Source organism: Schistocerca piceifrons, chromosome 2 (assembly GCF_021461385.2).
Source record: "Schistocerca piceifrons isolate TAMUIC-IGC-003096 chromosome 2, iqSchPice1.1, whole genome shotgun sequence".
Lineage (NCBI taxonomy): Eukaryota > Metazoa > Arthropoda > Insecta > Orthoptera > Acrididae > Schistocerca > Schistocerca piceifrons.
The window spans coordinates 1,059,364,615-1,059,436,703 of record NC_060139.1 but is presented as its reverse complement, the minus strand read 5'-3'; the positions used below and the strand labels follow the sequence as shown (position 1 = coordinate 1,059,436,703).

The 72,089-nt window shown below is 42.4% G+C and overlaps 1 protein-coding gene across 2 annotated transcripts; it reads left to right on the top strand.

Annotated features, from left to right (window-relative positions):
- Nucleotides 1-14,756: 14,756 nt before the first annotated feature.
- On the top strand, nt 14,757-40,701 carry LOC124777222 (alpha-ketoglutarate-dependent dioxygenase alkB homolog 7, mitochondrial). 2 transcript variants are annotated; one of them, XM_047252541.1, is made up of 5 exons: nt 14,757-15,029; nt 15,147-15,226; nt 15,669-15,842; nt 30,050-30,174; nt 39,879-40,701. In XM_047252541.1, the coding sequence occupies exons 1-5, from the start codon at nt 14,885-14,887 to the stop codon at nt 40,009-40,011; spliced, it is 657 nt and encodes a 218-aa protein (XP_047108497.1). In that variant the 5' UTR covers nt 14,757-14,884; the 3' UTR covers nt 40,012-40,701. The 2 variants fall into 2 exon arrangements, with proteins under 2 accessions (XP_047108497.1, XP_047108496.1); XM_047252540.1 differs by having other exon boundaries at nt 14,761-15,226.
- Nucleotides 40,702-72,089: the final 31,388 nt, after the last annotated feature.

The following is a 72,089-nucleotide window of genomic DNA, read 5'->3' as shown; positions in this document are numbered from 1 at the left end:
CAACGATTTTTTTTTATTACTGTTTCTCTGTTTGCCAAGGAGTCAACTGCCCGCAATTTTTCAATTAGAGCATTGTATGCTGCTGTCTTTTTGTCTCGGTCACTATATTCTTTACTTTTAATCTTCCACAAACATGTGTGGTTTCTATATATTTCAATTAATTCACTTACAAACTCCCGAGAACACTGACGAGTATCAGCCATTTTAATACCCTGTGAGCACAAATACAAACACTAGACTGAGCAAACAGCTGTTTCGCGCCAGATTTGCGGCGATCTCCCGTCCACACGCTCCATCTTGTCTGCGCAGATGTGGTTTGAACACACAGATTTGAGAGGTTTCGCTCAAACCTCCATCTCCAACTTACAGTTTTGCACACACCTCAGGTTGGTGCAAATCTTCTGTCCACACGCAACGATCTGTCTGCGCAGACAGATCGTTGTGTGTGGACGGGCCTCAAAACCTCTCAAATCTGTGGGTTCAAACCACATCTGCGCAGACAAGTTGGAGCGTGTGTACAGGAGATCGCCGCAAATCTGGCGCGAAACAGCTGTTTGCTCAGTCTAGTGTATGTACTTGTGCGGACAGGGCATTAAATGGCTGATCTCCTCAGTGCTCTCGAGAGTTTGTTAGTGAATTCATTGGAATATATAGAAACCTCTAATTGAAAAATTGCCATTCGAGGGTTGGATTCCCTCACTTCCTCATTGAGGACTCGCACTGCCTGGGCTACTCTCAGGGTGTATTTTCGACGTGGAAGAGCCCCAACCGTGCTTGTCGCGTTGTTGCCCGTCTGCACGCCGTCACTGCTGCCCGCCGCCGCCGCCGCCGTCGTCGTCTGTTCGCCGCCGCCCGGTGCTTGCCGCCGCCGCCGCCGCCGCCGCCTGGTCGCCGTATGTCGGTGCTCGCCGCTTCCTCCTCTACCGCCGCCACCTGGTCGCCGCTTCTTCAGCCGCCGCCGCCGCCGCCGCCGCCGCCGCCGCTGTCGCCATCTCTTGGTGCTCGCCGCTTCTTCTGCCGCCGTCTCTCGGTGCTCGCCGCTGCCGCCGTCTCTCGGTGTTCGCTGCCGCCTGCGATCATGGACGCCCCAACTACCACCATCATCTACACCTCTCCTTCACCTGTCCCCACTGTAACGTCATGGAGTGCTTCCTCTGGGATTCACCCGTCTCATGCACCTCCCCTACTCACTGTCTCCTCCCCATCTATCTCCTCTCCATCGATGTATCCCCACCTGTACGTCACTCCTGCTCCTACCCCTGCTACTACCCCTGCTGCTTCTCCCGCTCCTGCCTCTGTCCCTGCTCCCAACCCCCCTCCCCCTCCTGTCGCCCGCCGAGACGACTTTCCCCCTCTCCCCCCTGCGACTACCGCTGCTTCCCCTGCCAGAGTCTCCGCCCGCCGAGCCACAGTCGCTGCCACAGAGCGCCCTACCCTCTCATCCGGTGCTACTGCCTCACAGGAGGGCCCTGCCTCCCACCACCTCCCCATCCATCCAGTCCCTCATCCCTCCTCCCAGGCAACACCCGCCAAAAAATCTTCCAAACGGCCCAGTGGCGACCTCTCCTCTACTCCTTCCTCCAAAAAGCCACTGCCCGCCCCACCTCCCACTGACCCCGCTATGGATACCACCCCACCTCCCTCCTCTCCAGCCCCCTCCCTGTATACCTTTGTCCTAGCCAACCCTGATCTGAAATTCCTGGATGCCCGCACCCTCACCCTTGAAATCCGGAACTACATCCCCAGTGCACCCATCACCCAACTTATCCCTCGCAGAGACTCTGTCCTCATCAAGTCTCCCTCTCCGTCCTTCCATACTGATCTCCTCCAGCCCCTTCCCCGCATCACCTTTGGGCCCCACGCATCCCTCACCCCATTCCTCACTGCCGTCATCACAAAACTCAGCCCTGTGGTCACGGAGGCTGAGGTGTTGGCGGAACTGAATGCCCACCCCTCCCTAGAAGTCCGCTCTGCCCGCCGTATTTACAACTCCTCTGCCCCTACTTTCCTCATGCGTATCTTTACAGAGTCCGCCTCCTCCATCGACCACCTCCTCACGCAGGGAGCCCTGATTTTCAACCGCCGCCACCCTGTTGACCCGTCCCGTTCCCCACCTCAATCCTACCGCTGCCAGGGTTGTCTTCTGTACAATGACCACCTCACCCAAAACTGCAAGAACCCACCCACCTGCCCCCATTGTAAAGCCTCCCACTTCCTCAAACAGTGTCCCAACCTTGCCTCCCCCCCATCCTGCAACACCTGCAATGAACCTCACCCCACCTATTCCTCCAAATGCAAAGCCAAGCCCCCTCCCACCAACCCTGAACTCACTGTCCCCGTTCGCCCCATTGACCCACCTATCCACCCTAACAATTCCCTCCGCCCTCCCCCTACAGCAGAAGACATCATCCGGTTCCTCACCGTCGTCCTGCAGAACATCCACCCCTTCCAGCGCCCCCACACACTCCAGCAGATTTCCCTCGCTGCCCGCTCTGTTTTCCACTTAAACACCTACGCCACATACTCCCATAACCAGGCCCACTTTACCTTCACCCGCCTAGACACCCTCGTTTAAGCCCCTCTCTCCCCTTTCCACACCCTTCCCACACCCAACCCCATGGCTCATCAACAGTATCGTCTCCTCTACCTCAACATTCGCTCCCTCCCTGCAAACAAATACCTCTTCATGCATACCCTCTCCCAGCACCAGGTTGACTCCTTCATCCTTAATGAAACCTTCCTCCAACCCCACCATGTGGTCCGCATCTCCCCTTATCTCCTTCACCGCACTGACAATCCCCTTCCCCTAGCTCGAGGCGGGGTCGTTATCGGCCACCTCAGGCATCTCCCTGTCCGGCCACAACCCCTCCTCAATGACCCAACCGAACACCTTCTCTTCAGCCTCTTTTTTCCCTCCCTCACCGTCACCTGTGCCACTATCTATATTCGCCCCGCAGCTCCTCTCCCCTTTGACTTCATTTCCCATGTTGACCGTACCTTCTCCACCTATGTGATCGCTGCTGACCTCAACATCCACAGCCGTGACCCTGCCACCCTTCGGCTGTGGCATCAGTTCCTTGCCACCCTCCATGGTGACCTTGTTCCTCTCCCACAGCACACCCGTCCTGAAAGTAACTCCACCCCCGATGTTATCCTCGCTTCCCCCAACCTCCTTGGTCGCATTGCCGTTGATGTCCTCGATCCCGTTGGTAGTGACCATCTCCCTGTCCTTCTCACCATCTCCTCTACCCGTCCTGCCACTGCAGCCACCCGCCCACCTGCCCCTCCAAAATCTGTCCATGACTACCACCGTGCCAATTGGGATGCCTACCGGGAATCCATTGCCTAACAGGTCGAAAGCCACCACCTCACTTTCCACCACCCTGATGACATCACCCATGCCTCTTCCTTCCTTCAGAAGACCATCACTGACGCTGTGGAGGCTCATGTCCCTACCAAACTCATCCACCCTCACCACCCTACGCTTCCTCCACAGGCCGTCCTTCTTCTGCGTGAATCCCGCAGGCTCTACCGCTCCTTCCTCCGCACTCGTGAGCGGGATACTCTCACCCGCCACCGGCAATTACAGCGACATATCCGGAACCTCCTTACAGCAAAGAAACTCCGGGACTGGCGTCAGACATGCACACGCCTCAACTCCACCCTCCTTGTCAACTCCTCCAAGTACTGGTCAGCCTTCCACTGCCTTACTGGTAGCCATCCCACCCCGCATTACCCCATCCTCCATGACGATCGACCCTTTCCTGACAACCTCAGTAAGGCTAACCATTTTGCTTCCCACCTGTCCGAGGTCTTCTCCATTCCTGACGATCCCCATTTTGATTACTCCCTCTTCCCCACTGTCCTTGACCGCACTGACACCTCTGTCCCCCCGCTCGCCCCTAGCTTCCAGTACTTGGATCGACTACCCCCCCTCCGACATCAACACTCCCATCACCATGCAAGACATCATACTCGTCCCCCACTCCAAACGCAACACTGCCCCTGGTCATGATGGCGTCACCTACCGTCACCTCAAGGAATCCCCTCCAACCTTCCTGTCTGTCCTTGCTACCCTGTACAATGTCCTCCTCTCCACTGGATTTTACCCTGACCTGTGGAAGACTTCCCGTGTCCTGCTGTTCCCTAAGCCTAACAAACCCCCCTCTGCTACCTCTTCCTATCGTCCCATCTGCCTCACCTCCGTGTTCAGTAAGGTCTTTGAGGCCATCCTCTCTCGCCGTATCCACCGCCACCTTAACCAGCACCGCCTCCTTCCTCTTACCCAATGTGGCTTCCGGCCTTCCTTCTCTGCTGACGACCAGCTCCTTAACCTTACCCATCTTCTTTCCCTCCAATGTAACTCCCGTCGCTCTGCCATCTTTGTTTCCCTTGATCTCCAGAACGCCTATGACCGTGTCTGGCATCCCGGGCTCCTTTTCAAACTCCAGACCTATGCTCTCCCCATCACCTTCGTCCGTCTCGTTGCTTCCTTCCTCTCCCATCGTCCCTCCTATGTGACTATCCACAATTCCAACTCCCGTACTTTCTACCCCTCTGCCGGCGTGCCCCAAGGTTCTGTCCTTTCCCCTCTCCTCTATCTCCTGTACACTGCTGATATGCCCAAACCTCCCCCTCCTGTTCATCTTCTCCAGTTCGCTGATGACACCGCCTTCCTAGCCCTTTATCCTACCCTTCAATGGTCCCAACGTACCCTCCAAACCCACCTTGACCAATTCACCGCTTGGTGCAACCAGTGGTTCCTCCGTGTTAATCCCTCCAAGACCCAGGCGATCATCATAGGCCGCACCACCCGCTCCTTCCGCCTCCATGATTTCTATCTCACCATTTACGGCCTATAACCTCCCCCTCTCTTATCGACCTTAATGACAGTGAAAAATGAAACCGCGTGTACCTAATGGGAGTTTTGGAAAAGTAATCGTCACCGAAGTTAACCTGTCGGTAAAGAGGGAGGAAAGGGTTACATCTAAATGAAAGGAAATGTGCTAATGAAACTGGTGGAAATTAATTTTGAAAAGGGGTAAAGTTAATAAAGAAGGTAAATGTGCAGCCGTTACGTTAACAATTAACTAGCGGTAATTAGGTATTTGAGATTTGGGGAAATCACGGTCGCCAGTCCTAAGGACAATTACTACAGTAACTGAAAAAGAAAGGTTATTACACATATAATTAGCACTAGAAGCGTGGCAACTGAAGGTTGACACGTGTAGTGTGAAAACTGAAAGTTTGTCAGAAGTAATAAATTTCGCTACACTCTGACTTAATTTAGCAAAAGAATTAATAAAACCGGAAAATCGAAAGTTAATTTAGTGACTGAAGTTAATAGTGAGCTTTCTTTCTGAAGCACATCGAAATCCAGTAAAATACGGTTAGTCTTGGACTACCTCAACAATCATTTCAAAAGCAACTTGACTCTACGCAATTTAGAAACAAGAGATTTAACTTTGAACTTGATTTAAATGATTCTGAACTATTAACAATAGTAAAATTTAGTACGTACCAAGCTGAGCTGCAGTCACAGGTAAGCTAAAATATGCTAACAAAACTCGCACTCTAAATTTGTGCTCGTGTAACCTAAATATTGTAGCCAGCTACTGAACTTTGAAATTAAAGCAGTGAAATCTAATTATATTATTTTAATGCTGGCATTTGAATTTCAACGACACTCGGGTTCATTTCGGAAAAGGAAGGGACCCTGCTTGGCAATGCAATTGGGACAATGAGCAACAAAGATTCATGCTAAGTTGCTGTAATTTTGCGAGGCAAATGGAACAATTTGAAAAGCTGAGGTCTGCCATACAGTTCTGAAACTTTACGTGCTTTTAGTCTTCCTTGTTGGTTGATTGAAGGTTTGAAGCCGTCGATCGAGGAGGTGGCGACAGTCACTCATTGTCGGCCGTCGCTGTTGCAGAAGCTGGATGTTGGCGCGCCTTCTTCTCGACACGGTCACCAGGCGAAACGGGCTCTTGATGTGCGCCAGCTAATGCTTCCCGTCCGCGACACCATGTCAGAAACTATCATCGCGAGTCGAGCGCAATTACATGCTACCAAACCCCGAAAGCGCGGCACCTCGCGGGAGCGTCACACAACACACCTGCTCCACTCGCTACTCCAGCCAGACTCTCACTATTCTGCCCGCGCTCCACGCGGCAGAGTTCACACTACCAAAGATCCTACACACTTTGATTCTTCACACGACCTATCGATGTAATCGTTCGATAGCAGTTTTCCCTAGGCAAGACCCAGCGTAAAAATACAAATAATATTTACGAAACAAACCAATTATACATCGACATAAGTGCATAAATATATATATATATCCAAACAGTAAAGCAATTACAATATATAAAGAGACAGAAATGTCATATCTTGAGGTAACAAAACAAGGAAAAAAATAATAGTACAATAGATGGAAATAGGAGGATATGCATTTCCGGCGTTACACGTGCCCCACATTGTCTGAGGATGTTCGTGTAACGTAAACAGACTCAGAAAATGTCCCAAAAAAGAAACAGCGGAAATGCATATGCTCAAAACATCAACAAAATTTAGCATTCTTCTAATTAACCATAAACCAATTTTTAGACAATAATAATTGAGTGGAGACACTCCTAATCTTATTCCACTCTGTCATCTTGCACAAAATAAAACAGGCTGACAACATATTAAAATTCATAGAAAACATAGAAAATGGTTTAGCTATCCAAAATCATTAAAATTCGTAACACTATGAGAAATGGAATACTATTTGCAAAATTAATTAGATTGCATGGTCATAAAAACGGGTAGATCAAAATACGCAAATTAATTATTAATTACATAGAATACACATTTTATATAACCTTTTCATAATTATTATCTCGTCATGAGATTCCACTTAACGCTAAACGAGAAAATAATATTCAGTAGATCGAAAAAAACGTAAATATTGACAGCAGAATTCTTTCAGCTGTCCAGGAAGAAAAACAATTCCGCCTTCCGTACTCGCAAGTACAAAGAATGCCGAGAACGGCACGGAGAGCCTACGGCGGCACAAGAGCCGACAGCGGCCCCGCCTCGCCAGTATTGTTGCGCCCGCCTGTGCGGCACGCTTGATCTCAGTCGCCTGTCTAACGGCATTTCCAGAACGTCCGCTTCACTGAATTCTTTGGGAAAAACTCACTCCCGAGTAATCTCAAGGAGTCCCTTAATACTATCACAGTGGATAACTCAACACTGTCCATCATCACACGCATGTACTAGCCTGAAACTTAAAACAGCGTCTAAGTACATCGGCAATGACTAGTAAATCACATATTTATGAAATCTTACAGCTATTTACAAAATCATATTTACATTCCTTAATCTACTGTGACTCAGCTGAAAACTTAAACTAGCAGCTTGGATTTTTCAGTTGATTAGATCATGATTAAATTGATTAAAATTAAATTGATTAATCAAAATTAATTACTTATTAATTACAACTTCTTTAATGACCTTGGTCAGTCAAAAGCATGGCAATCTAGCAAATCGTTAAATCTTACACTCTATTTTACATACTGTATAAATTACCCATTGTGTGGTATTAATCGATCCTAGGTTGGTACAATTTCAAGTCTATAATATTCCGTAAGCATTTGTGTGAGGCATACCAATGACTTCATATGGTCCATTATAAAAAAACTTAAATTTAGAGTTTTCATGGTCTATCTCGCTCGATTTCTCATGAGCTTTTACAAGTACTAAGTCTCCGATCGCAAACTTAGCAAAACGCGCTTTAGCGTCATGACGACGTATGCGAGCATCGGCTTTTAACTTCATTACTTCTCGCAAACGATCTTTTTTCACACCAATACTAATGTTAATCCGTGGAGGGAATTTGATTATCTCTTCCACTAAACTTTCACTTCTGTCAATGCCGAGATTCCTCACTTTACGGCAGTTCAAATTCATACCTACATCAATACCATCCGGCCAGTTAACAATGTGTATAGGCTGGTATTGCCTATGCACACCGTCTCCTGCCTCGTCAAAACTAACTACTATTGTTTTATCTTGGGACGTACATGTCAAAGTTTTGCTTTCGCAATTAATCACTGCACGGTACTTTAATAGCCAATCTAACCCGATAATTACTTCCGCAGTTAAGTCTGGCACGACGACAAACTCTTGTTCAAATCGTGCCCCACACATCTCGAAGTTGACAAAAATCTGTTTTGTGACCGGTTTACTGGCCTTCCCAGTAGCACCGATAATTTTCACTCCTGTTACTGGCATAACTACGATGCCAGGTCTGTCTTTCAGTAACTCAAATATTTTCCCAGATACAGCACTCAATTCTGCACCGGTGTCAATCAACACGTTTAGTTGTAGGTCGTGCGTATTAACAGACACTACTACCCGTCTACACTTGTCCTCGACTGTTTCTTTATTTTCCCACAGTAAATCCTCGTCTATATCCAGGTCATTCCAGAAAAAACCATCCGGCTTTGATCCTAAATCCGGTTTATCTGGCGGCTTTTTCAGCCTCTGTTCACTTACAGTTTTAATTTCAACACGTCTGTCCTGAGGCTTAGTCTGTAGCTTCGCCTCCAATATCGAAACCTTTTCCTGTAACTCGTCAACTAGTGAGTGCTGCTTTGCTATCACTTCACTAATTGTCACCTTCGTTGATTCCTCTTTGGTCAGATTGATCTCATCTGCCAATCTACCTGGAAGAATGTGCCCAGTAGCATCTGAAATTACTTCCTCTGGATCTGCGCAACCCACACTGCTACCGTCTGACCGTATAACGTCAGCTCTAACCTCATACAAGCTGTAATCTATGTGCTTTTCTACCAATCGTGTCCGGCTATCACTAAAATTTTCGTAATCTTTCTCCTTAATACTCTCGCAATGTTTAAACTGGATGTTCGCGTCGGATGGGTCGGCTACTTCTACCATTACAACTTTCGGTAAAGTCTGCCGGTTAGGGCCAGAACTTTCCGTTACTACTTCAACATTCAACTCCTGCGGGACGAAACACGACGCATCTTGATCGTGCTCCCCATTAACATCAACTGTTTCTGGTAAAGTCTGCCGGTTAGGGCCAGAACTTTCTATCATTTCACAAATACTATCTTCCTGTGGGACGAGACGCGGCAAATCCTGCCCGCGCTCCCTATAAACACTCCTCCCGTACAGGCCCCTATAATCTCTTAGTTCGTCGTATAAGCGACCGAACTGCCTTAACCAGACCTCATCCTTCTCTGCATCCCCTCGCTCGATGACGAACGTTTTATCCGACGTCCGATCTTCTCTCAACAATTGCGAATCATTCTTAAACTCAATCTCCAGTTCCACTGTGGGTGTTACAGCTGCCACTTTATAATCGATTTCCGGAACACTGCTTAAACTGTTCTCACTGACAGTGAATGTATTTTCTACTGCCGTGTCTACAGCTGATCTACTACTTGTGGGCGCACTCCTTTCTCCCAACACTGGCACACTCTCCCGCCGTTGATTATTCCATACGGAATTTTCATAACGACGACACCTGGGTTTTCTCCTGTTATTGGGCCGCCAAAATTTCTCCACGCCCGGTCGGCCCCTCACCGGCGCGGCTAATGGTTTCCCTGTCTCGTCCCAGCAGATACGCTCCCCGGATACTGCTGAGGCGGCTGATCACACCCTCTGACGGTATTACTATTGCGCGAAGCCCGTATCACGCTAGTATGATACTGGTTTCCGATATTCCTGTTATTATTTGCATTGTACCGATTGTTATTACGGTCCGAACCATTATTGTTATTGCTGCCGTGGTTGCGGTATGCATTATTCCCATAGTTATCGTTGTTGTGGTTCCTGTTGTTGTTACCACGGCCTCCACCACTGTCGTGATTATTGCGCCAATTGTCCTCGTCCTCAACTCTTTCCAGGAAATCATTGATTGTCCTGTAATTGCTTCCTACGTAGCGTTTTGTATCATCTGGAAGCTTCTTGTAGAGTTCCCAGACTATTTCGGATTCCGTGCGGCGATCACGCAAATATTCCAACTTGCGGATCCAGCCCTCACAAAACTCCTTCATCGAACCGTGCGAATTCGCATCGAAAGGCCTCGATACGACAAATTCGCGCCAGACACTTTGCTGTTTTTGCTCTGACCAGTATTCAGCCAGAAACAAATTTTTAAACTCGTCAAAAGTCAGGTTCGTAATGTTGAGGTTTAAGCCCCAACGCTTGGCATCACCAGCCAGCACATCAATAACCGCATTAATTTTTCTCTCATTAGTCCATGATCTGGGTAAAACTCTTTCACAATTTTTAATGAAATCCGTCGGGTGTATACCGCCTTTTTTCAAGGGGTCGAACCGCTCCTCTTTCGTCAACAACTCCGAACTATGTGCACAGATTGGCACATAGCTCTGTTTTTCGTCAAGTTTCCTTTCTAATTCCGACACCCTCGTAATCACTTGGCAAGTGGTTGTCGCAAGCGTTTCCACTTCCCTCTTTTTCTCTTCGCAGGTGTTAGCCTGCTTCGTCACTTTGGTATCTACTTCGGATACTAAAGCCTTTAAAGTTTCCACCTTCTGTTGATCCTCTTTTCTCACTAATTGAATTTGTTCCGTCACCTTATTCTCGATGATCGGAGCAACTGCGTCTCCTACACTTTTCTCGATTCTGCTAATTTCGGAATCAAAACGAGTATTTATGCTCGCAATTTCCGCCTGAACGCCTATCATTTCCTGTTTAAGATTACCGATTTCGGTATTAATTACAACAATATCTTCTTTGATTTTATCAACTTTTGTATTAACAACTCCAACATTGTTGTTAACAACATTAATAGCTTTGTTCTGATTGTCTAGCTTTCGTTCAATCTTTTCAGACTGAGCTTCTTGCTTGGCAGACAGAGCTATAATTTCTGCCGATTGACTCTTGATTTCATTAATCAAAACATTCAATAAATCAGTTAAATTCCCGGAGACTACCGGTTTTACTTCCGTAGCTGGTTCCTCTATATATGTTCCCCCGTATTCATCATCAAGGGGTACAGATTTGATTTTCGCTTCCGATTCCGAAACATTTTCTAAAGTTTGGAATTCCATTTCTGCTCTTTGTTGCGTTTCGGCGGTCGCGTCTTTCATGCTAGCCGCCTGCCCCTGAACAATGGGAACCGCCGTGCGCGTTTCCCACTGTTCGACCGATTGTTCCGTATCCAAGGCTACCAAATTTTGGTAATTGTTGCCTTCACTCATTTTAATAATTTTCAATATAAATGACAAATCTCAAATATAATTAGGATTACTCCCACTACTTATTCTCGCTGACGTAACGGCCTGTACGTAACCAGTACTTTGTTACGATATTTGCACAATGCAAACTTCGTGTCCAGAACAACCTCAAAATTGAAGATTGTCCTGTCACCAGGTCGCCACGTGTAACCTCCCCCTCTCTTATCGACCTTAATGACAGTGAAAAATGAAACCGCGTGTACCTAATGGGAGTTTTGGAAAAGCAATCGTCACCGAAGTTAACCTGTCGGTAAAGAGGGAGGAAAGGGTTACATCTAAATGAAAGGAAATGTGCTAATGAAACTGGTGGAAATTAATTTTGAAAAGGGGTAAAGTTAATAAAGAAGGTAAATGTGCAGCCGTTACGTTAACAATTAACTAGCGGTAATTAGGTATTTGAGATTTGGGGAAATCACGGTCGCCAGTCCTAAGGACAATTACTACAGTAACTGAAAAAGAAAGGTTATTACACATATAATTAGCACTAGAAGCGTGGCAACTGAAGGTTGACACGTGTAGTGTGAAAACTGAAAGTTTGTCAGAAGTAATAAATTTCGCTACACTCTGACTTAATTTAGCAAAAGAATTAATAAAACCGGAAAATCGAAAGTTAATTTAGTGACTGAAGTTAATAGTGAGCTTTCTTTCTGAAGCACATCGAAATCCAGTAAAATACGGTTAGTCTTGGACTACCTCAACAATCATTTCAAAAGCAACTTGACTCTACGCAATTTAGAAACAAGAGATTTAACTTTGAACTTGATTTAAATGATTCTGAACTATTAACAATAGTAAAATTTAGTACGTACCAAGCTGAGCTGCAGTCACAGGTAAGCTAAAATATGCTAACAAAACTCGCACTCTAAATTTGTGCTCGTGTAACCTAAATATTGTAGCCAGCTACTGAACTTTGAAATTAAAGCAGTGAAATCTAATTATATTATTTTAATGCTGGCATTTGAATTTCAACGACACTCGGGTTCATTTCGGAAAAGGAAGGGACCCTGCTTGGCAATGCAATTGGGACAATGAGCAACAAAGATTCATGCTAAGTTGCTGTAATTTTGCGAGGCAAATGGAACAATTTGAAAAGCTGAGGTCTGCCATACAGTTCTGAAACTTTACGTGCTTTTAGTCTTCCTTGTTGGTTGATTGAAGGTTTGAAGCCGTCGATCGAGGAGGTGGCGACAGTCACTCATTGTCGGCCGTCGCTGTTGCAGAAGCTGGATGTTGGCGCGCCTTCTTCTCGACACGGTCACCAGGCGAAACGGGCTCTTGATGTGCGCCAGCTAATGCTTCCCGTCCGCGACACCATGTCAGAAACTATCATCGCGAGTCGAGCGCAATTACATGCTACCAAACCCCGAAAGCGCGGCACCTCGCGGGAGCGTCACACAACACACCTGCTCCACTCGCTACTCCAGCCAGACTCTCACTATTCTGCCCGCGCTCCACGCGGCAGAGTTCACACTACCAAAGATCCTACACACTTTGATTCTTCACACGACCTATCGATGTAATCGTTCGATAGCAGTTTTCCCTAGGCAAGACCCAGCGTAAAAATACAAATAATATTTACGAAACAAACCAATTATACATCGACATAAGTGCATAAATATATATATATATCCAAACAGTAAAGCAATTACAATATATAAAGAGACAGAAATGTCATATCTTGAGGTAACAAAACAAGGAAAAAAATAATAGTACAATAGATGGAAATAGGAGGATATGCATTTCCGGCGTTACAGGCCGTCCTATCCACCTCACTCCTACCCTCAAATACCTTGGCCTCACACTCGACCGCCACCTCACCTGGACTCCCCATCTCCTTACCATCCAAAACAAAGCTCACAACGGCCTCTGCCTCCTTGAAACTCCTGTCCGGCCGGACGTGGGGTCTGCATCCTTCCACCATCCTTCACACCTACAAATCCATGATCCACCCCATCCTTTGTTATGCCAGCATCGCTTGGATTTCCGCCCCTCCCCGGTTCTATAAAGCCCTCCAAATCCTCGAACGCCATGCACTCCGCCTCGCCTTCCACATCCGCCTTCCGTCCCCCATGCGCATCCTCTATGACCTCGTCCCCTTCCCCCACCTTCTCCTTTTCCTTGAACACATCCGCACACTATATATTGTCCGCCGCCTTGATCCCCCTCACCCCCTGGTGTCTCCCTTCCTCTCCACTCCCAACCAGTTGCCGCGCCTCTACCGTTGTGTCCCTCCCTCTCTCCATCTCCACACCCTCCATCTCCTTTTCAACACAACTTCCACCGTCTACCACTCCCGGATGATGAGCTTCGCCCTGACATCTACCCTTCCTACCAACTCTAACCCCCTCTTCCTGCCTCCTCCTCAGGGCTCCCTCTCCTCCCCCTCCCTCCTTCTGAGCGGATTTCCCCTCCTACTCCCCGTCCATCTCTCGTGCCTTCTTTCAGTGTCTCTGCGCTCCCTCCTGCCCTGTCTTCCCTTTTCCTCTCCCGCCCCATGTGTCTCCTGCCTCTTCGTGAACCCACGGTTGCCCCTCCTCTCTTCATCCCGCCGCTTCCCCAGCTGCCTCATGCTCTCCCCTCCTTTTCCATCCTCTCTGACCTTTCCCTCGGCAGGTCCCGCCTGGTAGTTTTATTCTTCGTCGTGTGTGCTCCAAGTGGGTTTTAAGTGTGTTGTTTCGGAGTGTTTTTAATACTGTGGCCAACTTTTAACCTGTGCATACGCATCCAGTGTCTTCTCTGTGTTTTAAGAATCGCCAACTGTGTTTTTTAACTTTCTGGTGACTTTTTTAACTGTCCCCAATGAACGTCTACATGTCAGTGTATTTTTACCTCCATTTTCTCCCCTTACTCTGTTTTATGTTCCCCTTTTTTACCTCCTTATGTATGTATTATTTTATTCTTGTTTTAGTTGTCTTGTCACTCGGCTGAAGAGCGGCGGATTGTGCTGCTGACAGCCCTCCCCTGCCCATATGGGGCAGGGGCATGAAATCACAATAAAGAAAAAAAAAATGAAAAATTGCGGGCAGTTGACGCCTCGGCAAAAAGAGAAATAGTAATAAAAAAAATTCGTTGCGAACTGTTTACCGAAAAGAGTTATTCAAAGTTCGGGAATCTAGAAGATCTGGTGTAGGAGTAGATCAAGTATACCAGCCAACGTTATGTTATTTTGATCTGCTTGGCTTTCTTAAGGTTCGCCCTACAAATCTCACAGTAAATTTACGTGAGAAAACTGCTTTCGCTTTAGCAGCCACTGTCTACACCATTTTGACCGCTTTCTCTGTTTCCTGCGGTTGGTCTGAATGTTTTTTGCAACACAAGTTGCGAACACAGACCACAACAGAACTTCCTCCATTTGCATATTTCAAAATAACTGAATTAAATTTTTGACGTTTACGGGGGGCGTAGTCGCTTGCCACTGATATTTCTTTTCTACACCGACAGATGGCGGGCGAGTAGTAGATTGGGGTTTGTGTCGTGTGAACACACCACATTTGCAGCGATCTTTCGCATGTACAAACATCTGCGCCGATGTCTGCGCAGACAGATCGTTGAGTGTGGACCGGGCTTAAGAGTTGAGATTTGTCGAAGTACATGTTTGTGTCACAGGAAAGATGTTAACTGGAGTGGCTGTGCCTTCTGTTAGAAAATGTTATTCTTTTTTGATTGGAAGAAGATTTCATTGTGTCTTAGAACACTGTTGTTATAATCATAACACGGGAAAGAATTATGCTGTGACATCGAGAAAAGATCATACTGGTACTAATGTGGATAGCGATAGTAGTTTGTATTACCTACATTTCAAAAATGGCTTTAGTGATGATTTAAAAATGCGTGTCGCACAAAATATGATCGTAATTGAAGATTTTGTAACAGAAGGGGAAGAGAAATCGCTGTTTGAAGAAGTGGAACCATATATGAAAAGATTACGATACGAATTTGATCACTGGGACGATGTAAGTTGTCGCATATCCTTGGACAACAGTATGAATTATCTGATATGCAAGGTATTCCATCAGCGCTCTGTTGGCTATCAGTGTGTTTTCAAACGTCTGTATGATTCGGACTTTGTACCTTTTATATGTCAGCAGTTTGTTACTACTTTAAACTTTACATACTTCTGAAGCGTAGAGCCATTTTATCTAGTTCTCTTCATTATATTATTTGCCGAACGACAGACTCATTTCTATTCGTAGCTGAGACTTTAATGCTATCTAATACGAAATAATATTCTAATTTGCTGTATTTATGATAAATCACAATTGAGGTAGTAACTGAGCCAAAATGGCTCCAATTTTAAGAATAATATTCTATGTTGTTCATAAAGAGTATTTTTGTGTTAAGTGTTTGATCTTTGTCTGGCTGTTAAGTCTAGGCCCTGTAAATAGTCTCTTACAGGCCATACATGGGTATCGTGAGACCGAACGTTCAAACTGGAATGCAGCAAACTCAGTGATAATACAGAGAGTGAGAGAAGCTGCTTTTCCACCCGGAACACCTCAGCTCAGTTTGGTGCATGTATTGGACCTGGCTGAGGATGGGTTCATAAAAGCACATGTTGACAGTGTAAGGGTGAGTAAGCTTGTTGTTGTGATTTGTACTGATCAGTTATACCACTTTTCTCAACTCTAGCCTTAGCTACACTATCTTGCAAAATCACGTAAAAAGAGAGAGAGAGAGAGACAACGGCTTGTTCTTATTCGGTTACCACAGCCTAGCTCTGTCTCCCAATCCCAAATCAAAACTTAAACCTTCTCTCCCAAACTCATCAGGATGTCAAAAACTTTGTATGATACATGGTGAGTGCTATATTGCTATCCTATGTGCCTACTGTCACTCTTCCACAGCTCTCTCTCCTCTTCCTCGCTACTTTTTCCCATGACATACGCCACCCATCATAACCCCTTGCTCTAAGTGAGCTGGAGTAAAGACACAATGTAGCCATGTATGTGTGCCCAGTAGCTCTTAAGAAAAGTTTCTTTAAAGCTAGCTTGAATTGTTATCAGTCTTGTTTATATGCCCGTTGACAGCTCAGTGCATCAACTATCTGGTGAGCAGCCACCTTTACTCTTTATACGATTTATATTCCACGTTGGTATTAAGATCACACAGAGTAATTGGAAACTATCTTGAAAAATTTTGAATATCATTTGAAATAATTACTTGCTTGCTAAATTTAAATGAGTTATTTTTATAATTTTAAGAAATAATGGGCTTTAAATTCAAACACTGCTTTTGGGTTTATTAATCTGTTTTTTGAATGATGTCATAAGTTTACGTTACCCCAAATTTGACATTTATCCAGTTAAGTCGGGAGTAAATGGGAAACTGCTGCCTCTGAGTGTAGACTGTTTGTGGATTTTCCAGCAGGGGTAACTGTGCGTCAACACAGTTCTATGACATATGTACATTTTCCTGAGTGATTATAACAGTGTTTATAGTTACCCAACCAAATGTAATAAAAAAATTCATGTCATTCTTTGAAAGGAATTTCTTTAAAATAAGCCATTTTTGAAAGGAATTCATCAAATAATATTAAAACTGAGGTAGTAAGTAACATACTCCTTGTCAGTACACATAAATAGAACACAAATACAAAAGCATGTGGCAAGCTTTTTCCCAATTTGTTTTTAACAGGGCCAAATACACACTTGTCAAGACATTGTAGGGTGTCAGATAAATGTGACGGCAGGCATACTCATTGAATTTTATTTTGTACAATCATTTTACTAGTTGTAGACTGACATGGCTAGGTTGCCTGTCAAATATCAAAATGGCACTTTGAGTGGGTATCTGGTGATTTTTACGACATTTTTGTACGTGTATCAGATGGAAGTCCATTGACTTTGAACTGTGCTACCTTTATATATGATCAGTAGTGTCAAATAAGCAGCAAAGCAGGTTAAAACTGTTGTCGATTCTCTACCCGATCCTGTGGATACCCTATCCAGTGGCTTTCCCTTTCCTCCCAAGAGCTCTTACCATAACTGTGACTTGTCATAATTGTAGGCAATGCAGGATTTTTCATTATGTTTTAGACCAGACATTTCATACAAATTATTCAATTTAGAATGCATTCTGGCCCGAGCTGCTGGAGTTGGCAGTCTTGTGCTTGAATGGTGTGTGTGTTTGTGTTTTGTTCTGACAAAGGCTTTGGCCAGAAGCTTGTGTGTAAGTGTCTTTTAGTTTTGCTTGTTTGCAACTTAGTGTGCCATGTTTAAGATAAGTAGCAATCTCTTTTCTTACATTGTTGAATTAAAATATTCTCACATACTTTAGTTTTCTAAAATTATGTAGAACAACTGCTCGAAATAACATATAATATGTTACCATAAGGTACAGGTGGCAACCCTACTTTTGGATGGGACAAACTGAAATTCAGGATAGCAAAGCAAAAAAGAAATGCTGAACTCTGTTTCAGTTGTTCCTTTATAAAGGCAGATCTGGGGGAGTTAACTCTTCAGACACTGCAAAGAAAAGTGAACAGACCTAAATGTCAGTGGCATTGAGAAACAGTTATGACCACTAAAATTAAAGGATCCAGAACTTGAATGAATCACTATAGAATTCTATATCTAATTTGTGGTTGACTTAGCCCCACTTTTAACCATAATACCCTGTTCCAAAGAATTAGGGGAACATGTGAATCAGTGTCCGGTATGTTAAATCTGTTTTGATACAGGCGGTACTTGTGGTCTTATTGCATGGCTTGAGATCTTCACTGCCAATGAAGGGAACAATTAAAATGGTTCACAATCTATTGACCATACGGTGAGTCAGGTGAGCCCTCAGAAGGAAGTGAGCACCGGTGCCCCATTGCTTTGTAGTGAGTACATAGCTAGCAGCTGTCATTTGGGGACGTTGTATTAAAGCAAGCACATCCAGTTTGACATCTTAATGCAGTGCAAGTTACAAGGGTGGTCTGTGCTATCTAAAAAGGGCGGACTTTTGGTTATGTTGCTGCAGATGCCAATGCCTCTGCATGTGTCATTCGTAGGTTGTGGACATGCTAGAGGGAGATAGGTCAGTACACAAGATGAACAGGCCAATGTGCATTGGTGGAACATACTTGACAGGTGTGTTTGTGGTCATCCCATTCCACCACAGACCCTCAAAGAACTCTCATTAGCTCTCATTGAAGAATGGGAACAGATACTGCATTACAATCCTACATGAAGACCGATATTGGGCCACCTGTGCATTGCGACATCATATGGTTACTGTCAGAGCACTGCAAGACTGTCACAGAAGAGCTACTGGAGCCACTGTGTCTGATCAGACTGCCATAATCTGATTACGAGAAAGGACCTTATGAGCCAAGTGTCTTGCTCTAGTGCCGCTCGTGACACTACAGCATCTTGCAGCTCACCATCAGTACTATCATGCCCATGTCAAGCAGCAACTTCATTACTGGTGAACCGTGTTATTCACAGATTAATGCAGAAATTGTCTGTCATAAGGTGATGGGGGTGTTTGTGTGTAGAGACCCTTGGTGAGCAGTACCTGCCAAATGTTGTCCAGGGAATCGACAATTCCCAATGTTCTGTAAAACTTCGGGAAGGCTTCACTGCTGATAACCATATTGGGCTTCTCATTGTCCATGGTCACCTTACTGCAAGGAAGAACATCGAACAGATAGTGTTGGACTATGTTGAGGCTGCTGCTTATGATTGTGGCCCTAAATTTCTTCTAATGCCAGGGTCTGTGGCAAGCATCAGCAGGGATGTGTTGCCAAGTCTGGACATTGAAGTAATGGAATGGCCAGCAAAGAGTCCTGAACTAAACCCCAATATGCAGAGATGGAACATACTTAACACATGTGACAGATGTGTTTGTAGTTATCCCGTTCCACTACAGACCCTCCAAGAACTCTCATTAGCTCTCATTGAAGAATGGGAACAGATACTGCAGGGTGTCCACCATTGACTTATACAAAGCATGCCATTTTTATGTGCCAGACAGTGATGAACGCTCTTGCAGGGGATACACATTGTTGGAGCTTTCTAAGTCCAGTGAAAAGCACTCAGGATGATGGAATGAATGATTGTTTCCACTTTGTTTTCTATATCTGTCAGACATTCCAGTTCTTTTTATGTAAACGATTGAGGATGTAATGTTGTTTTGTTGTGCATTTAATGTTTGAGGATGAAGGTGTAATTTGGTTACATACTCAGTCCTCAGTTATAGCTCAGTGGCATATGACAGATGCTCAAAGGCATGTTCATCTAGTTCTTTTGAACAGTGTATATAGTGCATCCCTTGAATAAAAAAACTGTTCACGATAATTAAAAGGAAGTACAGATCACACCCATCCACAAGAAAGGTTGCAGAAGTGAAACACACAACTACCATTCAGTATCCTTAACATCCATTTCTTGTAGAATCCTAGAACATATTTGGAGCTCAAATGTGCTGATTTTATACTAATGGCCTAGCAGACAGTACCTCAGACTTTTTGAAGATGTGTTGTCTGTAATGAAGTATATGGTGTCTCCACCAAAGTGCCCTATTTTCAATTTGCTCCCAACACAAAATTAAATAAAACAAATCTTTGTCATTCTCAAAAGTAAAATAAAATATGTCATGTTAAGTTTTTAAAAAATTATGTCATCAAACCAAAACACTTCCACATCATTCCCAGTGATGATGCAAACAGTTTCTAGTCTGTATTAAATTTTTATTCAGGTGCGTCACAGCATGTCTAGAGGGATGGTACTGATGACTTCCACAGTCCAGGTGTGCAGGTCTTGGAGGTCCTGCACTCCAGCGGTGAACACCTTTTCCTATATTTAGCTCCAGAGAAACAAATCCAATAGTGTAGTGTCAGGAGAACATGGAGGCGAATTCGTGGGTCCATCGCGACCAGTGAGGTGGAGCACCATCTTGCTGAAACCAAAGGTTTGATTGCAGGTGAATATAGACAACCACTTTTTGAAGACCTTTTGAATAGTTGCATGTAGCATCAAAAGTTCCCACTAAGCCAGACAAACTGATTTGCGTGGACTTAGTTGGAAGCTTGTCGGACAGTCTCAGCTTGTTCAGCGGAGACACCCTGAGCTCCTGCACACTGCTTCAGAATGCTACCAGTGTCTAGAAACTGCCCGTTCTTTGCTTTTATCCTCTTGGCAGGTGCTACTTTCTTGTAAACAGAATGAAATTGTGTTTGCATCATAACAATGAATTTAAACTCTCTGCACCCAAGCACTGTTGTGCCTTCTCCTGAACTGTCACTATTTTAGCTTGGAAAGACAAAAGTGAAACAATAAAAATGCACCAAATATTGGCAAAAAATTGGGAGTAACTTTTTAAGTCCTGCTGCAGATAACGGAATAGTTGGAGCTGAAACAGACTGACTTAATATTTTTAAACTGCCTCAAGAAATAGGGCATTTTGTTGTGTAGACCCTGTGGTGTCTGAAACAAATGGTCTAATATTCAGTCATATCCTGATAAGATTTCAAAGTGATGCAATTATTGCCAACTCACTGTAAATATTCAGAAATGTGAAATTGTGCACTTCACAAAACTTAATTGGAATATTCGTTTTGCCCTTTGGTGTTTATGGATTAGCTAGTAACACCCACTGTTCTGTTATGTATTGTGAATGTTAACTCGTGTATTGTCCAATACATCCTTGCTTCTCTAAAGCTTTTGTGTTAGTGCACTTTGCCTTTGCCAAAAAAAATTTCTTTGCAAAATTCTTCACTGGTTTACCCTGTGGACCCAGTTTAGGTTGAACTTTGTCAAAAAGTGATGGTCTTTTCCTCCAATATGTTACTTGACGCAACAAGAGTCCAGTTCTGGTATAAACTTTTGAATTATACCCACTGATGACAAAACTTAAGTATATATCCCAGTCTGAATGCTGTGCATTCACGCAATGGCTTAACATTTTGGATACCATGTAGTGCACTTGTTCTGGCCATCCATCCATTTGTTTCAGGATGGAACGGGCTGGTATGTAACTTCTCAGTTTTGTCAAGCAACAGAATTGTTTCATTAGTTTGGATGCAAAGTTAGTTCATTTGACCCCAATAATGGTTTCAGTAACCACGTTTACCATTGCCTGTGTTAACATACTCTCCTGTTCTGCGATAGCTACCATAACTAGATATTGTGAAAAAATTATATGACACAGTAAAGACATATTTATTATCCACATCTTCTATTATAAGGTGCTAAGGCATCTAATAATAGTACTGAAAATGGTCTGTCAGCTTTGGGTAGCCTCTGTAACTGATTTTCGTAATGACTGCAATCTGCTCTTTGTGCACACATAATGAGCTGCAATGAGTAATATGGTCTACAGTTACATACTCAATAATCGGCTTTTATGTTTACTGCAACTGCTATTACAGTATTAAATTGACATGCATGGGTCTATTACAAATTACGTGACTCATTTATACACAGTTTAAAACACTGTGATAGGAACGTCTTCATGATATTGTTGCTGTACCAGTGACAGGTAGACATAAAGTAACACAACTGGAAATTTTCTCTGACCACATTTCACTTGGTTAACTGCCTTGCGGCATATTTAGACTTCAAAACCCTCTGCCTTCTGCTTTCTTTTTCATTCTCCAATACCCTTATTGCGGTCTAGTGATATCATCTAACATCTGGTATCATCTTCTGCCCTTCCCTCTATTCACTGGAATAAAACCTTCCATTGCCTCTTCTTACAGTATCTCCTCATTCCTGACTTTATCAGTCCAACTGATCTTCTCCATTCTGTGCCATATCCACATTTCAGAAGCTTCAATTCTTCTCTTTTCCTGCTTTCACAGCGTCCACGTTTCTACTCTGTACAGCACCACACTCCATATCAGGCATTTCATTAGCTCCTTTCTTAATTCTGTATTCAGATCACTAGTTACGAGCCTTTTTTACTTTTGAAATGCCTCTTTCACCAGCACCTTTGTGACTTTGATATACTGTTCACAATGCATATCTCCTCCAACCCAGCCTCCGAAATACTAGAACGCTCTTAAATTCTCAATCATTATACTTGTACTTTTCTTTTCTTTAAACCCATAAAAATGCCTTTCATTTTCTTTGTATTTATTTTCATATTGTTTGTTATGTAGGCGTCATTCAAGTCATTTAGCATTTGAATCAGTGTCCCATCATTTTCTGCAAGAATTACCATGTCACGTGCAAATCTTATCCATTCTATTTTCTGTACATGTATCCTGATGTTGCTTGTCCCATCCAAACAACTTTTCGCTATATCCTCCAAATAAATATTTAGTAGGATCGGCAAGAGACATCAGCCCTATGTGACCCCCTTCTCCCTATCTTGTTGTCTTTAGATGTCTCATTTACTATTTGTATGCCCTTGCTTTCTGATTAAAGTATAGATTTGCAGTCTGTCTTCCCTTCTTCCACTTTACTCACTTCCTTTTCAAGTTATCTATCAATTTAGCCCACTGCACTCTGTCAAAGGCCTGTTTGAGGCCTATGAAGGCTGGAAATACTTCTTTGCCCTTTGCACCGACAGTCCTTAAAAGTCCAATGGCATCTTATGTCACTTTTCCCTTCTGAAGCCACATTCCTCCTTATGTGATTCTTCAGTCTTTCCCAGTGATCTGTTGACATCTTGAGGTGTTGTTTATTCTGCCAGATATGAGCATCATACATGCAGAGTACTTCAACAGTGTGATCATGTGCTGCCTGGGCCTCCTCATTTGGTAGATGGGTCCAATATTTGGACCTATGGTCTTCCACCTCGATGGTCAGTCCCAAGCATTCCATTTGCAATCAGCTCCCACTAGAAGTGTCCTTAGGCATTCCCTCTTTGGTCTGTTGGGCTGCGTGTGTTTGTTCCGGAGTGACCATCCATGGGCTGGCATTCCGTTTTTGGTCTGGTGTGGTTCCAGGCATTCCCTCTGCAGTCCGCTCTCGCTAGAAGTGTTGTTAGGCATTCACTCCTCAGTCTGATGCACCAGGCCAAATGCGGGCACACTCTGTGGTCTGGTGCACTTGTCCATGTACTGGCACTCTGTTTTCAGTCCAGTGCAATTATAGATGTTCTGTCTGCAGTCCGCTCCTACTAGAAGTGTCCTGCGAAGTTCTGTCTTTGCTCCAGTGTGTCTGGTGCCCTGTTTGGGGTTCGTTCCCCACTCTCAATTATTCTTTCAGTTCTTCTGTTTTTGGAGTTTGGCTGCTGCCCCCATTGCGTTTTCAGCAACTCCAGTGCAGGATCTCTTGCTCTGCTGAGTTGATACCCAGTGTCAGGATTTATGAGGTTTTCTGTCAGCTTTATCTCTATTGACTCTTTTATGACACTGTCCTAGTATCAGGGGAGTCTGTGCCAGAACTCTTGTTTCGTCATGTTCTGTGAAATGATGGGTGCCAGACAGTGCTCAGCAGTAGCTGATTTCATTGCCTTTAGTTGGGTGTGCGTCAGATGTTTTGTACATCTGATGTCCACCGCCCTGCTTGTTTGGTCAGTGTACGACATGCTACTTTGGTAAGTATATTATAAACTTATGGTTTTCATTATCCCAGGTCATCATCCACATTTCATGCAAGCCCTCTTGTTTTTATTTTTTTTTTTTTATGTGGACAGAACACACACTTGATGTTATTCTTCATGAGAATTGTGGTGTCACCGCCAGACACCAGACTTGCTAGGTGGTAGCTTTTAAATCGGCCGTGGTCCGTTAGTATACGTCGGACGTGTGTGTCGCCACTATCAGTGATTGCAGATCGAGCGCCGCCACATGGCAGGTCTAGTCTAGAGAGAGACTCACTAGCACTCGCCCCAGTTGTACAGCTGACTTTGCTAGCGATGGTTCACTGACTACTTACGCTCTCATTTGCTACGACCTAGCAAGGCGCCATATTCAGTTACTATTGATATTGATATTGTGAATCGTGTACCGTCAAGAGCGACGTTCATCATTAATGAATTAAAGTTAAGTATCAAACTAGCTACGTCCGCTTTCTGAATTCTAATTCCTTGTCATGGTCCAGATCTCGCGTCAGTATAGTTCTTCCCTCCTCACGCCAGCCTGCGTGAGATAAACCGCGTGCATTTCGGCCTCCTCTAGTAACACGGTGTTGGCTCTTCAGCCAACACAACAAGAATCTTGCTGGTTTTGGCAGAAGATGGTCCTGCAAATGGCAGGTACATCAGTCTTTGCCTCACCTTGCTCTTTGTCTCCATCATGTGGCAGAATGGCTGGTTGAAGGGCCTTCTGAATCTATTCTTCTGTGTACCCATTTACGCAAAACACTGGTTGTAGACGCTCTTTCTGCTGGCAAACCAAGTAGGTCTGACAAGGAGTATGCCCTCCATTCTTCCGTGCTGTGACAGCTGCTGATTTCCAGATATTAATCAGTGTATGTATGTTTGTGATACAAATAGGCCAAAAGACCATCTGCTGTCCCTTTGGCATCTAGAAACAGCCTCTGACCATCCTTTTCCAGTTCCATGGTGAACTTAATATTTAGGTGGAGTGAGTTAAGATGTTCCAAAAACTCATCAGGTCTCTCCCAGCATGAGGCCAGATCAGACTTTTCATCAACATTCCTGAAGAAACATATGTATTTGTATTTATCTGTTCTTATGCCTCCTCTTCAAATGTCTCTGTGAACAAATTGGCAACTACTGGGGATGGAGTGCTGCCCATGCCTACACCTTACTCCTTAATATTGGTCCCCGTAAAGTTTCAGTGAGTCTTTCAGTGGAACCCTGGTGAAGAGGAATACCACATCAAAACTGACCACTATATCAGATTTTGTGCTTTGTAATTGCTCGAGATATTGCAGGAAGCCCTCCTGAGTTGAGAAAGTGGTGATTACACTTCCCCCACTTATGGGAACAGCATTTTCTTCAAGTACTTTACTGTTAGGTACATTGATGTGCCAGTGCTGCTGACAGTTGGGCACAATGGCTTGCTCTCTTTGTGTAATTTCAGCAGTCAATGTAGTACAGGTGGAACTTTCTCGCTTGATCATAGTTGTTGATGAGGCATACGTGTTTCCTTCAGGTAAGTGCTGAACTGCTTGTCCACTTTGTCTGTTGCAGGATTGTACTGAAGTTGACACACTTTCACTTGCTGCAAAATGAGTGTGGGGTTCCCTTTTTCTGCTAGCAACTTTACAATGCTGTTGTCTTCCGAGAGCCTCTTGAGTGCAAGCCTCTTATCATTTGAGAAGTTTGATTTTGGAGGCTTTTTCTTGATCAGCAGGCTGCAGGTCTCCCAGTAAATTTCTTCTGCTACGTTTGGTGAAAGTTTGTTGGCTACTTGCTCCACTGAAGTGATGAATCCTGGAATGGGCACATTTCTTGGAGACCACTGCTTGAGTACCTTCAAAGTGGTGTCATCAAACGGCTTGCCACTTAGTTTAATCTGCAAGTGTCTTCCATCTGCTGCACTTTGAATCTGTCAAATTTCACAGGCAGGCAAGCAGAGGCGTTTTTGTAGGCACACTCTAAAGACTGAGGGGCACTGTCTACGCGGTCCCAATCTTCACCTGCTAGGGAGGCTGCACTGTAAAGCTGAAGGTTTAAAAGCTCTCTGACTGCCACATATAACCTGTGCAGCATATCTAGAAACCTTCCTCTCACAAGTGCCACACTAGCCCGAGATTCTATCTTGTTCGTCACTCTGGAATTCATGTGAAGGAAATGTGTATGCCTGACAAGGTTGTGAAACAACTGCAGTCAAGAGAGAAACTTCCACGTAGACTTAGTGGGTGCCAAAATTACTCGGAGAATGTGCAACTACACCCAATTGTCACCAATATTGGTACATCAATGTATCAGATAGCCAAGTACGTGAAGAAACTGCTGTTCTCATATGTGGGGAAGTGTATTCACCAAATCCACAGCTCTGAGGACTTCTTGCAACGTCTCAAGAAATTACTTAGCACGGAATCTAATATAGTCAGTTTTGATGTGGTATCCCTGTGCAGCAGGGTTCCACTGAAAGAGTCACTGAAAATAATCACTTTTTAGAGTTACTCCTCTCTGAGATTGGTACTGTTGTGGATACAAGAAAGTTCTTCAGTCTGTTGCACTTGTTATAGGATTAGTTACAAAGAGATGTTAACTCCTTTTAGAATGTTTTCCTTAAACTCTTTAAGATCTCTGCTGGAATATTTTCTACACTACAGTCTTTGTCGTCTTTCATTTCCTCCAACACCTTACTTACTTCTGACCATAGCATAAAGTCTCCCATTTCATTTACATTTTCTGCTTCTTCCTTCTCAATATGCAGATCAGGTCTTTGACCAGCTTCATGAAGACTTTCAATATACTGTTTTCACCTATCCTGAACTTCATGTGGGTTGTTTAAAAGGAGTTTCATCTTTCCTTTTTGTCCCCACATCAGGTTTGTTGTTCTTTCCCTGAAACACTATTTCCTTGGTTGCTTGATGCATCTTTTTGTACTTGCCCTCTTTCTGCAGCGTCTCAATTTCTGATCAGATTTCTATTGTCCATTTTTGTCTGGCCTAATAAATTATTCTTCACAGATATAAAATAAAAATTTCACATGCAGTAGGAAACAACATTGATCACTAAAAATTGAAGAAATTTGAATGTTATTTTTACTAACAGTTGTAGCTGTTAACTCCATTGGAGTTATTCTGCTGCGACACCCTTCTTGCCAACATGCAGTTTGAAACTGTGACATTGTATATAAAATATGTACCTATGGTTTGTTAATAGGCTATAAAGTAGAACATAACTGTACAAGAGTACCATTGTTTAAAACTTTCACTTGTGCTGTGATGTGGCAACAAATATTTTTAAGTGCGTGTGTGTTAGCACATTCCCGAGTTGTGAAGGTTGTACTGTTTTTGTCTCCCTATTATAATTATTCTAGGTAGATTCTTCGGAATGGTGTAATGTCAAGATTATAATTGCAGAATAAAGTATTCACAGTATGATATCCTTTAATCAATGCCTACAGCCTTTGTAGACACCTTACAGTAAGTCATCTTGGACTTTTTAAGATATAATAATCTGCACACATTTTTGAGTCTGTTTCCATGAAAGCCTTTGTACCTCACTGTGAACTATGTATCAAGAAAGAGTGCCATATCTGCAAATTGCTTAATGTGTTTTATGAAATCCATCATACGAGGTGTGATTGGAAAGTTTTAAGAAAGGATCCGCTACTGTTTACTGGTTTGTCGGGCAGGTACATTGAGGGTGGGGAGTGAGTCATTGGCTTCTCCTGGAACGCCCTCTGACAGGATATTGTTTCCTTTATTCAGTTTGTTGTGGCAGCTATTTGAGTGTGGGTCTTGTTGCCGGATTCTGTCTGCGTGAAAATGGACGTAAAAGCGGAGCAACGAGTTTGTGCGAAATTTTGTTTTAAAACCGGGAAATCTTACGAACTATTAAAAACAGCTTTTGGAGATAATTGTATGAGCCAGTCAAATGTTTTTGTGTGGTTAAAGAGATTTAAAAATGGCCGCGAGTCATTTGAAGATGAACCACTGTCCAGCTGTCCTTCCACCTCAAAAAGAATGAAAATTTTGTTAAAGTTCATGACTTAGTGCGCATTGATCATAGACTTACAATTAGGGAGATGGCTGATGAACTTAATTTAAGTTTCTATGCAGTTCAGTCTATTTTAACTGGAGATCTGAACAAGCGTCGAGTGTCCGCAAAATTCATTCCAAAAGTGTTGTCAAGTGACCAGAGACAATACCAACTTGAAGTGTGCCAAGGACTGATTAATCGGAATAAAAATGACCCAGATTTGTTAAATAGTGTAATTACAGGTGACGAATTGTGAGTATATGGGTATGATCCTGAAACCAAAGTGCAGTCTTCGCAGTGGAAGGCTCCAGGTTCACCACGACCGAAAAAAGCAGGGCAAAGTTGGTCTAAGGTGAAGACAATGTTGGTGATTTTTTTTCGATTCTACCAGTATTGTGCATCATGAGTTTACCCATGGAGGACAGACAATTAACCAATAATACTACAAATGTGTCCTTGATTGTTTGTGCGAAAAGGTGTGAAGAAAAGACCTGCAATGTGGAAAGACAGGAGTTGGGTGCTATACCATGACAATGCTTCAGCTCATCATGGCTTCTCCTTCGTTGAATTTTTGACCAAATTCAAAATTCCTGTGCTTCCACAACCACCATATTCCCCTGATTTGGCCTCTGAAAGCTTCTACCTTTTTCCTAAACTGAAATCTTCACTGAAAGGGAAGTGATTTGACTCAATTGAAGACATACAGGCAAATATGGAGAGCATCCTTAACACACTTCAGGAAAAAAAATCCAGGAATGTTTCCAAAAGTGGAAGTACTGTTGGAGTCAGTGTGTTCGGTCAGAAGGGGTCTATTTTGAAGGAGGTGCATCACAGTAGCATGTAAGTACCACCATTGTAAAATTATAAGCTCATTCTTAAAACTTTCCCATCACACCTTGTATAGTCAGGAGAGTATGTAGCAATTTTATTTCTTGAATATTAGTGTGTCTGTACTTTTGATTACGATTATCAGTTACTGTATGCTCTGTAAGCCCACACACAATTTTATTACCTTTATCATCAGATGTATAAATAATTGTATTGAGGTGCAGTTCTCAGTAACTTATTTTTTGGGCAACATGGCAGATTTTTTACTGTATGTAAGTAATTTTTGATGTGATGACTGAATTAGCTTCTTAAATGAATATATATTGTTTTTAGTTTTTTTGTTTGGCATTGTAAAAAGATTGAAGCGAAATGCAGTATCATGATGTTTGTGGGACTTGGCCGAATAGTAACAAAAGATCAGCCCTGAAAACTCCTGTTGTCCCACAATCCAGAGAAGAGCTTCCAGAAATGTGTGCACTACCGTACCAAATCCAAGCAAACACGTAACTCAAATGAAGTTCATGTGTTTACTTGCCCTCTCACAGCCCATCAGCCTAAGTTCTGCTGAAGTAGCAATCATACAACTTGGTCGTAAAGCTATTCAAGCCTCACAACATGTAAAAAAAAAAAAAAAAAAAAAAAAAATAAAAAAATAAAAAAAATAAAAGCAAACTGGAGTTTCTTTTTGTTTATGGTGGTGTAGCCAAGCTGTCACAGTAGCAGTCTGGTTGTATGCTGAAAGCTATCCAGACTGTGCCAAGGGACATTCATAAATCTTTTATTGTTTTATTTGTGATCCCTATCTTTGTTATAGTTATTATTTAACTAGGTATCATTATCCAGAACTGCAACATTATTTTAAAAACATTTACTATCATAAAAATAATCCTTTAAATTTTGAGCATGCATCTGTGCAAACACAAACTTTTCCATTTATATTTCAGCTGTGTAACTTCAGTCCATCCACTCCTACGATAGCCAGATGATGTGCTGTTGAAATATCAGTGGAAAGGCTGGAATTTGCATGGCTGCATGTTCGAAAATTAATGGACTGTTCATTATGCTATGAGGAGCTGAAAATGCACATCATGAGGACAATGCACAAGTGACAAGTAAACCCCATCAGTATATAACAGTGATAATATTAGATATTTAGATGTGTGTATGTTGCAATTGATGTTTACACAGACTTATTTCAGTATTCAGTTTGTAATTTTGAAACATGTAAGATGCTTGGACTTAACTCCATGTTTTCAACTGACATCAGAGGTGGTAGTTAATGGCAGACTGCTGATCTCTTGACTGATTTGTTACTGTCTGAAGAACTACCATAAGTTGTTTTGAATTTCTGTTCATTTTATCAATTTTTGCAAATATTCTTGTGATGTTATTTATGAACAGTTTTATGTCCTGCATTGTCTATACTATGTTTTTTGATTTTTCAGTTCTGTGGGAACACAATTGCAGGGTTGAGCTTGCTGTCAGACTGTGTAATGAGGCTAGTTCACACGGAAGATAAGTCGGCTATTGTTGATGTCTTGTTGAGGAGGAGATCACTTTATATTATGAAGTGAGTGTGTACTATTATCTTGCTTTTTCTAGAAGTGGTTGCTGACTCTACTATTTCCTTATTCATTTCACATTTGCATTTTCTTGTTTGTCTGGTATGAGACTGGAAGTATTTTTAAGCAAGACAGTCCGAATGTGGTGAAACAGCTGTGTTATAATACAGTTTCTGAAATGGTGCCTTTAGCAGCAAGGTCTACTACCTGCAGCTATCCTTTCAACACATCCTGTGCTCCTGCAATCCCCTTGGCCTCACTGTAGTTTTACTCATTGTTCCTACACTCTCTACCCAAAAGTTTCCCTTCCTCTGATCTGTCCCCACTTCCCAGTCCATGTCTTCACGTCATCTTCATTGTATGCTGCACCGCACCGTCACTATTACACGAGATGTACACTATCTCTTGTGGATATGAGGAGGTCTTTGCACGGGGAATTACTGCTTTGTTTGGGCTCAATCATTCCATTCTTTTCCTTATGTTACCTTGAAGAGCTCATTTCTTGTCATCAAAGTGTTGTTCACAAGCCAATTGATGACAGGAAAACAGAGATGCACATATGGCCACATGCTAATTTTTGTGATTTTGGCTTAGAGCATGCGGTATCCATACACCTGGTTTTTGAACTTCCTCATTGCATGCAAAAGGTCGCACAGTGTTGGAATGATCATCTTTCATAACATTTACCAGTTCTCTTGTACACTGACAGGGATGATTGTGGAGATTAATGCTTTTAAATGATCTTCACAAATCCCCAAAGGTCTTCCTGAATGTGGAGTCACTAATGTCAGAATGATCCTTCTTGAAATGAGGAAACCATTTTCTTGCTGTGCTGTGCTGTGTCCAGTGACATTAACACCGTTCAGGGTGCAAATGTTTCTGGCTGTGTCTGATATTCTCACCCCTCTACTAAACTCAAATAGAAGAATATGGTGGAAATGTTCAGATTTCTCCCCTTGGCAGGCCAGTTTCCAGTGCCCACAGCGTCACTATCTCAGATTGACAATACGTAGACTCAAATAGCAACAGTGAACTACAAATAAAAAATGACAATCAATAAATAAACTCAAAACAACAAGAATACCAACACAAAAAACAAAAACACTACGAACTTATGCACTAACCTAAATGTCTACTGTTGCCCGAAAACTGCAGATGATTGATTTTATTGTGAATAATGTAAATACTTGGAAAATGTAAAAACGTGTGTGTGTGTGTGTGTGTGTGTGTGTGTGTGTGTGTGTGTGTGTGTGTGTGTGTGTGCTTTGTCTCCTTAAAGGATTTCTTCCAAAAGCTAGTCAAGTTTCCATTATTTTTTGTGTGCCTGTCAACGATTCAACACTCCTGTTATTCAGTGAGTTGTCCCCTTTACTCCTAAATTGTTTAATGTCAGTATTATCTGTTATTTTTCACAGAGAGATGTTTATTAGTTCCTTTCACCTTGAAATACACATAATATTTGTAAAATCAAACTATGGAAAATTCAGAATAGGGTAACAACAATATTATGAGAAAGGATAGACTGTGACACAGTCCATAAGGGCGAGATGTGGAACTACTCCCATACACATGAGCACTGTCTGGCCACTGAAGCAGCATTGAGTTTGGCCCAGTAGCCAGAGACAGTGGTCGTGTGTGTTTTTTCTACTTTAGAAGAAGACCTTTTGGCTGAAACAGGGTGTATGTCTATGGGTCGGAGGTATAGGACACAATGCCCATTTTTGGGCAAAATGGAATTATTGGCACAATCCATATGACTTTCTTGTCTCCTACTCAGAGGCATACTGGCGTGAAAAGGCAGATACGAAAGGGCAAATTGTTGGCACATGTGTTGAGCAACGTAGTAAAACTCGTTGAAAAAAAAAAGATACTTAACCTTGAATAAGTGTGAAGAAAACACTCTAAGCTACTATTTTACTGTAAATGGTGGATGAGTTAAGGTGTGCAAGATTATGTTTTTGAACACCCTTTCTATCTCAAATACAGTTGTTGTACAAATTTAAAAAAAAAAAAAAAAAAAAAAAAAAAAAAAAAAAAAAAAAAAAAAAAAATGGAGCCAAGTGGAGTAGTAAGAAAAGATCAAAGGGGTAGGCATACTCCAAGCAGAAAAACGCCTGATCAAAAGCCATATTTCTTCTTTCCCACATTATGAAAGTCACTACCCAGAGTTAAGCAGTAAAAAATGGCTTTGCGCAGACATCTTTAATAAACAGTTCAATTTGTTATTCAAATCACCTGAATATGACACCTGTCATTCGTTTCAGGCAAAGCTGAAAAATAATCTGACTCCAGAAGAAAAAGAATCCGTTGAAGCTGAGCATATTGTTCATCTGAATTAATCAAAAAACAGGTACCTTCTAAAAAGTAATGACACTAACAAGGCAAGAGGAACACCAACACACGAAGTGTTAACTGGAGACCTTCAGAAATGTTTGCCATCTCCAGTCATATCAAATAGTATTAGTTTCTATAAAAGGAAGCTTTGAGTCTTAATTTTTACCTTGTATGATGCCTAGATTCCTCAGTTCACTGTGTGATGTGGGGTGAGTCAAAAGGAGGGTGAGGCAGAAATGACATTACATCAGCAATTTTGAAGTGGGCAAATAGTGTCATACCCCGACAGTGACGTGGAAGGAATCGCACTTTGGACAGACAACTGCCGTGGACAAAATAAGAATGTGAATATTATAATGTGTTTTTTCCAGTTGCTGCATAATTATCCACAAATTAAGACCATAACTCAGAAATATCTGCTAAAAGGCCATACCCATATGGAATCCGACAGTGTTCATGTATTGATAGAGAGGAAACGGAAGAAATTGAATAATATGAGCATTTTAACACCCTGGGACTGGCAACAATTGGTAAAACACACTTCCAGCAAGTACGTTGTTCATAATATGGAACTTCAAGATATCAAAAGTTTTAATTCACTGTACGCCGCAATAGACTCTGAAAGGCCTCCCCTTGTTCAGAGGAAAATGGATATGGAGAAATGGCCATTTTTGTAATCAAAGTGTGTGCAATTACAAGTGAAACAGGAAAAGAGAGAAATTCTGTATTTCAAAACATCTTTTGCTGGTGACAACAGACAGGCCGACTTCGTTAGGTTACACAGATATGCACTTACATTTCAGCAGATTTGAACCAACTCTCAGATGTCACAAGACCTATTTTGCTGCAGAAATATAATGATTTAAGGGCACTGTTGCCACATATGCCTTCAGTTTGTCATGCATTTTATAAGAACCTAGAACATACACATAATACAAACATAAGACTATCCAGAAGAAGACATAGATGTGATTTAGGACCAAATGTGACATTTATGTTCGTGCAGCAAGTTGTACCACAATGTGAGTAATGTTCTGTTCATGTAATATATTCTTACAATGAAATTAATGTGATCGAGTAATGTTATTCATTAAACACCCAGAGCACTATGCCACAAAATGCAACACCATGTCCATTATATACCTGCAAAACTGGTACAAAATGAAAAAAAAAAGGCTATTACATGTGAAGCAACATGATACTTAATGTTCAAAATGTAAACTGACCAAATTTTGTTATGATGATGCTATTAATAGGCAAGATATTTAAGGGAGAACACAATAAAACACCTTCAAACTGCTCTCCTGTAAAGTGTAGTAAATGTGACATAGTGCCCTATACCTCCAACCCACAGATACGACCCGGGAGCTCCAGGAAAAACCTGGGAATTTTTTGATCTGGAAGAAAACCGGGAAAAACCTAGGAATTTTTTAGAATTCTGGGTATTTTTTATTTAGTTTTCCGTTAAATTTCTGTTATTTTGACTGGTAAGAAACAATACTCTAACAAAGGATATTACTGTATCTTGCTACTGTAGAATAATACTACTGCAATGAAACATGAACAAGGGGAAAAAAATGAAAATTAAACTTAAATTGCAAAGGAAATGCGCTATATACAACAACAAAACACAGTGCTCATACAAGCATCTGCCAATGGTAAATGTGTCAAAGCCTTTAGGAAGACTATGCAATGCTTCATAACAACAAATTGCCTCCAATGAGTGTGACATCACGACTGTTTACATTAGATTCATTTGAGCAGCTGTTAGCAAGCTCTTGCACATGCACAGTTCAGTTGTGCATGTGTAGTACCTTATCCCGCTTCTGTCTACAGAACTGTGGCTGTTAGCTGTATAAGCAGTAGCAGCAAGATGCTACCCGGAAAATTTTTACTGACACACGGAAGGTGCCAGATTCACTGGGGGGGGGGGGGGGGGGGCAAACCGGGGAATCTGCCCTGTGTGGCAATTTCAGTGGGTGGGGTGCCAAATTCATATTCTTGAGGTAAAAAAGCATTGTATAACAAAATGCCTAATCTCCAGTGGAAATTGGTCTATCAATTATTCATATGATTTTGAAACACATCCCTGTTGGGTTTTCGAACATATCTTAAGTTTATTTATGAACGAATCATAAGTTGATTTTTGAATGTGTGCATAGTGTATGTCATGTCTCTGCCAGGGGAATCCCTGGCACACAGAAGCTGAGCGGAATAAAGCTGAACTGGTGAATGCCAATCACTGTCTGTTTATGTGGTTTATTGGGTTTGCGAATGATCAGTGTTATAATTACCAGTGAAATCGATAGATTCAGACTACCAGAGTGGGAATAAATGACTAACAGGAATAACAGTTAAGAAAGATTACATATCTTCTTGGTGTATCCAAGAAAATGAAATTTTGACAGAAAATTCTTGACCAGACCGTAACACTAGTAAGAGCCAGTTGTTCAGTCCCCGTTAGCAGCCACCTAAGTTCTATTCTGGGGGTAGCACAGAAAACGCGTTGTACGAACACGCAATAACACCCAACCAGAGAATAAACTCGGGATAACTAAACCGGTGATTGTGGCAGGAGAGAGTGAAGTTAACAGCAGAATAAATTTTGACACTGGCGGGAATAGTTACAGAATTAGTGATGACAGAATTGTTTGATAGAAGAGGAAGGAGAAGAAATGGCGACATCACACAAATTATGGAAGAATATGATGATTCCAAATTTATATAAAAATTTCGTACTACTACTTTTCCGATCTCATGTTTCAGAAGCTCGAACGTATGAATGAAATTTCATTTATAAAATATACAAAAATAAAATAAAATACAATACAAAATACTAAAATAAAATAAAATACATGCTTTTTGTCTCTCGTTATAGTCCGTAAACTTTCTTTACAGTAAAATACACCAGGATTACTGATAAAAATTTTTACTTATTATTTAAGACAAAACTGGTCAGATACATCACATAAAAATTGGCGATCCTAAAATACAGAAAATAAGAGAATAGATACATTGCAAGTGGTAGCGGATATGACACTTCAGTTACTAATATAATTTTGGGTATACACGTATTTTTTTTTTTTTTTATAAAACCTCCTTTACACGCTTGTGTATACAAAATGTCAGGGTGGTAAACTCCCATCAAATGTCAAAGGTATTGCTCCTGTAAGCGTTTTTACAATCTGTCATTTGTACATAAAACGTGCTGGAAATTATCTAAAAGTCTTTTATTTTTTAAATCAGTTTGATCATTAAGTAGGTCACTAGGATGATTTTTAATACAGTTGTAAATGTCTATTTCTTCTAGAATATTCATGATTCTACTTTAAGGCACAGTATGCAGTATTTTAAGGGATGAATCTATGTTGTTGACCATATGTTTACTCTCAGTTAAATATTTGCTGAAGGTAGAGGTATTGCTCTCTGTCTGCCTGATGTGTTCTTTAAACCTGTCATTAAAAGCCCACCCAGTTTGTCCAGTATAACATTTTGTGCATGAGCCACATTCTATTCTGTAAACCCCTCATCTTGCAAATTGGTTTGTTCTACCTGTTCCATGCCTGTTTTTTTAATTAATGTATTGTCTGTGTGAAATCTGATCCCTATGTTGGTTTTCTTAAACACCTGTGCAATTTTATCTGATACTACTCCTAAATATGGTAATTTGGCAAACTTAGTGTTTTTATAGTTAACATCATTTCTTTGAAGTGTGATTTTATCGGTTATACCTGCCCTGCCTTTTTTAACTTTCCATTCAAATAGTTCTGTGACCATTTCTGCTCTGAAACCATTGTTAATTGCTACTTCCTGCAAGATATCTAGCTCCTTGTTTATTTCATCATCGTCTAGCGGAAAGTTACTTAACCTATGTATCGTAGAGTTAAAATAGGCTCGCTTATGGCACACTGGGCGGCAAGAATCTTTACTTATTAAGCAATCTGTGGTGGTTGGCTTACAGAAAATTCCAAATTTATGCTGGCTGTTAATATTTGAAATTTGGAGGTCCAGGAAATTTATACTTTTGTTAACTTCTATTTCTTTCATAAATTTTATATTTGGATGCAAGCTATTAAGTCGGTCATGCATTATATCTATGTCGGTAACAGATCCCTCAAGAAGTACTAAAGTGTCATCGACATAACGTTTATAGTACCGAATTTTCTTGGTTGTCTGGTCAGAATTAGCGAAAAATGTGTGTCTACTGTGTTTTTGTTAATTTAACTAAGCATAAAAAATTGGCAAGATTTGCGAACTTGTTGACTTATTGGAATTAAGTCACTTCTCAGAATTACTTCACATTCCAGGGTGCCATTTATGAACAACAGGAGGGTCTGGCAATGGGCAACTGTTTGGTGGGAACTTTAGCTGACATCAGACCTGTATTGGTTAGATCAACAACAATGCATCTGTGAAATAAGGGTTACACAATTAGGCCGTGTGTGCTCCATACATACCTTTCTATACTTCAAGAACTGTGAACTTTGTGGGTATGTTTTTACTGCACATAGATATGCAACAGTAAACTGTTGTAGCAGTATGTGGATGTTTGCCTGCAAACCATTAATGAGGCAGATCGAAAGTTAAACAATAGTGCACTGGCCATATAACTGTGTAATATTGGGGGAGGGGGTTGAACAGTGAAAGTAAAAGACTGAAACACAACTGTGCATCTTTCGGCTACATCATTTACAGTTGACAGTAGTTGTTGCACTTCCATGAACTATTTTTCAACCAGTGTAGCAGCCAGTACGTCAACACTGAGGACAATCAACAAACGAAGAGATAAACAAAGCAGGCGAGCGCTGTCACAAGGTGTTGGTCACTGAGGTAGGTGCGAAATCATTTCAGTGCTGCTGCAGTAACCAGCTACAATGGGACATGGGGGACTGTTGAGTTTGTGAAGGGTCTTAGCAGGGATTGGAGGGTATGTTTGACTTCTGGGATGGTATCAGTCTGGCAGATTGTAGGTGGATGAGTCAGACAATTGGCAGGGGCCTTCCACCAGGTAGTCACTGCAATTCATCATGACAGCGGTAGAGCCATTGTCTGCAAGGAGGATGATTAGGGCAGGATCTGTTTTGAGATTGTATATGGCTGTTGTTTCCATTGTTAAAAGGTTGGTGTTCTTATGAAGGGTCTTGGGGAAGGATGGTGCGGCCAAGATCGAGGTAAGGAATTCCCAGAAGGTGACCAGGGGGTGGCCAGTGGGAGAGGGGGGGGTGGAGGGAAATATGGTTGGCTTTGGTTGGAGGGGTTAGTGGCAAAGAAGTGTTTCCATTGCAGGGATCGGGAGGAGTGTAGGTCCAGCTTGGTTAAATTCAGTTGTAGATCTAAAGGTGAGGCCTTTGGATAGGACTGGAACTTCTGTGAGGTTGAGGATTTCGTTGGAAAGGTTAACAACAGTGTTTGGGGATTGTTTAGGCTCTAGAGTGTCGATAGGGAGTTTTGGAAATGTGGCAGGTTGAAAAGGTCTGCTAGGAAGGTTCTGGGTGCTATGAGGGCTTGACAAGGAGGAACACTATGGGTAAGAAAGGGGTTGGATGATGGTGTCCCAAGGTGACTGTAGGATTTCAGCAGGTTGTATAACCTGTGGAGGTGGTGTCCGGATTGCTCTTGTAGGTACTAGAGAGCAAGGGATTCAATTTCAGAGATGTGATGTATTAATAGGAATTGCACAGTAGCAGTATCTTGCTGGGGGAGCAGAGGTTATTCTGGGAGGCCTGTACCATGGAAATGTGTTTTTGCAATACCAGGTTTGTGAGGGATAGGTACTGGCAGAATCTGAAGAGGTGGTTGAAATGGTGGGATCCAGAGAAAGAAGTTTTATGTTAGGCTGTTGGGGACTTTCCTTGGTTTAGTCAGCATTTAAGGAACATGATTTAGAAGTGGGTTTAAGCCTGGGAAAATTATACTTTTCTGAACTGATGCAGAAAGACGGAGTAGGGGAAAATGGTTGCAGATATGGCATTGTGGAAACAGTAAGTGATACAGAAAATGGGCAAATGAAGGTGTTGAGTGGGTGTGAGGGAAGGTGGATAATAGTAAAAGAAGCATGAAAGTAGGTACAGGAACACAAAAACATTTTCAAATACGCACAGATATGTGAAAATAAGCACAAACTCACACAGTACATAAAAATCAAACAATGGAAAAAACAGGTTGGAATGAAACAATATTATGAAAAGGATAGTTGCTACTCACCATATAGCAGACATGCTGAATCGCAGAGACACTACAGAAATACTGTCAGAAAGTGACCTTTCAGTCAACAAGGCCTTCGTTGGAAATAGACATAAAACACACACACACACACACACACACACACACACACACATATACACGCAACTCACCCACTCATGACCACAGTCTAGCTGCTGAGTATCAGATTTTCTGAACTGTGCAGGTGGGAATCATCCTTAAGACACATTCTCCATGCCTGAAATTATCCCAGCCTCAACCTATGGTAACCTACTGTCCCCACAGCCTTCACCCAACAGTTTCGGCCCCTGTGTCCTATCACCTTCTCACTTTTCACATTCCTTAACTCTCTGTGTGCCACTCTCTGCCAGTGTACCTGCCCATCGTTTCCCCTTCACTGCTCCTCTCCTTTTCTGCTGCTTTCCTTTTCCACTCCCTGTTTTTCCCCCCAATACTCAACCTCCCAAAACTGCCTGGCAGTCTGTAGCCTTGCACATCTCCTGTCCCCAACCCACTCCAGATTACTATTCATGTGACAGCCCCAATCTCAACAGAACTGCTAGTTGTAGTGGTCATGCATATGAGGTGTGCCTGCTTGTGTGAATGTACGTGTGAGTTTTCTTTGCTGAAGGCGGCTTCAGCTGAAAGCTGTAATGTGTAACAGTCTTTTCATTGTGCCTGTCTGCAACTCAACAAGTGCTCTTTATGGTGAGCAGTAATCTATCCTTTTTCTAACATTATTGATATTCCAACCTAGAGGTTCCATTGTTTGACATGTGTTTTTCTGTTCCTTTAAATTATGTTTTTCTGTTTCTTTATTTTATTCTCTGTGATGATTGTTGCTAAAACTGACAATGGTTGAGAATAAAGTGTTTATGTACAGGCTGGTGACTCAAAAGACTTTTCTTGACAGCTGTAAATCGTTACCTACAAAAAGTACTAATTAATATGTTCAGTCTGTGTGTAACAGCAGTCATTGATTTTGAACACTGCTGAATTGTTACTTTCATCTTTTCTTTTTCTTTTTATTCATTATTTGAACAATTCCGTGAAGTGGTAATTATTGGTAAAAAGATATTTTGAAGTGTTAATGAGTGCATTGAAACTAATAAATTGATGTGATGTGTTACCTAGTGGATCATGTTACAGTTAAATATATCTTTTTCATTTTTTGCAGGGATATTGCAAGATATGACTTTACTCATGAAGTTTTGGGCAAAAAGAATTCAAAGTTCAGAAATCAAGAAATTGTACGTGGGAGGAGATTGTCGGTAATCTGCAGAAATGAGCCAGAGCCCACAAAAAAGTGACACAGAAGAAGAAGAAGAAGAAGAAGAAGAAACTAAGTTTACATAGTATCTCAGAAAGTGGGGCTCAAATCTCCTCACAGCCATCCTGATTTAGACTTTGTGTGGTCTTCCTATATCACTTAGGCAAATGATGGGATGGTTCCTCAGACAAAACAAGGCATATTTCCTTCCCCATTCTGAGGTTGTTTTTATTTATGTTAATTACCTTGACAACTAAGGGACATTGAATCCTGATTTCTGCCCATTCTTTAAATATGTTTTGTAAGCTCCTAGACATTACAAACTCTTTGCTACTACTGTTTACTCGTAACACCTTTTTGGAAATGGCTGTTATTGATCCAATTACCAGGCTGCTATTGAAATCCATGTTTTGACACACTTGTTTTTTGTTGTTCTGATGTGGAAATGTGTCTCAAGACATTGACATTGTATTGGTCAAAGAGAGAAGCCTTTTTCAATTTAAATGTAGCCATTCTGAATTATTGAAATATGTTATAATGATGAAGATGTGACAGAATTGCCTGTTAAATATGCAACCAATAAGAGATGCTAAGGACAGACAAGCCTTGCTTTTAAATTACAGAAGTGTACCTGATACTGAAAAACATTGTAAAGTGAAATATTCAAGAAAAATGACATCAGCTTGTAGTATTTCACGTAAGTTGAATAAATAGTATTATAATTTCTAAACATAGTGGTATAGTGCAATCCACGAACGATTGCAGTTGGTGCATGTCAAGGCACAGGTGAGGATTGGGTTGTTGATGGTTCCAAATGACAGTTGTGATACACCAATGTGTGTGCCTTCCACTTGAAGAAAGCATATATCCTACAAATTCTCTTGCTTCCATATGTGGAATGTATCATGTGGAATGTATCAATTACCACCAACATCAGCAATGACAGCTCGCAACAAATGGAACAGAAATTCACTAAACAACTCACTACAATAAAGTTTAATGCTCACATTAGCTACAACATTCGGAGCAGAGCGCTCAAAACACTCATTGGCTGTCGGAGAATACGTGATGTAGGCATGCAGAACAAGCCTAAACTCGACTGCCATTGTTTGTGACTCCGTCTAAAGGATATTTTTAAATATTGACAAAAATTACTAAAAGTGCTGAGGTGCTGTGATAAAAATCAGGAAAATCTAAGGGAATTTCAGGAATTTAATAACCTAGCATTGAAACTGGGTTTTATTGAGTTTTATAAATCACAAATTTTTAAATACTTAATATCTCAGCGTGTTAATTGTGTGAATATAGCTCAGCTGAGGAAAGGAAAGAGTCATTATATATTGTGATGTGCTGCAACCCCCTTCCCTTCCTTTGCCATTAATTTATAAGAAGCTCCTCACACCTGGAATTCTCACAGAATTTTTTTTCCTCCCATGTTTGATTAAGCACCCTGAAAATGAATGCAGTGTTACAATTAACAGGTGATATGTTGTCTTCTTGCAGTTACTTCAGTATGAATCGAGTATATAACATAATAAACATGATGGATAACATATGAAATTAGTATTTTTATTCTCTATAAAAATATTTTCTACCAACTGTCTTCATTAGGCTTCTCTTCAACTTTATTAAAAGATGTGAACTGCCTGAAAACAGTATTAAAACAAGTCACGTCCTAAAATAATTTCAAAGTGCAAGTCTTTGCAGTTATTTTTGTGGGAAATTGCAGCCAAATTTCCACATATTGAAGTAAATAATGCGCACTGGCTGTAGAATACTTAAAGAGTCACATCCAGTGTTGCTTCTCCAGACGATGCGTCTCCAGGTGATCTGTAAAGGAAAAATTCTTTTACAAATAATCCTTAACATTGGTGTAAAGAATAAAGGGACACTGAAAAGTAGTATTCATAGCATCCACTACGTGAGAAGGAAAACAAAATAATGCATATGGGAAGAAGCAGGTTTTTGACAAGATAAACATTGTAAAATGTGACTCTCCCTCCTGTAATATTATTACGTTCACTACAGCTGTTTGTCAAAGAATACAAATTGCACGGAATGTCTAGCATAGGGAAGCAGAAGGCATAATGGCAAGTTGAAACTATACTACTATGGTGTATACTGATTATTGCCACTATAAATATTCTTTGTAGTGACAGTAATTGCACAGCAGTTTGTGAACAACAGTGAAGAGCTTTAAGATGGGAGGGGACTTGTGAAAAAATTTTCTTGTGGAAAACTATGTTGGAGAATGTAGCAAACAGAGCCTACTGGAAGAATTTAGCATTCAGTGATTGCCAAGTGTATGAATATTATCATACTTCTTTATAAGCTATTACAAAGGCAGCACTGTTTAATTACATTGTTAAACTCTAGAAATGGCTATTACGGCTTTAGGGATATGCGCTTTTAATACCAGATGTTTTTAATTTTTAAAACAAAAAACCACAAGTAAAGCAGGATTCTGTAAGTGCACCAAAATGAAGGGGTTGCCTTGTAATAGATCCAGGTGAAGAGCTAGCAGCCATCTATGGTTGATGAGGAGAAAGAATAATTTTAAATTATAGGGATATTAATTAAAAGTACATTTATTTTACAGAATCTTGGATTGGCTGTGATATCTGAAGTATTAATATATTAAAGAATTTGACAAATGAACCTTAGAATCACAATTGTTGTTTTTCAAATGTGTGTGAATTCCTAAGGGACAAAACTGCTGAGGTCATCGGTCCCTAGACTTACACACGCGCGCGCGCGCCTGAGGGAGGACTCGAACCTCTGACGGGAGGGGCCACGCAGTCCGTGACATGGCGCCTCAAACCGTGTAGCGACTTCATGCGGCTGTTGTTTTTCATTGTTGATGACTCTTTATGTACATGTATGCTCATAAAGCCATACTGAAATGACCACTTACTAAAGAGATTCTTCCTGCTCCATTTGTTTATGGAGTGCAGGAAGAATGACTAATTGCTAAGTGCCTCTGCACATGCTGTAATTAGGCTAATCTTGTCTTTGAGGTCCCTACGGAGAGATATGTAGGGGGTTCTAGTATATTCCTAGATTCCTCACGTAATGCTGGAGCTTGAAATTTGGTAAGTAGGCTTTTGCGGGATAGTTTGTGTATTCCTTAAAGCATCCATCACTTCAAATTTTTCAGTGTCTCTGTAGCACTCTACCCATAGGTCAATGACACCTGTCCCGCTACATTGTATATGTTTAGTATCCCCTGATAATCCTGTTTTGTACAGGTTCTACACACTTCAGCATTATTCTAGGAAGATTGCACAACTGTTTAGTAAGCAACCTTGTGCTGCATTTTCTCAGTATCCTACCAATGACCTGATATCTGCTTCCTGTCTGTAAGACAGTCTATAGGACCATTCCAGTTCATATCCCTACATATTGTTACACTCTGGTATTTATATTAGTTGGCTGATTCTAATTGTGACTCATTGATACTGTAGCCATAGTATTACCTTTTCCATTTTGGGAAGTGCACAATTTTACGTCTTTAAAACGCGTTATCACTCTTTGCATAACATTGAAATTTCATTAACGAGAAGTTACTGAGATTTTTGAAGGGACTGTAGCCCATATCACGTAGGAAGACACTACCATGCATAGAGGCAGAGAAATAAGCATGGATGGAGGGGTGAGATCTGCGCACACATGGCAGCAGAGAGCGGGCAAATAAGACCAAATATCGAATAGTGCGAACAACAGTTGGGTTCATTTGCCTACCGTACATCATATTATACGTTCAAATCTACGAGAGGAATAATAAATTTTAAAACTGATTTCGATTGGTCATCATGAGAGAAATGTTATGTCATGTCTTGACGATGTCCACTGCTCCACAGCTTTAACCCACGTGAACAGCTAACACATTTGTGAAGACAAGCAAAATTTTCCTCAAAATTAAAATTTATCTAATGACAATGTCATTCAAACTGCTTGCAATAATTGTCATTTATGGCAATTTGGACTACATTATAAGTAAAAATGCAATATAAAGATCAAATGCACACAAAAATCATTATGCTCGATTGATAACTGCTTCTAAGCCATAGAATTTTTTAAAAAATTGTATAATGCACGTATGTGGGTATTTTTTACTGGAGTTCATTGTAATCATTGTGCATCAAAAGAATTACTGGTTGAAAAGACTAATGGAGAAGATTATCGTAAAAATTGTCAGTATGTTGTCATATTGTTTGCTGTCAATGGACATTGAGTGTAAACTAACTTGTTCGATACTATGGTGACCGACCACATTTATAACCCATAGAGTGGGCGAACAATTAACCATTTTCTGTGAACAACTTGGGAATGGTGACTAATAATGCCAAAAACCACCAATATTTCAACAGGTAACCCGCCCTATCATTTTAAGACATTTTCCGAAACGTGCCTTACAAATGCAAGGAAATATTGGAGTTTTTGACAAATTTATCCAGCTGCATTCTCGCTAGTTCTTAGAGCATACAAAACGCTGGGAAAAGCTGAACTCCTCCTTTGGCAATTTGTTGAACATTATAGTCTGCATACTTCATAGGATACAAATTTCTAATCAATAAAATCTAGGAAGTTCTCATATACAATTTATATTTTAACCAACACATTTTTCAAACCACAAGTCTGTAAAACTAAAAAAATATTATTACTTTATTTTGTTCCAAGGGCTACATCGTAATGCCATTGTCACTTCTGAGTTTGTGTCTGAACCATCTGATACTAAATTTACAATGATAGCTTCAAGATTTATATCCATCTCTTTATCAGTCTTCTTCCTGAAGTTTTCAGCATGCTGCACCGGCTGTCCTCACACTGAAGGGGAGCCAGTGTCTACTGTTTCAGGCAAAACCAATTCAGTGTCTTTATCTTGAATTGTTTTGTTTCCGACATAGCCTTTAACCTTTGCCCAAATTGATTTTATGGTATTATACTGATAGTAATATTTGGGTAAACACAAAACTGTGTGATCACATTCACGTGCGACAAACTCAAGGTTGTGCTGTCGCATGAATTCTATAAATTAACAAGTTGCAAGAGTCTGGTTTATACTGTGTGGGATATTTTTATTTTAAGCTAGGGTACAATATTAATTTTCCTGGTGTTTGTACTTTGTATTTTCATTTAACAGCTTAATGATGACTGGGATGGTAAATTACAATGACCATTTTCGAAGCAAGATATGCCAAGAATTGTTCAGTGAACCCCTTCATGAAACAGACATCGTTCACTTCCAAATGGTAATGACTGCTGGTTTTCTTCCACCCAAATACTAGTTTATTCTCAGGAACATAACCGGAAGAAGAGCCAACATGCAGAATATTTATTCCTATGGGAATTTTGAATGTGCCAGTACCATCCAGCAGGCAATCCTGGAATAATTCTTATTCACCTATGTTTCATCAAGGTAATACATTGTTCAACTACCTCCTCCTCTTGTACTGTACATTTTTATAAGGGGATGTGGTTTGTGCTGCGCCTATGGCATTTCTTTTCAGCATATTAGAAACCAATGTCTTCTAAAAATCTTTACATTGACAAATCACTACCTTTGAAGCCAATTTTCTCTTGAATAGCTCTAACAAGTTTTTATTTTGTTGGGCAGTCACAACTCACATGGAGCACTTTAAAACATTGTTGTTGGAACCATATATTTCTTGCGATTTCGGTGCTTTCAGATGACACAAAACCAACTTTTCCTAAGGTTTCTACAGCTCTGACACTTTTGTTTACAATTCTCTCTACAGTTCTCTTACTTATACCATGTACTTTTGCAGTCCATTCTTGCGATTTCAGAAGTCAACAGTAGGAGCACTGCTTCCAAATTCATGTTGGCAGTTGAATGAGCAATTCGGTTGTTGCGAAGTACAGCAGCAATGGACCATTTAGGAAAGAGATTCTCACCATCTGGCTGTAACTTGCAACTAGCCACTTAGAAAGAGAATTGCTTTTATTGATTGCCACCGGCTAATGGAGGATGCACAGAATGACTGAAAATTGGGCCACCTTCGTACAGGATGCGGACTTTAATAGACAACTCTGAATGAAACACAGGGGAAAGGAATATTATAGAAGGGTATGTCAGAAATGTTGTGACAAACTTCTTGGGGATGTGGGGCACATCATAAGGATTGATGATTGCACAGTAACCCATGGCTGCAAATGTCAGGGATAAGTGGTTACAGAGGTCAAAGATCAGAAAGGAAACGAGAAAGTGAGTCATTTATTGGATATAATGAGTGCTCTTGGTGTACAATATGCAGTAGACAAAAAGAGAAGCCTCATTAGAAAACATTAGATAACACAGCAGATACTGAATTTTATTGATGCAAGGAGAAAATATTTAAAAAAATCAGCAAATGAAATAGGCAAAAGGAAATACTGATGTCTAACAAAAAGATGTTCACAGCAAGTGCAAAATGGCAAAGCAAGTATGTCCAGAGGAGAAATGCTTGATTGGATAAGCATGCATGGGCATGGGAAAGATAGATGCCATCTATCTGTATTAATTGTGGAGGAGAGTATTTTGAAGGAGACCATGCGCAATAAGTAAATGGTGAGTGTAGAAAAATTTTATCGACAAAGTTCTGGAATTTTTTGAACATACCTTGAATAATAATTCCAATCCCAAAGAAGGCAGGTGCTGACAAGCGTGAATATTAGTGAACCGCTAGAGTAATCAGTCACAGTTGCAAAATACTGGCATTAGTTATTCACAAAAGAATGGAAGAACAGGTTCTTTAAAGCTACTGTATACAGCAGTATGGTGGGTCGCTACCATTGTGTGCTGTTATGATAGGGACATATCTCCACTATTCCTTTAAACTTGAGCCACAGTTGCTCTACATTCTCAAGGTTAGAGGGCAGCGTAAGGTACTCAGGAAAAGGTTTCACTTTATTTACTGCCACTTTCAAAGGAACATGGGCACTTGATTGGATTGTTGTGTTGTGTTCTCTATGTTGGTGGTGTCCTCCTTCCTGCGTCGGATTGTTGTTCTTCGCTTTTCTGTTACCATAGCTTTTTATTAGCCTTGTACGACTTGCCTTTCCTATATGGATTTTCTTCAGTACTTGTGTAGTTGAGTTTATTTATATGTCTATCTGAGTTATCATCTACATTTTCAGCCACTGCTTTGGAACTTTGTCTTCAGGGCACCTTTTTGGATTAATTCAGTTGTTCTGTGACTCCTTGACTTGTGTATCGTCTTGATAAACAGCCCTTTTGCTTGGTCATCGATTTAATGTGCTTGATGTTTTTCTTGTAATTTGGTATAATGTCCCTGGTTCCGGCCCACGTGTGAACTTAATCTGAGGCATTTGTTTTGGAGTAGTTAATGGCTCATTAGCACATTGGCCCCAAGATGTTGATCCATGTAATTGTCACTTTGCATGGTTTTTGTTTTGTAGCAGGATTTAGATCTTTGCTGGTCAAAAATGGCATTCACAGGTTCCAAAAATGAAGAGATGTGCAAAATGTGACTGTAACTTGCCCACAGATATCCAGATGAGATACTGGTCACTACATGTGTTTATATCTGTGAGGATCATTTTGATGTACATAAACACTCCATATGAGCACTTTGTCACTTGCAGCATAATAGGTGGCATACTGGACTTCTGATGCAGTGTTTGCAAGAGTTATCCGTATTCAGAGCAAGTTGTTGTAACATTACTATCTTCGTAAGTTTACTTTATTCATAATATAATTATGTAAGAGCTTTAAATTCTATATCCCACTGCATTTTAATATAGACTGATGAGTAATACAAGCACAAGAGAATGTCTCCCATAGCGTAATGCTGCTCCCACCAACCTGTGTCTGTGGTGCATTCAGCACATTTCAAGCCAGCATTCATCTCAATGATAGTGTTCGTGGAGACAACCAGTCCAGCTACCTAGTGTAGCAAAAGTGTGATTCACCCAAAGAACTGACATGTTTCCATTGATCGACAGTCGAATCCTGGTAGTCCCGTGCCTACTGCTGTAGTACTCACGTTTCCAAATAACAAAGTAATTTTTTTTGGATAACAATGCTCCATGTCACTGGGCCACAATTGTTCACAAGTGTTTGAAGAACATTGTGGACAATTTGAGCACATGATTTGGCTACCTGGATCGCAAGATGAGAATCCCATCAAACATTTTTGGGACATGATCGAGTGGTCAGTTCGTGCACAAAATCCTGCAGTGACAACACTTTTAAAATAATGGACAGCTAGAGGGGCAGCATGGCTCAGCATTTCTGCAGCTTGTGACCATATCAGTTGGATTCTAGACAATTGGAAAACCTTGGCCTGGTCAGATGAAGACAAATTTCAGTTAATGAGAGCTCCGGTATGGTTCGAATGTGGCGCAGACCCCATGAAGTCATGGACCCAGCTTGTCAGTGAAGACTTTGGTCAGCAAGTGGTGATCGAAGGAATCACTGTGTCAAAAATCTATGGATATGTCACTGAATGCTGGTACCTGTTTTGACTGGACAAGAGGTGAGAATCTTCCTACACGTTGGTCAGGTGGTCTGAAGATGGTGTACTATATTGCCAAAACAGGTTGCTCAATAAAATTACAATTGGGAATTTAAACGGCTGAAAGGTGTTTTGATTCAACATTATGCACTGAACATCCGACTGACATCATCTATATGATGATGCGCATATGGGGAAATGGTTACTTTTGGCTACGTGGAGACCATTTACAGCCATCCATGAACTTAATGTTCCTGAACAATGATGGAATGCTCCCAAGGGGCTTGCTGCTCCTTAGTGGGTTCGTGCTTGGCTACCACGGGGCCACATCCTTTGCAGCATCTTTTCCCTTCCTTGCTGCATGTCTATCCTCTAGGTATTCTTTTTTCCCCTCCCTTGGGGAACATCTCTGGGATGTTCTTTGGGATGTGTTCTACATTTTCAGTAGCTGACATCAGAAAAACCTCTCCACTGTTTTTCATTCCTTTCTTCATTCCCTTCTATCCTTCCTCTGCTCTGATGTTTAAGGTTTCTCCTTTTCTTCTTCCTCCCTATGCACTCCTGAAGGCTGACACACACGTCTGTTGCGTAATAGGTGACTGGGTAACACGTAATACCCAGCCCCAGTGCTACACATAGGGTTCGCACTTATCCCCTTGGTATAGCCCAGACCCACAGATGGGTGACTGCCTGAGTTGCTACCTTCCAAAACTGCCAATTGGTCCCTATGTCAGGTATCCGGGAGGTGTGGCCTGAGTTGTAAACAATCACTTAAGGCAGGTACGTCTCCCGCTGAAAGGGGGTTAGTTGGAAGGAGCACGCCCTTGGAGATGCTGGTAGTTATGGGGGATTTTCTTGCAATGAGCCAATCATCCATCTTCAAAGTCTTTGTCTACTGAACTACTGAAAGATTCTCCCAGGTGCACTATGTTACCTCGTGGTTTCATGTACTGAAGACGGTCTGTCCTTTGCTATGGTAAATCCATTTATTATTCAAAAATGTGTTGATGCAATTGCCGGCCCTGTGAAATCCTGCTCTTGTTTACGCTGTGGCACTTTTCTTTTGAAGACAACTTCTGATTCTCAAACACAACAACTGCTTGTAGCTTTGCTCCTACATGGCTATCCTGTTCACGCTGAGGCCGATTGAATGCTGAATCCTTCCCATGGTTTTATTTACACTAGGCTGCTCGATGGTCTGACCGAGGCAGAAATCCAAACATACCTCACTGATCAGGGCGTCACTGCAGTCCATTGGGTGATGAAAAATGTAGATGCATCCTTAGTTCTCACATGCTCTCATTTTCTCACTTTTGATAGTGGTGCTTCCATCAAAGATCAAAGCAGGCTATGTAGTTATCACAGTCCAGCTGTACATTCCAAACCCAGTGCACTGCTATCAGTGTCATCATTAGAGCTACACTCGAGTACCCTGTTGACACCTGGCCAAATGTGTATGTAACCTGTGGTAGGGATGCTCACAAGGGTGATAGTCTGCTGGCTCCTCCCTGTTGTATCAATTGCAATGGTGACCATGGAGCCACCTCCTGAGATTGTCCTGTGTATCTTGATGGGTGGACTGTCCAGGAGATCTGGGTGAAGGAAAAAGTGTCTTAATCTGTCACTCGCAAGTTGTTGGGTAGTCAGAAACCCTGCGTTTTACCATCCGGCACTTACATACTGTTCTTCCCACATCTCGCTCCATGAGGGATGTGGCCATGCAGACATGCGATCTCAAATTCAGTACTGTACTTGTAAAATCTCCCAGTGTCATGGTAGCATCCCCATCTCTCCTCCAGCTGTGCCACAAGCCACCAGACTTCCACATCAGTGAGTGAAGTCATCTGCTACACTACTGGCAGGCTGAAAAGGACAGAAGGGATACTCCTGCGATGACTTTTTACTTCCTTCCAGCCAACAATAATCTGAGTCTTCCTCTGCCAATGGGAAAGTCTCCCAGAAATCAAAGAAAGACATACGGTCTTCAATGGTGTCACCACGTGACACCCTCATCCGGTCAACCTACGAGTCACTGGTGGGCATTGTCAACTGTTTTTCTGCTCTGGACTCTGCAGACTGACAGAGCGAGAATGCCAACACCTCTGTACATCTCATCTCATGGCACAGGCTCCTCCAGACTCTGCGCTCTGTAATAGTGAGTCTTTGAAGGCTGGCACTCGGCAGTCACTAAGGTGATACCCCTTCATTTTTCCCCCCTCCTCTCCTTTCCTCAGCATGACTCTCCTCCAATGGAATGTTTGTTGCCTTAGGTCTAACAATGAGGAATTACAGCTGCTCTTGGAATCACAGCGTCCACGTGTTCTCTGCCTCCAGGAAACAAAAGTGCGTCCTCATGACCACTTTGATCTTTCACATTTCTTTCCAGTCAGCTTTGACATTTCCCCTGAGGATGCTACTCCATCTCATAGGGGAGTCATGCTGCTCATCTGGGATAATGTTCATAATTAACCATCTCCCTGACTACCCGGCTTCAAGCTGTTCCAGTCTGCATTTCCCTTCCTCATTTCACCTTTTCCCTTTATACCGTTTACATCCCTCTGTCATTAGGTATCTTCAGTACAGGCTTCCTCCAGCTTATTGGGGAATTCCCTGATCTCTTTCTGCTGCTTGGTGACTTTAATGTCCACTATTTCCGTTGGGGTTCTCCCAGAACCTGTCAAAGAGGTGGTCTGTTGGCTGACCTTCTCAATTAAGTTAAGCTCATTTGTCTTAACATGGGAGCACCCACATTTCTTTCAGACTCCACACACACCTATTCCCATTTAGACCGCTTCTTTTGCATTGCCCAGCTTGCCCGTCATCTCAAGTGGTCTGTTCTTGCTGACACATACTTGACTGACCATTTCTTGTGTGCTATCTGTCTGCTGACTCCTACCCACCTACATGCTGACTGAAGGCTTTACTCCTCCCTGGTGACATTCGACGAACAAAATTTGCCCAGTTGTGATGATCAGGTAGAATATCTTGCAAACATTATCCTTACCTTCATAGAATGTTCCATTCCTTTGCACTTCCTCTTTACCGTACCGTGTCCCGCTCCCTTGGTGGACTAAGGCATTTCGCAATGCAAATCGAATGCAGAGATGTGCTCTCCACCTTTTGAACGACCAACCTACGACAGCAAACTGTATTTGTGTGCACAGTGTCATCGCATTCTTCAGGATAGCAAAAAAGCTACCTGGATTTCATTTAGTAGTTCTTTTAACACTTCCATTCCCTCCTGTTGTGTGGGCCAACCTCCGTCAGCTCTCTGAGACCAAGGTCCATTCCCCAATTTTCGGCTTGACCGTAGCAGATGATGTCATAGTGGACCCTATTGCCATCTCCAACACCTTGGGCCCCCATTTTGCTGAGATTTCAAGCCCCCATTTTGCTGAGATTTCAAGCTCCACCTACTATTATCCTGCCTTCCACCATTGGAAATGAGTGGAGGAGTCTCGACTATACCCTTCTCTTCTCAGGATTGTGAGTACTACAATGCAGCCTTTACTACGAGGGAACTACACTCCTGGAAATTGAAATAAGAACACCGTGAATTCACTGTCCCAGGAAGGGGAAACTTTATTGACACATTCCTGGGGTCAGATACATCACATGATCACACTGACAGAACCACAGGCACATAGACACAGGCAACAGAGCATGCACAATGTCAGCACTAGTACAGTGTATATCCACCTTTCGCAGCAATGCAGGCTGCTATTCTCCCATGGAGACGATCGTAGAGATGCTGGATGTAGTCCTGTGGAACGGCTTGCCATGCCATTTCCACCTGGCGCCTCAGTTGGACCAGCGTTCGTGCTGGACGTGCAGACCGCGTGAGACGACGCTTCATCCAGTCCCAAACCTGCTCAATGGGGGACAGATCCGGAGATCTTGCTGGCCAGGGTAGTTGACTTACACCTTCTAGAGCACGTTGGGTGGCACGGGATACATGCGGACGTGCATTGTCCTGTTGGAACAGCAAGTTCCCTTGCCGGTCTAGGAATGGTAGAACAATGGGTTCGATGACGGTTTGGATGTACCGTGCACTATTCAGTGTCCCCTCGACGATCACCAATGGTGTACGGCCAGTGTAGGAGATCGCTCCCCACACCATGATGCCGGGTGTTGGCCCTGTGTGCCTCGGTCGTATGCAGTCCTGATTGTGGCGCTCACCTGCACGGCGCCAAACACGCATACGACCATCATTGGCACCAAGGCAGAAGCGACTCTCATCGCTGAAGACGACACGTCTCCATTCGTCCCTCCATTCACGCCTGTCGCGACACCACTGGAGGCGGGCTGCACGATGTTGGGGCGTGAGCGGAAGACGGCCTAACGGTGTGCGGGACCGTAGCCCAGCTTCATGGAGATGGTTGCGAATGGTCCTCGCCGATACCCCAGGAGCAAGTCCCTAATTTGCTGGGAAGTGGCGGTGCGGTCCCCTACGGCACTGCGTAGGATCCTACGGTCTTGGCGTGCATCCGTGCGTCGCTGCGGTCTGGTCCCAGGTCGACGGGCACGTGCACCTTCCGCCGACCACTGGCGACAACATCGATGTACTGTGGAGACCTCACGCCCCACGTGTTGAGCAATTCGGCGGTACGTCCACCCGGCCTCCCGCATGCCCACTATACGCCCTCGCTCAAAGTCCGTCAACTGCACATACGGTTCACGTCCACGCTGTTGCGGCATGCTACCAGTGTTAAAGATTGCGATGGAGCTCCGTATGCCACGGCAAACTGGATGACACTGACGGCGGCGGTGCACAAATGCTGCGCAGCTAGCGCCATTCGACGGCCAACACCGCGGTTGCTGGTGTGTCCGCTGTGCCGTGCGTGTGATCATTGCTTGTACAGCCCTCTCGCAGTGTCCGGTGCAAGTATGGTGAGTCTGACACACCGGTGTCAATGTGTTCTTTTTTCCATTTCCAGGAGTGTAGATAATGTTCTCACTTCATCCCAACCCTCCACCTCAGGGCCGGACGATGTTCACATTCAGGTGTTGCAGAATCTTTACCATGCGGGTAAGCACTTTCTCCTTCATACGTAAAATTGCATCTGGACAGAGGGCACATTTCCCAGATGCTGGTGTGAGCCACTGTCACTCATACCTATGCCCACTAAGGACTGCGAGCTAACATCCCAAAGATATTTGGGCTCACATCCGGCTCCACTTCGTCGAAATGTCTTAACTCAAACTTGTCTAGGGGTTGAACTGTGCATGTTGCATTACACGCCATAAATTACACACGTGTCACCCTTTGGTTAAATTGTGTGGCTGATGGCAAGTTTGCAAAATACAAAGTTAATATAACATATAATAACAGTAATAATAATATTGGGAACTAAATTAACGACCCATAAATAATGTAGGCCACACAGTTGCGATTTGGTTAGAATAATGTTTATTCAGAATTCAAACTAATAGTGAAAGTGATCGTATTTAGAGTTACTGTTACACTTGAGCGCATATCATTTGACGCAGTTCGATCATTCACAATCTTATCGCGAATTACAAGTTTGATACTCCACCTCGTTAACTATATGAAAAGGTAGAGTTCATACCAGGCTCACAGCTGCTCACTGCTCAGAGACTAAGTCCCGCAATACTACACAACGTGAAATTTTCTAAGTTGTTTCACTTCCTAGCTGCATAAAGACTGACTGTCTGCTTTCACGTCTCAATCCCAACTGTACCCTTTGGCGTCTCCAGCCAAACTGCCCTCTTTGGTGTCTTGACCAGAACAGCTCTCTGCCCATCTCCAACTCTGTTTTCTGTGCGCCAAACATCCTCGCTCAACTGACTAGCGCAGTTCCCTTTCCTGAAGCTGTCCATCTGATTGGCTACAGCTTATTCTACATTGCTTTACATTTTAACATTTTTAAATAATCAAAGCTTGAACATGTTCACGATCTAAATAAAGTAACAATAATATCCATTACATAATAACATTAAATTCTTTTACATAAAACCAATACAATTTCCTTCTTAACTATGAATATCACGGACAGTAGCCTTGCACCCATGTGCTTTTTTAATAAATAAGTAAAGAACAAAAGTAACTATTATGCACTAAACTTTACAACAAATATTCTATTACCTAATTATTCAATAAGGTGTCATTCTGTCTATATGAAATGACGATCCTAAAAATCAACCAAAGTGTTCAAATTTTAGCATTCAGGTCTTTGTTACAAAACTTGTTAATTTCATTTTAACCGTAAATCCAAAACTATTACAGATATGATCAATATTCAAGTTCTATTAGGATCACCATGAAAATTTATGAAGGAGGGTAGGTTAAAATAACTGGCTTAATTCCCTGCACTGCTACAGAATTAAATAGTTGTCATAAATGTTTCCCTTTAGGACCAATCTTAGGTATGCCATATTCAACACAGCTACATCTCCCTGGCCACAAAACCTTCTTCTGGGTTTTCCTATGACATACGTTCTCGTCTGACTCACTTGCACACTACAGCGCTTAGGCCACAATAGACGCCTGTGAGTTTCCCCATCTCATGGTGAATCTGCGCCCTTTGTGGCATCCACTCCTGGACAGCAGGGTTCATTTCACAATTCCTGAAGGTTGACTCTTTCGGTCATATACTTAAATGAGGATGAAATGCTCGTTAACTCTCACACCTTCACTTCATAACATATTGGCGTGACATATATGTTATGTAGTAGCACCCAAATTTATAAGACACAAATTCATAATACAATAACATAAATACCCTAAGCACCAGATCAATAGTGCGATTATTTATTGGTTGGTTGGTTGGACTGGAGAAGGGACCAAACTACGTGGTCATCAGTCCCTATGACCTTGGATTAACTAAAACCGATAAAACCTCACACTATAAGAGGGAACTACAATGGCCATAAACTTACAAACGATTGACAGAAGAGGAAGGAAAAAGGCAGAAGAAGAGAGGAGGGAAAGAAAGCAACAAATGACAGGAGCATGAAGGAAAGTAAGAAGCACAGGTAGACAAGATAGACATGCAAGATAAAACAGACCCCATAAGGAAACGAGTGGGAAGGCAGAGTGCAGGGTGAACCACCAAGCCCAATAGAAGCCAGCCCAATAGGGGCAAAGGGGGGGAGCAAGACGGCCTACCATCCCCTCCACCCACTGAGAAGGATGAAGGTTCCACCCTTAAATAAAGCAATAAGAAACCACATCATGAAGAAACTGTAAAATGAGATCAGCTAATGACAGGGGTAGCAAGTCAAGAAAGCTAAGAGTCTGTCGCAGGGCGGTTAAGTTGGGACAGTCCAGTAAGAGGTGAACCACAGTCAAAATTGATCCACAATGACAGGGGGGGGGGGGGGGGGGGTGCTCACGATGAAGGAGATAACCATGAGTCAGGCAAGTATGGCCGATGCAGAGCCGGCAAAGAATGACAGAGGCCTTACGAGAGGCACATAAGGCCACACAGTTGTAGAATCCTTTATCGCCCTGAGCTTGTTTGGCGAAGAAAGTGTGTGCCATTCTGCATTCCAAAGTCCCAAAACCTGACAACGTAATGCCGAGTGAAGGTCTATTTCCAGAATGCCAATAGCCTGTTACTAGCCATTTTAGCCAGTCGATACGCAAGTTCATTGCCAGGGATCCCACATGGCCTGGGGTCCAAATGGAAACCACTGAGCATCCACTTTGATCAAAGAGAGAAAGGGAGTCCTGGATAGCTATGACCAACGGGTGTCGAGGAAAGTGCTGGCCTATAGCTTCCAAACTGCTCACGGAGTCACTACAGATAGTGAACGACAGTCCTGAGCAGAAGCAGACATGGTCCAGTGCACGCAAGATGGCTACCAATTCTGCAGTAAAAACACTACAGCCATCTGGCAAGGAACACAGTTCCGTGTGTCTCGCATAGGTGTAAACATAACCAATGTGACCAGCAACCTTGGAGCCATCAATATAAATCACTTTTGAACTCTGGAATGAACTGAGGAGACAGTGGAATTGGTGGTGAATGGCCTCCGGAGGGACAGAATCCTTTGAATTGATGGAGAGATCAAGGCAGAGCTGTGGCCGAGAGACCCACCACAGAGGGGTACATGTGTGAGCGGAGAAAAGGGGCGGTAAAGGGAAGTGAGCTCAGAAAAGAGTGACTGAATGCGGGCAGCCATGGTAAGCCCACATTGTAGCCACCACTGCGGGAGGTTGATCTCCGTGTCTGGATAAAGGAGACCATAATTAGTAATTAAGATGTTTTGGGGTGCAGCGAATGCGGAGCTTATAAGATATCAGCTGTTGTTGGCGCAAAACTCGCAGCAGTGGAATCTCCGTCTCTGCGAGAAGGCTAAGCAGGGGGCTAGTTCAGAAGGCACCAGTTGCAAGTCGTACCCCACAATGGTGGATGGGATCTAGTATGTGCAATGTCAAAGGTGATGCAAAATCACAGACAGGGCTCCTGTAGTCTAAACGAGACTGGACCAACGCTTTGTACAATCACAGTAGAATAGAGCGGTCTGCACCCCAGGTGGTATTGCACAGGCATCTAAGAACATTGAGATGCAACCAGAATGTCCTCTTCAGCTGGCGAAGATGAGGGAGCCGTGACAACCGGGCAACGAAGACCAGACCCAAGAAGTGATGGGTGTCCACCACCTTGGCCATTGAGGAACAATCCAGATAGGGACGGACTGTACGACGATGGCAGAAATGCACGACACGATTTGGCCACTGAAAACTGAAAACCATGGGTGAGAGCCCAAGATTGCGCCTGGTCGATTGCCCCCTGTAGACGATGTTCTGCAGCGCCCATGACAGCAGAAGCGATGTAGATACAAAAATCATCAGCATACAAAGAGGAGGTCACTGTTGGCCCAGCAGCTGTCACCAGTACATTAATGGCTACGACAAAGGGAGGACGTTCAGCATGGAACCCTGTGGAATCCCATTTTCTTGCCGATGGGAAGTGCTGTTGGAGGAACCAACTTGGACCCGGAAGAGTGACAAAAAAGAAAGTTATGGATAAAAATGGGCAGAGCGCCACGAAGTCCCCATTCGTGAAGGGTGGTAAGGATGTGCTGGTGCCAGGTGGTGTCGTAGGCTTTATGCAGGTCAAAGAAGACTGCAAAGACATGTTGCCGATGAGTAAAAGCCAAACAGATAGCACACTCCAGGTGGACCAAGTTATCCACTGTAGAGCAGGAGTAATGAAAAACCACCTTGAGTCGATGACAAAAGGTCACTGGATTCAAGAATCCAAAACAGCTGTCGATTCACCAGGCGTTCAAGGAGCTTGCAGAGGGTGTTGGTAAGGCACACACCGTCAGTATACGGTGGTGGCCAACCACCGATAAGTGTTGGAGCACTTGGTTATGTATTCGATCCAGTCCAGGAGCTGTGTCAGGACAAAAGGCAAGGGCACTGGTGAATTCCCACTCGCTAAATGGAGTATTATAAGGCTCTAAGCAGCGAGAAATGAAAGACACAGGCAGTCGTTCCGAGCGCTCTTTCAGGAGGAGGAACGTGGGCGGATACTGAGTCGATGCAGAGGCTTGGGCAAAGTGTTGAGCGAAATGCTATGCAACAAAGTCTGGATGGGTAAGGACAACACCACACATACAAATTCCTGCAACACCAGTGGGAGGGCAATTGCCAAAAATTCGCCTGAGTTTCTCCCAGACTTGTGAAGACAGGGTGTGCAGTCCTATGGCAGCCACATATTGTTCCCAGAAAATCTGTTTCTGAAATATGATTAGGTAACAGGCCCGGGCACAGAATCGTTTGAAGATCAGAAGGAGAGCAGTAGAAGGGTGCTGCTTGAAGTGTTGAAGAGCACGGCAGTGGTCTTTTATGGCCGCAGCAATTTACGGAGTCCACCAAGGGACCATCTTCCGATGGGGGGAACCCGAGGAAGAAGGGATGGCTGAAACAGCTGCGGAAAGAATGGCGGCAGTCATAGTCTATGTAGACTCATCAATACTGCTGTGTGGTAGTACAGGGGGGATGGTAGCAGAGGAGAAGGCACCCCAATCAGCTTTAGAGGAGGACAACCTGGGAGGGTGACGGAGCGAGATACACTAAAGGAAGGTCAAAACAATCGGGTAATGATTGTTGTCACATAAGTCATCATGGACACCCCACTGAATGGAGGGAAGGATGCCGGGACTGCAGATGGAGAGGTCAATGGCAGAGAAAGTGCTGTGGGCCAAACTAAAGTGTGTGGGAGTGCTGGTGTATAGAAGACAGAGGTCAAGCCCTGCAAGAGCAGCTTCAACTGTCATGTGATTACCCCAAAGAGGGTTGTGGGCATTAAAGTCCCCTAGAAGCAGCAAAGAAAAAGGGACTTGTTGAAGAAGGGTGGTTAGGTCAAGGGATGTGGGCGGCCTGTTAGGCGGGAGGTAGAGATTACAGATTGTGATTGGATTGGCCATATGAAGCCTGACAGCAATTGCTTCCAGAGTGGTATAGATGGGGACCCATCTACTAACAATGTCCTTGCGGACTTAAGTTCAAACACCACCAGAAGCCCTCAAGGGGCCAGTTCGGTTTAGACAGAAGGCGTGGAACCCACGATGGGTTGGGAAGTAAGAATTGACAAAATGGGTCTCCTGGAGAGCAATGCAAGCTGCAGAGTAAGAGGAAAGGAGGGGCTGAAACTCCGCGAGGTGATGCAAATATCAATTACAATTCCACTGGAGGACTCTCAAGCTGGAGTCCAAATGGGAAGCGAACGGACTGGATATGGTTACACCACCGACTCACTATCCGTCACCAATAAGGATGGGGTAATGTCCATGTAAGTGGGGTCAGACTCTGTTGGTTCATTGGCTGGAGGAGGGGAAGGCGACACCTCAGGGGGTACCAGAGTGGCCTTGCCTTGTTCTTGTGTTTCTGCTTCTTCTCTTGTGAAGGAAAAGAAGGGTAGACTGCAGTGAGGTCGGGCATGGAATTACACCTGGCAATCTTGGCGCCCACCGCCCGCAGATCATGCAGCTGATGTGGAGCTGCAGATTGCCTTTCAGGGGGTTGTCGGGAAGTGGAGTCCTGGGAGGGAGCTCCAGCACCGGCAGCTGCCGAAGAAGGGGAGTGCTTCTCAGGTGGGGGAGGGGGAGCAGCACGCGAAGGGATGGGTATAGGTACTGTTGGAGGACGGGGGGGGGGGGGGGGGGGGAAGAGGAGTGGGAGAGGGAGTGTAAGGAAGAAGGTGTGGGCCGGAGCTGGGAAGAGCAGGGGGTTGGATGGGGAATGGACATAACTGAAACAAAAGTAGAAGTTACAGGCACGGGATGGAGCCGGTCATACTTTCGACAAGCCTCGATGTAGGTAAGTCGATCTAAGGTCTTGTACTCTTGAATCCGTTGTTCTTTCACATCCACCGGGCATGCTGGTGAGCGTGGAGGATGCTGCACATTACAATTTACGCACACTGGCGGGGCAGCACAGGCACTCCTCTCATGAAGGGGGCACCCACAGTCACTGCAGAGTGGATCGTGGGTGCAGCAGGAAGGCGTGTCCAAACCGCAAGCATTTAAAGCATCTCATTGGTGCTGGAATGTAAGGTTTTACATCACACCGATGCACCCTTACCTTGACCTTCTCTGGGAGGGTATCCTCCACGGAGGCCAGGATAAAGGCGCCTGTATCAGTGCGATTGTTTTAAGGGCCTCATTGCACATGGTGGATAAATCAAACTCCTTGCCGCTTGAGGTACGGAGCTCTCCTCGTCAGTTTGGAGAAGAAGATCCTGGTGGAAAAAGATGCCCTGTATAGAGTTAAAAGACTAGTGGGGTGCGACGGGGGCTGGGATGTCACTGAGATGGTCACAAGCATGCAGGGCTTCGGATTGGGCAGCAGAATGTGTCTTTATGAGCAAAGAACTGGACCGCATTTTACTCAAGGATTCCACTTCGCCATACTTATCTTCAATCGTCTCCACGAAAAACAAAGGCTTGGTCATGGCAAAACTTTCGCCATCTGTCCTGGTAGAAACCACGTACCGAGGGAAAGGTTTCAACCCAAGCTGGCGAACTTGACCCTCTTCCCAGGGGGTGGTCAAGGAGGGGAAGGCCGAAGGATCAGAAGAAGGAGTGTCATTTCTTCTGTCACTCTTAGAGACGGCTACAGAATGGCCAGGATGTTGACGTTTTTGTCACTTCATGTGCAAAGTGTCTGCCCTAGTACCACTCACTCTGACCATGGGCGCCACCCAAGCACAGCAAGGGCTGTCTGACAGGGTGGCCATTGTCGGGAGTTCTGATGCCCCAAAGTGATGAGCATCGACTCCTTAGCATACACAAGGTGTTAACAGCTCAGCTACTAGCAGTGTGATCCCTGTGTTGTCAGGGGGCTCAGCCAAGTGGGCACTTAACAGCCCCACCACACGGACTGGCTACCGTGCTGGTGACCTAGCAGGAAGGGGGCCAGGATGGAAGGGGAAGGGGGGAAGAGCCTGCACCATGGAAACTAGGTTGCGAGTTCATCCTCAAATGGCTCACACTGAACGAAAAATGTTGGAAATGGAGATCAAACCCCAAGGGGACCAAAGACGCCGAAAAGGAGATAGAAATAGCGAACTAAACAATATCATGTACCAAAAACAAAGCCGGGAGGATAGCCAGATCGATGTAAAGAAGTCCACCAAGAGGGAAGGGAGGGGAAAGGAACAGGGATGGTAATGCAGTCCGGAAAAAGGAAGGAGGCTGCAATAGCTCAGGGCCCCATGCGCGCCACACATGTACCTACAAAAGGGACTGTGGGCCCTCTGGGGGGTAATTATTTGTAGTGGTGTTGATGCAGCACACTTTAAATATAAAGAAACTGATACCCAACATAAATTATGAGTTGCAGCATATTAATTAAATGCCAAAAAAAAGTATACATTTATCAAAATTGACTGTCTATTGAAATGCCGCAGAAATATCAGCATCGCTGCGCTCACTTTCACAGAACCTTTTTGTCACAACGAAGACTCCAGCAGTGCTCCACAGATTTGGAGCCGAGTACCTTGCCGAAATTCTGTATGGCTCTGCATTCCATCACCATCGTTTTGCGGGAACAAATCCGTTGAAATTCGAATCAGGTGTAGATACCAGAAAACAAACACTTTCACAAACCACCCAGGATCTGCAATGAATGCTTCCCCCAGTGGAATCGATGCAAACAGATCTAAAGTACACAGTAAACAATTGATTTACAGTGTTTGCAAGATGCTCGTAAATTCTTCAATGATTCTGACACGTTATTCAACTCTCACTAGACATGCATCTCGTGACAGATTCCCAATCGACTTTATTGGCAAATTAATATTTTCTTTTAATTTATGTAACTCCCTTAGACTCAAAACTAACAACAAATCTCACCCTTCATTTAATTCCGTGCTGTGAAGGTGCATACACAAATCGTTACTCCTTACAGCAATAAATTATTTCCCCAAAATATTCTCAGCTAAGTAGATGAACATACATCTGTCTTCCTAGGTAAGCATCATTAATTTTCATTTTTCCAAATTTCTCTGACCTCCATGCACCCAAATTGTTTTGACCATAACTTCTGATTTGGGAATTACAACAAACATAAAACCATCCTAAAACTTAAGCATAACACATACATACCCATAAATAAATCCCTTCTATACCCCCAAAAAACTAATTTATATGCATACTGTGCACTGATTCTTGACTTGGTACCATTCACAAAATAATTGAGTTCTCCGACCTCATTAAATGCTTCTTTCGACCTAATTTCATTTTTTCTCCCTTCTAGACCTCTCACTATCTTAAACTTCTCTCAAGTCAACAAATGAGGCAATAACGATCGTAATGTTCTACTGTACCATCGCCAATCTGTTGCAGTAAAATCGCATTTCTCCTTAAGATACCATTCTGTCCAAATATCACCTTCTATATTAGAATCAAACTTACTGTATTCTCCCTTAAAATTAATGATATTAGTAGCTACAACATCATTATCATTAAATAAAGCATTACTTTTTACTTCCATGTCATTACAAACATCTTCACAAACCACTTTCAACAGCATCACATCGTACAACTCACTACATAAAACAGCATTTACCTCCGTCGAAAAATCAGCAATATAAGAAGCATTCATAGTTGCACTACCCTCTGCTGTAACATCACATAAATTGTAGCTACAGCATCATGCAATTTCAGAACCAGCAGTACCATTAAATTCCACTGTGTTTTGATTTAAACCTGAGCATAATACCTTTTCCTCTCCTACACACTCCTGCGCCACATTAATTTCAGATTGCACATCAAATTCATATCCACACTCATACTCAAACAAACATTCAAGATCCACAGATCCATCCAGAGTTTCAGATTCACCGCCATTAGTAGAAAGATGTACACAGATTCCTTCCTCTGAAGTATCAATACCAGCAGCTTCAACTTTCATAACTTCAGCACATAAAACATCATTACTACCTTCCTTCAAAAATAATTCACCAATATCTGCCAATACACACACAAATTCATAAACAGCCGACCTTATTAACCTCCTTAACAACTTTTGCTGTCACAATATCAACTGGAACATCACCACCTTCATCACTATAATCGTTACCGCTGGTTAGCACCTCTTTAGAATTTTCTGTACCATCTAACACCACCAAATTCAGCTCCATTTCAGCCATCTTTTGGCACACAGAATCTTTCATTGTATCAACATTTACATGCTCTTTCATCTCACATTCATAAAACAAATCATTTTTTTCCTAAATCTTCATCATCACCTTTATCGTTATCTTTCATTATCTCAGGATTACGCCATTTATGTATGATCTAATTTGAAAATTTGCCTATTTGATTCTCGTCTCTTACTAATTTCATTTCAAAATTCTAACACCTTTCTGCCAATTTATTAACACCTATCACATTTTCGTTTACTCGCATCTTATTCATCGCCGGTTTATTTTGCTATCTCCGGACCTGAGATGCGGCGAAACCTAGTTTCCCGATCTCCCATTACACTGGCCTCAAATCTACGTTCTTGGTTTTGGTCCCTGTCCTGAAGGTATCTGTTCCCATTATCTCTTTGAAATTTATCACTGGATGTGTTCCTGTTACTGCTTCCCTTATCAGAACTGCTGTTTGCGTTCTGTTGATAACTTTCCAGATGTCTTTCATAGTAGATACTCTGACTGTAGTTATGATTTCCACTCTGAAAACTATTTGTGTGCTTGCTTTGCAGTTTAAATTTCAACGCCCATTCTAATTTTTTCTACAAAGTCCAAAAATTCGTCTATTGAGTTGCTAGGACTGTGCATTAGATCCCACTGCAAAATTTCCCGTAACTGCCTTTTCAACATCGTAATTTCAGTAAGCTCTCGCAATGGACGTTTCACATGCATTAATGTCGCAGTTTTACATTTACATTTTGATCGGTTCCCGTATTTAAATGTTGGCCCATTCAGAAACTCATTTTGGAGTCATGTTTGCTTTGCTTCACTCCAGAACTTGTTCAGGAAACTGCTTTCAAATACTTCGTAGGTAGTAAATGTATCACTGTGTATATTTGCCCATGATTGCGGCTCACCTTCCAAATGTCTTTTCATGAATTTTATCTTCGCCTCATCAGACATTCCCCATATTTTTTCCATCCCTGTGTGCTGCTAGAAAATTTATTTGGTGATAATTCCCGTCTTCTCGAAAACAGTTGACTGATCCCGAGTTCATCCACAGAACATTGATCACTGTAGAGGTTTGATGTGCAGCAAAAAAAATTCATTTCACTTTGTATTTAATTGATTTGCTTTTTAACTTCACTATTTTCAATTTTAATCCCAGATTCTAATTGTTCCTTTATTTTATCTACCACTTTCTTCCCTTTACCTATTCGAACGGATAAGTTGCTAATAGCCTCTGTCATTTCAGCCATTAGAGCATCTTGCCTTAGAGCCAAGTATCCCAACTTCATTCGAAGTTTTGTCCATTTCATCCCGAATGATTTTTAATTTTCCGTCTATCAATTCCTCGATTCCACTAGCCATTTTACCTGCTTCGTCTTTCACAAGCTATTTTGGATTGAACCAAATCAATTTTTAAATTTGTCACCCATATCGGTTTTAGCAGAATCAATTTTTAAATTTGTCACCCATATCGGTTTTAGCAGAATCAATTTTTAAATTTACGACACCTGTATTGGTTTTAAGAGAATAAATTTTGGATCCCAAAACTCTTATCATTTGCATTAATAGCAACATCATGTCTCCTCCAAATTAATCTCCCTTGCCTGATTTCTGACTCTTTGCCCTACTAAATTCACCACCGATCACGCTCTCCTGCTCGGGCTAAGCGGCTCGCTAGTATTTTCGGACCCACACAAACTGGCTGACTGCTTAATATTAGCGACGTCTATTATTGGCGATTGAACTACAGAACCATACATAATCTCGCTATCACTGGTACTTAGCTTTGTCATGTAGATCCTTCTGCCATGGTATTGCTGCTGATGTTGCAGTTGAAGCCGACGCTGAAGATCTCGTAGCCTCTGCTGTGGTACTGCAACTGCCGCTGCGCGATGAAGCTGCTGCTGGCTGGAACCACGTCCTTTTGATGTCACCTCTTCTTCCGCGTTACTTTTTTCATCACTGCTAAAACTTGGTGCACACAACTGTTGCAAAATTCGTAGCTCAGAGCTCCCACGCAAACTGCCTAAACTGACACAGACTTGAGACCTAGGTGACAGAATGTCATTAACTGTGAGAATTACAATTGTATTTTCACAACTATTAAAGAAACCTAATATTCAGTCCTGAACTGATCTCATGTTTAACATTTGTGAGGTTCCGCCTATCTAAGTTCAGATAATACTTTTGGGAACACTTTGCAGAATTTGAATCAAATTCTAAAACTTTCCAGAGTTCATATTCCATACCTAACACTTTCCAAAATCCAATCCTGTTCCAACACTGAGAGGATTCTTATTCCTCAACTAACACTTTTCAAGCTCCTATCCCATTCCAACCCTTTCCAGGATTCTTATACCTTAATTAACACTTTTCGAATTCCTGTTCCGGACGAGCCCCCAATTGCGAGCTAACATCTCAAAGATGTTCGGGCTCACATGCGGTTCCTCTGCGTCAAAATGTCTTGGCTCAAACTCATCTAGGGGTTGAACCGCACGTTGTCACATTACACGCCCTAAATCAGACACTTGTGACTGTTTGGTTAAAATGTATGGCTGAAGGCAAGTTTGTGAAATATTAAGTTAATATAGCATATAATAATAATATTATAATAATAATAAACACATGGTTACTAAAAATATTGGAAATATACAAAGTAGATCCTAAATTGATACAGTTCCTAAACATAGTAATGAAAAATTGGAAAACCACACTTAATATCCAAACAAATTCAAATAATATCACATCACAGCCAATACAGATTAAGCGTGGAATATACCAAGGAGACTAAGTCCTTTCTGGTTCTGCCTTGCTCTGAACCCACTATCCAACATGCTAAATAATACAAATTATGGATATAATATTACTGGAACATACCAACACAAAATCACACATTTGCTATACATGAATGATCTAAAACTACTGGCAGCAACAAATCAACAACTCAACCAATTACTAAAGATAACAGAAGTATTCAGCAATGATATAAATATGGCCTTTGGAACAGACAAATGTAAGAAAAATAGCATAGTCAAGGGAAAACACACTAAACAAGAAGATTACATATTGGATAACCACAGCAACTGCACAGAAGCGATGGAAAAAACAGATGCCTATAAATATCTAGGATAGAGACAAAAAATAGGAATAGATAATACAAATATTAAAGAACTAAAAGAAAAATATAGACAAAGACTAACAAAAATACTGAAAACAGAATTGACAGCAAGAAACAAGACAAAAGCTATAAATACTTATGCTATACCAATATTGACCTACTCATTTGGAGTAGTGAAATGGAGTAACACAGACCTAGAAGCACTCAGTGCACTTACACGATCACAATGCCACAAATATAGAATACGTCACATACATTCAGCAACAGAAAGATTCACATTAAGCAGAAAGGAAGGAGGAAGGGGATTTATCGACATAAAAGACCTACATTATGGACATACATATCTAAAAACACAGATGTCAATATAATGGAAGGAAACATTCCACATGGGAAAAATTATATATAAAAACAAAGATGAGGTGACTTACCGAACAAAAGCGCTGGCAGGTCGATAGACACACAAACATACACACAAAATTCAAGCTTTCGCAACAAACTGTTGCCTCATCAGGAAAGAGGGAAGGAGAGGGGAAGACGAAAGGAAGTGGGTTTTAAGGGAGAGGGTAAGGAGTCATTCCAATCCCGGGAGCGGAAAGACTTACCTTAGGGGGAAAAAAGGACAGGTATACACTCGCACACACGCACATATCCATCCACACATACAGGCACAAGCAGACATATTTTTTTTTGCGGAGGGAATGTAAATAAAACTTAATGGGGTCATTATGGGGGTGTTGTGAGGGTGACATGGTATTAGAAGGTGGAAAGTGTAACATGAGGTGAAATGAAAATGAAAATAAAAATATATGGGGAGAGATAAAGGTGAACCGGAAAGAAACTGGAGATCTGGAATGAAAAAAGGCGAAAAGGTGTTGGTTACAGCTGGTCTATGTTGGACTTCGGTTGGTAGACAACGATGTGCATAAAGGTTAGGTGGTTGTGTTGCCGCCAAAACACGTTAAAGGACGGAGAAATTCGGGAAAATTTCGAAAAAACTGCGTGTAGTATATTAAAAGGAGTGGTATTGTGGTGGCAGATTATGAAAATGAGGCTAACAATTGTCTGACGAAGAAAAAAACCTGACATCATACTCACCAATAAAAAGAAGAAATTAACACAACTAATCGAAATATCCATACCCAATACAACAAATGTAGAGAAGAAAACAGGAGAAAAATTGAAAAATACATCCAACTGGCTGAGGAAGTCAAGGACATGTGGCATCAGGATAAAGTTGACATTGTACCAATTATACTATCAACTACAGAAGTCATACCACACAATATGTCTGCTTGTGTCTGTATGTGTGGATGGATATGTGCGTGTGTGCGAGTGTATACCTGTCCTTTTTTCCCCCTAAGGTAAGTCTTTCCGCTCCCGGGATTGGAATGACTCCTTACCCTCTCCCTTAAAACCCACTATCAACTACAGAAGTCATACCACACAATATCCACCAGTACATCAACGCAATACAGCTACATCCAAATGTATATACACAACTACAGAAATCTGTAATTATTGATAAATGTTCAATTACCCAAAAGTTTCTAAATGCAATGTAACATATACTGTACAGTTAAAAGGAAGTCATGCCTGATCAAGATCCGCATCACTTTCCATTTTTAATCAGACATAACGTCTGAGAAAGGAAAGAAAGAATAATAATATCGGGAGCTAAATTAATGACCCATAAATAATGTAGGCCACACAGTTGCGATTTGGTTAGAATAATGTTTATTCAGAATGCAAACTAATAGTGAAAGTGGTCGTATTTAGAGTTACTGTTACACTCGAGCGCATATCATTTGATGCAGTTCGATCATTCACAACCTTATCGCGAATTACAAGTTCGATACTCCACCTCGTTAACTATGTGAAAAGGTAGAGTTCATACCAGGCGCACGGCTGCTCATCGCTCAGAGACCAAGTCCCGTGATACTACACAATGTGAAATTTTCTAAGTTGTTTCACTTCCTAGCTGCATAAAGACTGACTGTCTGCTTTCACGTCTCAATCTGAACTGTACCCTTTGGTGTCTCCAGTTGAACTGTCCCCTATGGTATCTTGACCAAAACTGCTCTCTGCCCATCTCCGACCGTGTTTTTTGTGCGCCGAACATCCTCGCTCAACTGACTAGCACAGTTCCCTATCCTGAAGCTGTCCATCTGATTGGCTACTACTTATTCTACATTACTTTACATTTTAACATTTTTAAATAATCAAAACTTGACCACTTTCACATTCTAAATAAAGTAACTATACTGTCCATTACATAATACGTGTTAATTTCTTTTACATAAAACCAATACAATTTCCTTCTTAATTATGAATGTCACGGTGAGTAGCCTTGCACCCATGTGCTTCCTGATAAATAAAGAAAGAACAAAAGTAACTATTATGCACTAAACTTTACAACAAATATTCTGTTACCTAATGATTCAATAAGGTGTCATTCTGTCATTGTTCAATGTGTTTTGTGTGGAGGAAGTGATGATCTGATGCTCAACTGAAAATACTGATCATTTAAATTTACTGTATCTTTTAAACAAATAAAATTACAGAGTTGATATTTACAACGTTTCTCAGTTGATTCTATATGAAATGTCGATCGTTAAGATCGACCAAAGTATTTAGATTTTAGCATTCAGGCCTTTGTTACAAAACTTGTTAATTTCACTTTAACAGTAAATCCTAAACTATTATAGATATGATCAATATTAAAGTTTTATTGGAATCACCATGAAAATTTATGAAAGATGGTAGATAAAATAACTGTGGCTTAATTCCCTGCACTACTACAGAATTAAATAGTTTTCATAAATGTTTCGCTTTATGACCAATCTTAGGTTTGCCATATTTAACACCGCTACATCTCCTTGGACACAAAGTCTTCTACTGGGTTTCTCTATGACGTAGCTTCTCGTCTGTCTCACTCGCACACTACAGTGCTTAGGCCTCAATGGACAATAGACACCTGCGAGTTTCCCCATCTCGTGGTGAATCTGCACCCTTTGTGGCATCCAGTCCTGGACGACAGGGTTCGCTTAACAATTCCTGAAGGCCGATTCTTTCGGCCATATACTTAAATGAGAGTAAATTGCTTGCTAACCCACAGGACAAACACCTTCCTTCTAGCTACCGCCCCATTTCTCTCACCAGGCGTGTTTGCAAGGTGGTGGAACATATGATTCATGCCTGGCTGGTATAGTGGCTCGAGTCTTGCAATTAACTACAGTGTGTATTTTAGCACGCCATTCTGCAGTTGACCATATTGTCACTTTGTCAATCCATGTCATGAACTACCAGACTGTGGCCATATTTTTTGATTTGGAGAAAGCCTACGGCACCTGCTAACAGACTGGTATTCTCTGTACTATATACACGTGGGGCTTCTAAGGCCACATGCCCTGTTTCCTTCATGAATTTTTAAAAGACGTGAATTCTGCTTTGTCGGACACCTTTATTCAGGAAAATGGCATACCTCAGGGTACTGTCCCGAGCATCATCCTCTTTGCTGTTGTCCTTAAGGCTCTTATGACCTGTCTCCCACCGGGCATCTCCGCCTCCATTTTCGTTAACGATTTTGCTATCTAATGCCATTCTGCATGGACTTGTCTCATTGACTGTCGTCTTCAGCATTGTCTTGATCGTCTTTACTCATGGAGCATTGACAATGGCTTTTGCTTTTCCACTGACAAAACTTTATGAATTTCTTGGCACAATTGGTTTCTTCCACCGCCACCGCCTTTATATCTTGAGCCTGTTGCTCTTCCATTCATTGAAACTATGAAATTCATGGGTCTTATTCTCGATAGGAAACTTTCTTGGTCCTCTCATGTGTCCTACCTGGCTACCTGCTGTATGCAGACCCTCAGTGTCCTATGTGTCTTCTGCGGTACTTCCTGGGAAGTGGATTGGACCACACTTGCCCATTAGTACTGGTCCCTTGTTCGTTTGAAACTAGGCAAAGGGGGTTTTGTTTTTGCATCTGCATGTCCGTCCATCTTACATTGTCTCAATACAATCCACCATGGTTGAGAGTCTGTATGCAGAAGGTGCCAGACTACTGTCATACCGCTGTGATTTTCTCCTCAGCAGATACGTGTGCCACTTGTCTATCATGCGTGGCCACCCATTCTATGCCTCCTTCTTCGATGACTCCTTTGATCACCAGTATGAGGTGCGTCCCTCTTCTCTTTTACCTTCTGGAGTTCGCTTTCGACTATTGCTCCAGCAGCTTAACTTCACACTACCTGCCATGTTCCCAATGGGTGTGAACCCTTCACCACCTTGGCTTCATACGGTGGCCCATGTTCACCTTGGACGTCATTGGCCACCTGAGGGCACTACTCCAGCCTCACTCTATCGCCATAGGTTTCTTGACCTTCGCACGGAACACAGTGATGGTAAGTTTGTGTACACTGATGGCTCTCGGACTGATCGTGGTGTCTAGTGTGCCTTTGTCATTGGCACCGATGTTTTTCGTTATCGGCTTCTGGAATACTGCTCAGTATTTACAGTGGAGCTCTTTGCCCTGTATCAGGCCATGCAGCACATCCGATGACACAGGCTTTTCCATTGTGTCCTCTGCTCTGAATCTCTGTGCCCTTCAGAGCCCCTGTGTGCTGTACACAATCCATCCCTTAGTGCAACGGGACCAAGAAAGCTTTCACTTGCTCATTCTCGATGGAACTACTGTGATGTTACTGTGGGTTCCTGGTCATGTTGGTCTGACAGGAAACGACGCTGCTGCCAAGGCTACAGTCCTTGTACCTCGGCCCTGGCTAGTTCTTCCATTTGTTCTGATGATTCCTGTGTTGCCATTTGTCAGCAGGTGTTGTCACTTTGACAAGACCACTGGTCTTCCCTTCATGGAAACAAGCTCCAGGGAATTAAACCTCTCCCAGGGGCTTTGACAACCTCCTCCCGGCCCTCTTGCTGTGAGGATATCATTTTAGCTAGGTTGCAATTTGGGCACTGTTTTTTTAGCCATCACCATTTGTTAAGTGGCGATTCCCCACCAGATGGTGCTCATTGCCCTCAACCTTTGATGTTTATCTTTTCCTGGTGGAATGCCCCTTTTTTAACCACTTACATTCTAATTTATGTTTTCTGTCTGAGTTATCAGCCGTTTTAGCGAACGATATGCTGGTGGATAACTGAGAGATCTGTTTGTGCACAAAATCCTGCACTGGCAACACTTTCGCAATTATGGACGGTGTAGAGGCAGCATGGCTAAATATCTCCGCAGGGGTTTCCAGCTACTTGTTGAGTCCATGCCTTGTCGAGTTGCTGCACTATGCTGGGCAAAACGATGTCTGACACGACATTGTAACCTCAGTGTATATCCTGTGATGATGTACAAGCTCATTTACTTTGAAAGTTTTTTCTATTTTTTTTATAGTGCTATTTGCTGAATGGATGACTCACATAATATATAAAATATATTAATGCACTAACAATATAAGTCTCAGAAAGTGAATGGATTTTGTTCCTTACATTTGTATTAGCATATGATGTTTTGTTCCTGTCTTGCCCTTATGGATTATGAATATTTTGCACTTTTAGATTACACACTGCCATCAACAGGCATTTGAAATGTATATTTAGATGTGTCTTTTTGTACTCTGTCGTCTCTTTAGGGTGCCATGAACATTTATTGGTCCCTCTACTAAAGCATGCTGGTTTCTGTTGTAACTGAGACGGTTGGTAAATTCTGAGAGGTTCTGTGCTTAAATGTGTCCATCTGCTGCCCAAGGTGGTGAGTGGCAGTCTATTCTATTTCATTGTTGTCATTTCAGGTCGCTAGTTATATGAAATAGTTGCTGTTTATCTTCGGTGTTATTGCTTGTCATGGAGACTGCTGCTGCTTACCATCAACAAATACAAGTTTTTCATC

Bases quoted from the DNA above. Each gene is read 5' to 3' on its own strand.
- LOC124777222 (XM_047252540.1), top strand. From the start codon at position 14,885: ATGTTAACTGGAGTGGCTGTGCCTTCTGTTAGAAAATGTTATTCTTTT. The intron at 15,227-15,668 runs GTAAGTTGTCGC...AGTCTCTTACAG, and splicing joins AATTTGATCACTGGGACGAT to GCCATACATGGGTATCGTGA. The intron at 15,843-30,049 runs GTGAGTAAGCTT...TTGATTTTTCAG, and splicing joins CACATGTTGACAGTGTAAGG to TTCTGTGGGAACACAATTGC.